General features: G+C 40.6%; 2 protein-coding genes across 6 annotated transcripts; both read right to left on the reverse strand.

The window, feature by feature from the left end:
* Positions 1–14,548: 14,548 nt before the first annotated feature.
* nup35 (nucleoporin 35) lies at positions 14,549–31,409 on the reverse strand. Of its 3 annotated transcripts, none has more exons than XM_080198859.1 (9): positions 31,150–31,409; positions 27,617–27,790; positions 26,648–26,775; positions 25,109–25,169; positions 23,732–23,873; positions 19,029–19,098; positions 16,611–16,739; positions 15,698–15,859; positions 14,549–15,610 (listed from the first exon to the last, which is right to left on the reverse strand). In XM_080198859.1, the coding sequence occupies exons 1-9, from the start codon at positions 31,160–31,162 to the stop codon at positions 15,533–15,535; spliced, it is 957 nt and encodes a 318-aa protein (XP_080054985.1). In that variant the 5' UTR covers positions 31,163–31,409; the 3' UTR covers positions 14,549–15,532. The 3 variants fall into 3 exon arrangements, with proteins under 3 accessions (XP_080054985.1, XP_080054984.1, XP_080054983.1); XM_080198858.1 differs by lacking the exon at positions 31,150–31,409 and adding an exon at positions 29,668–29,975; XM_080198857.1 differs by lacking the exon at positions 31,150–31,409 and adding an exon at positions 29,180–29,975.
* Positions 31,410–37,232: 5,823 nt separating this feature from the next.
* dusp19a (dual specificity phosphatase 19a) lies at positions 37,233–52,164 on the reverse strand. 3 transcript variants are annotated; one of them, XR_013888156.1, is made up of 5 exons: positions 51,674–52,164; positions 50,169–50,215; positions 44,634–44,786; positions 39,661–39,909; positions 37,233–37,554 (listed from the first exon to the last, which is right to left on the reverse strand). XR_013888156.1 is itself a non-coding variant. In XM_080198861.1 (4 exons), exons 1-4 carry the CDS (start codon positions 51,894–51,896, stop codon positions 39,721–39,723), a joined length of 612 nt encoding a protein of 203 aa, XP_080054987.1. In that variant the 5' UTR covers positions 51,897–52,164; the 3' UTR covers positions 37,233–39,720. The 3 variants fall into 3 exon arrangements, 1 of the variants encoding a protein (XP_080054987.1); XR_013888155.1 differs by having other exon boundaries at positions 37,233–38,281; XM_080198861.1 differs by having other exon boundaries at positions 37,233–39,909.
* Between the last annotated feature and the right edge of the window lie 19,925 nt (positions 52,165–72,089).

Below are 72,089 nucleotides of genomic sequence, written 5' to 3' on the forward strand. Positions count from 1 at the left end.
AGAGACATAAATCCTACTTCAGAACCAATTATCATCAAAACAGATATGCTCACATGGATCCTAGATTTCCAGCCTTTTAACCAATCTGGCCATAGAACATAGAACATTACAGTGCAGTATCGGCCCTTCGGCCCTCGATGTTGTGCCGACCTGTGAAAACCAATCTAAAGCCTATCTAACCTACACCATTCCAATATCATCCATATGTTTATCCATTGATCATTTAAATGCTCTTAATGTTGGCGAGTCCACTATTGTTGCAGGCAGGGCATTCTATGCCCTTACTACTTCCTGAGTAAAGAATCTACCTCTGACATCTGTCCTATATCTATCATCCCTCAATTTAAAGCTATGTCCCCACATGACACTTGAAAGCATGAAGTGATTGGTAGGAAGAATGAGGAAAGTTAATAAAACTAAATGACACAATTTGAAAGGTTACACAAGAATGGAGACAGAGGGGGAAGCATGTTGCCCACAAATATTTGAAGCTGACAGGAAAGGTTAACAAAACCCTGACTGGCCTAAACTCAGAGGTTTATAATGTCAGGATGCTATGCTAAACCTATATAAAACATAATACTTTATAGAATCCCTACATGCAAAAGACCACCATTTGGCCCACTGAGTCCTCACCGACCACAATCCCGTTCCATAACACCTCGTATTTACCCTGCTAGTCCTTCTGTCGCTAGGAGGCAATTTACCACAGTCAATCCATCTAACCCACAAACCTTTGGACAGATACAGAAAAACACTTGCCTTCTGAATCCCATAGAGCTGTTTTCAAAGAAGGATAAATCCTCAAACACAAAACTTCTGAGAAATTAAACCTAGTTTCTAATAGACTTCATAGGGGCTCAAAGCTATTTCTTCTTTGTGCAGTTCCCAAAAGGTAACTGGCTTGACTTCTCTGTGTAAGCCTAGTCCCGCCCTGTCATACGTCCATGTCTGTTAATCAACCTAATCAAGTCCCACTCTGAAAAACCCCAGAGAAAAACACTAAAATAACAACCCTGCTTTAGTCCAGATTAAAAGAAACATTTTAGCAATTAAGATTAAGTACGATGCTGGAGTAACAGGGATTCCATATACAGACAAAACGGCACCAATACCCAGAACTGCTAAAATGGATCCTGCACAAGAAATATGACACATATATAATTTTTAAAGTCACACTGGCTTTGTAGTAAAATACAAATTGAAAATTGTCATAACTTGTCAAGTGTCTCTTTTGGATTTGGTTAGCTCTGCACTTACCACCTGCCTTATCATAACACTTCCCAAACTATCCATCTGTTTACTTTTCCATGTTCCCTATATTTGCCTCTGGCCAAGCATTTGGTCATCTGTCCCATTATCCCCTTTTGTGGCTCAATGCCATTAAAACAAAATCTATAATACTTTTGTTCAGCATTTGGCTCCATTAAATGAGCTTATCGTTATTCTTCACTTCCACTATTAATACTGCATTTACATGGGCACTTTCATCTTCACCAACCTTGGCCAGAATGGTGAAGTCATTAAAACATTGCCATGTGTAGGTCACTGGCCACCCGAGCCACATTGTCAAACTGACTTAACCTCTCTTTTTTTGCCTTATCTTTGCCAACATCTCTACTGCAGCTTCCGAAAACATTGGGTCTTCATCCAGCAGCGGAGAATCAATTAATATTAAGATCTTCACTCTCAATCCTTTCCCTAACACAAATAGATTGATACTAACTAGTAGGATCATGTGGGCTAGTGGCAGAAATCCCATATGATGGGCTTCTGAAAATTCTTGGTCCAAAGAATTTTCAGCTCCAAAGAAAAGTAGTAGATGAAGTAAATGACATCAAAGCGCCACCTGGTGGCTAAAACCCTGCAATCACATGCAGACTTGATCAAGTATTTTTAATGGGAAGGGGAAAATTCATTGCAATCAATGAGAAAATCCTATTACAGCCGCACCTAGAGGCAATATGAAAAATTGGGAATAGAAAAGTCCATACCATATGTTCAAAGGGACATACTGATTTAAAATAAAAGCAAATAACTGCGGATGCTGGAATCTGAAACAAAAACAGAAAATGCTGGAAAATCTCAGCAGGTCTGACAGTCATCCAGACTCAAATCATTGGCTTTATTCTCTCTCTACAAGTGTTATCAGACCTGTTGACACTTTCCAGCATTTGCTGTTTTTGATACTGATCTAAAGTACTAGTTCATCTTCCATGCCATTGTACATGGGTACTTAAAATAAACATTATTCAGGTGAGGTTAACATGGATGGACTCTTTTTGGTGCCAAATGGTGGAGGGGAATGGGGAGGAAAAGGCCACACATACTCGGTGACTCCAACCACACACCATGATTAACTCAATTCCCTCAGAGTATTTGGAGATGAGCAATATATGTTGGCTTTCCAAAGCTACCCATGGGGACTTCTCCCCCCCAAAAAGGAATACATTCATAGAAAGGAAAACTATCCTTTCCACAAGAGAAGACACACAAATCCAGACAAGAAAAATAGCCAAAGGCACATTTTAAGTTTCATTTAATACCTGCATGCAGCTGGAAAGGTATTCTGCAAGCGCAGGATTATCACAGGCCATTAGAATGGGAACATCCTATTAAAGATTAACTGAGCATGCAATACAAGATGTAAGATCGTAATGCGGACAACTCCTGTTGAAATATTCATAAAGAATGTTGACATGACAGGACATACAAATATTAATACATCACTTCATCGCCAATGACATTGTGCACAAGCGGTCGCATTCAATTACAAAATTCAGGTTATGTAACATAGGAGGACTAGATGGTTAGCAAACAATAATGGGAAGAGGACAGGAGGGTGTACGGAAAGATGAGAAGGAACTCAATGCAGGCAGTGAATGGGGAAAGAACGGAAATCAATTATATTGCCTCATGCTCCAATCTAGGAAGATAAATGTTTGGCTGGAAATGGCTAAGGAGAGAAAGGTTTAGATTTTGGGAAATTCTTTGCAGGTGTGAATAAGTTTGCCAAAGCAAGACCAGGACCAAAATCCTCAGGGAAAACAACTTAAGCTGTGTGAAAAAGGTCAAGAATATAACAACAATAACAAAGCAGTACAGTGGTTAGCACTGCTACCTCTCAATGCCAGGCACCTGGGTTTGTTTCTGCCTTGGGTGACTGTGGAGTTTGCACAATCTCCCATATCTGCATAGGTTTCCTCCCAGTCCAAAGGTGTATGGGTTAGGTGGATTGGCCATGCTAAATTGCCCCTTAGTGTTCCAAGATGTGATGGTTAGGGGGATTAGCCACAGTCAACGTGCAGTTACAGGCTCTTTCAGAGAGTCGATGCAGACTCAATGAGCTGAACGGCCTCCTTCTACGCTGTATGGATTCAATGGCTCTAATGAAGGACTAATAAGAGATGGAAATAACAGAGATGTTACATGAATCCTTTGCCTCAGTTTTCACCAAGTGTAATGACAATGGGAGGTAGGTGGGGCGGCAGGGGAGGGAGCAGAGAGGAGGAAGGGGGAAAGGAGAGTGGTAAAGAAAAGGATGAGGTGGTTCAATCAGTACTTAAAGAAATTGGTGAAACTCAGCAGAAAGGGCACTAAATCATGATCACACAAGTCGTGTCTGACAAATTTACTGGAGTTCTATGAGGATGTGTCTAGGGCGGTGGATAGAGGAGAGCCGGTGGATGTGGTCTTTCTAGATTTTCAGAAGGCGTTTGACAAGGTACCTCACAAGAGGTTATTGCAGAAGGTCAGGGGACACGGAGTTGGGGGTAGGGTGTTAGCGTGGATAGAGGATTGGTTGTCAAATAGGAGGCAGAGAGTGGGGGTCAATGGGTGCTGTTCGGATTGGCGGATGGTGACTAGTGGGGTGCCCCAGGGGTCGGTGCTGGGGTCTCAGCTATTTACCATTTATATAGATGATCTGGAGGAGGGAACCGAGTGTAGGGTGTCGAAATTTGCTGATGACACCAAGATTGGGGGAAAGGCAAATTGTGCGGAGGGTGTGGAGAGTCTGCAGAAGGATCTAGATAGGCTGGGCAAATGGGCCAGGAAATGGCAAATGGAATTTAATGTTGGCAAGTGTGAGGTGGTCCACTTTGGTAGGAAGAATGGTAGGAAGGACTATTATTTACGTGGCGTAAAACTGCAGCAGGCGACGGTGCAGAGGGACCTCGGGGTCCTTGTGCATGAGTCGCAAAAACCCAGCTTGCAGGTGCAGTAGGTGGTCAGGAAGGCGAATGGGATGCTGGCCTTCATAGCGAGGGGGATTGAATATAAAAGTAGGGAGGTCTTGCTGCAGCTGTATAGGGCATTGGTGAGGCCGCAGCTGGAGTACTGTGTGCAGTTTTGGGCGCTGCACCTGCGCAAGGATATTTTGGCCTTGGAGGGAGTGCAGAGGAGGTTTACTAGGCTGATACCGGAGTTGAGGGGGTTGAGCTATGAGGAGAGGCTGAATAAACTAGGCTTGTACTCGTTGGAGTTTAGAAGAATGAGGGGAGATCTCATTGAGATGTATAAGATGATGAATGGGATGGATAGGATAGAGGTGGAGAGACTCTTCCCGCTCAAAAAAGACAGTAGGACTAGGGGGCACAGCCTCAAGGGGAGGCGGTTTAGAACGGAGTTGAGGAGGAACTTCTTCAAAGGGTGGTGAATCTCTGGAATTCTCTGCCCGTTGAAGTGGTGGAGGCTGCCTCGCTAAATATTTTTAAGAAGCAGGTTGATGGGTTCTTGATAAGAGAGGGGATTAAGGGTTATGGGGAGAGGGCGGGAAAGTGGAACTGAGCCACGACAGATCAGCCATGATCTTATTGAATGGTGGGGCAGGCTCGAAGGGCTAGATGGCCTACTCCTGCTCCTATTTCTTATGTTCTTATGTTCTTATGTATTACAATGCTGAGAGACATAAGGGAGAAACCAGTAATGGTTGCCTACAATCTTTTAAACATATTTATATATGGAAGTTAGGGAGAACAGGAGAGCTGCCAACTAATCTTTCCACACTACATTAGTGACTATACTTCTGAAAGCACATCATTGGCTGCAAGGCACTTGGAATCGCCTTAGGTCTTGAAGGGCACAATATAAATGCAAATCTTAATTTTCCTTTCTCTAGTCAGAAAGTGGGAAAGGATAAGTCAAACAACTAATAACTAGTTAAATTAACATTATTAGTGGATAAGCTTTTAAAGAGCATGGCACAGGGTAATCATCCAGTAAGGTGTGGGTTAATTAAGCACAGCCAGTGTGCATTTGTAAAACAAAACATTATAAAGTCTGCTGTCCTGTAGGGATCAGGATAAAGGCCCGCTGCATAAAGAATATGGTCAAAATGACAAAATAGAGAAGTTAGCTATGAACAGGAATGTTACAATTAAGGAGAGCGAGTGGGTTGAGCAAATAAATGTGTTGTTGTTGGGAAAGGAGGGGGAAGAGTCCTTACACTTTATCATAGAATCCCTATAGTGCGGAAGGGGGCCATTCAGCCCGTCAAGCCTGCACTGACAACAATCCCACCCAAGCCCTATCTCCTGCATATTTATCCTGCTAATCCCCCTGACACTGAGGGGCAATTTAGCATAGCCAGTCAACCTAACCTACACAGCTTTGGAGTGTGGGTGGAATTCAGAGCACCTGGTGAAAATCCACACAAACACAGGGAAAACAACTGTATAGAGTTCGCACAGTCACCCAAGGCTGGAATTGAACTTGGGTCCCTGGCACTGTAAGGCAGCAGTGCTAACCACTGTGCCGTGTTGTCCAATGGTAATATTTTTAAAAATTAGTGGAGGAGCAGAGCATGAGGTTCATATTTATAATAGCTGTATGAAGCAAATCAGATTCTAGGTCTTAGAGTGCAAAGAGAAAGGTAATACAAAACCTGTGTAAATCAATAGTTTGGATGCAATACAAGCATGGAATCTTATTTTAGGAAAGATGTTAAGGTTGCAGAAAGATGCAGAAGAGGCTTACTAAGATGATACTCTGGAAGAGAGACCAAGGAAAGCCAGATTCTATTCATTTTTGTACGAGATCAGGTATATCTTCAAAATTGAGAACTTCTAATAAAAATTTGAAAAATATTTTTTATTGGTTGGCGAGTTGAGAGCTGACATGATCAATGCTTCATTAAATGAACGGAATGTAAATTTAGGAGAATGTTTCTGTGCAGCTTACAAAAATATTGCGAAATTTGTCAAAGGAATGTGTAAAAATATTTGAAAAAGCAGAAAAGGAATGAGAAATAGTGGAAAGGGCTAACTGAAAGTATAGTGGTTAAATGGCCTCCTCTGCTTTATGCAGCGGGCCTTTATCCTGATCTCTCTGATTTTACATACATCTTGGTGGGTTGCTACTTTGGAAACAGTCTCAGAAGTCAGATTGTAGGTTTGGGAATGCACAATTTCAGTATTTTGTTTGCAAACATTCAAGAAATAAATTGGCTCTTAATGACTGCAAGATGCAGTTTATATTTTCTTTCTGCAGCTTGGCACAAATCTTTAAATTTGACACCATCTGTATGCAGGTCAGGTCGAGAAACTCACTTAACTCTGCTTTCTGCTTGCAGGTGCTGGTATAACATTTTCTCTAAGCATCAGCCTGTCACCTTATGGTTCTCCGATCACAGTGTCATATCAACACAATTAATTTTAAAGTGGCTTACACTTTAATGCAAGTATCAGAAGTTTTAAAATAAGTAGTAAAATTTAAAATCTTTGCCAATCACAATTTGGTATTGCTGCTGCATTGTTTTAATTGCTCACAGTGAATATAAAACACAATTCTTCAAATTCTAGGCTCTCAGTTGGATCACAAGTTGTAGCCTGTGGACTATGTTACAAATATTCATTCATTTTTGAGTATCTTAACCAGTTACAAATGAACTGTTTTAAGTTCCTAAAAAGTGAATTAAACACCAATTCTTGTGTGTAATAATTGTAATTCTGTCCCATTGGCTCCTTGGTGCAGAAGCATTATATGGAAGGAAATTACTTCAGCAGGGAGCAGGGAAATAGTCTGCTTCAATTAGTTTTACTATCAATCCACTGATATGCAGCACACCCCGCTGGTATGAAAATCTCAAACTCTCTAAATTACTTAACTAGGCCCTGCAGCATAACACAAGGATAAAGATTTGGCTGCAGTCAGGACTTCATATACAATATCTTGCTCATCTTTCCTTACAAAAATTTTCTCCTCTGCCACCTCATCCCCCCACCCCACCCCCAATAGTTATGGATAGTCCCAAGGGCCATAACTCTTGCATTGAACACGGCAAAATGTAAATCAAGACTTCAGTCACCTCTGAAAAACACTTCTTTTATAAATATTGATGATTCTTCAGTTTTATGGAATGCTTTTGGCATTCAATACACCAAGACTGGTCAATTATATCAAGGTCAATGACCTACCTACCTGTGTGGTTTATCCACATTTCAGAAAGCCCTTTTCAAACTAAGCTGTATGACCTCATATTGTGACTAGCGGCTTCTCATTTCAAACATATTACCCTGCCTTCCCTCTTCAACAGCTGGCAAGGAAACCATCAAATGAAACAGGTTAATGGGACAGGCAGAACACAAGCAGAATTGAGAAAATGCTTCATTGCATCCCTTGGAGGGCAGTAAGAGTATCAATGGAAGGGTTCATGTAGGGAACTACATGGATTGTCTTCTGAGTAATCCATGGTGTTACTGAAACATTAATTAGTATTTCTGGAATCTGCAATCACTGTTGCGTAACCAAAATTAGTCAGACGTTCAGCTGTGTGATTTCTTTCCATACGTTGTAAGTGAACTGCAAGTGCACTTTAATATACCAGTGGGACACACTCGAGTGACATAGATGAGGAAAGCCCTCAGTCCATTTGTTTATCCATTCAGTAAAATGGCAGCATTTTTTTTTGCCTCTCCCACTACCATTGTGGAATGTAATTACCTAATTTCATATTCCTGTCTACAGCTCTAACCAAAGGTTCAGAGCTTATTTGAACTGGCTCATACCCATCATAACTGTGTCTCTTACTAGTCTGAACCCATTGTTGTGTTATCCACCGAATCTAGGAATCAGCCTAAATAGCTGTGCAAGGTCTTCTTGAACCTCGTCATAAAATATCCCAAAAAGCTAAACATTAAAAACACTATACATTGCAAGTATAGTTTCATCCATCCAGATAAAAGTATCCAGTCCAAAGTTAATTTTACAGTTTTGCCTGAATACTTTTGGAGCTGGTTTTGAGAAGAACACTGGTATGGATTCAATGGTCCCCACTTCAAATTTAGAGGAAACAGCATCGCTGATGAGTTTCTCTAGCACTTGTCACTAATGCACAGTCCAGGTCTCACTGAAATACAGGAAGGAGTGTGATGACAACTGCTCTGTACACTTCAACTTTTGTTTACAAGAGACCTTCACAACGCAAACACTTGTTGCCATAGCTTCTGAAAGGCTGAGCCAACATAGCTGATCCAGTGTTGGATCTCCACATAAATGGTGGCCTTTTTGAGGAGTATAGGCAGTATTTAATATGAAGCCAGAGGGCAGTTGATCTTCATTGAAGTGAGTAGCCAGTCAGGTAGATTGTTAGAAACATGGGGGCTAGCACATAGCTTGAATTGTGAAGGCATCTGTTTTAAATATCCCACTCAAGACCCAAGGGCAACCTTACCAGAATTTGGCAAAGTGCCATAATTTGACTGAAAAATCACTGTTTGATATGAATTGGGAAGCTTGTTAGCTGATGTGATATGATAGCAGTTCTTTTTTCCCCCAGACGGTCCCTCAAGATTAGGAGTGTTCTAACATTCCAAGTTGAAAAATTTTAAGTATTTTCCCTTGGGGCGGTACAGTTGTTAGCACTATTGTCTCAGTGCCAGGGACTCAGATTCAATTCCAACCTTGGGTCACTGCCTATGTGGAGTTTTCACATTCTCCCCTTGTCTGTATGGGTTTCCTCCAGGTGCTCCAGTTTCCTACCACACTCCAAAGATGTGTGGGTTAGTTTTCTAAACTGTCCCTTAGTATCTGAAGATGAACAGGTTAAGGGGAATAGCAGGGTAAATACATGGAGTTAGGGGAATAGGAGCTGGGTAAAATGCTCTGTCAGAGGGTCATGCAGGCTTGATGGGGCAAGTGGCTTCATTCTGCACTATAGGGGTTCTATGATTTGACTACAAAATAGCATGGCTATGACTCCATAGCCTATATTTTTCAGTATCTTTTATAACCCCTTCCCTATTTGGGGTGAGCAGAGGGTATCCTGAAGGATTTCTAGCATTCACAGTAATTTGCTTCCCTATTTGGGGTGAGCAGAGGGTATCCTGAAAGATTTCCAGCATTCACAGTAATTTGCTTTTGCCCTACAACATTGAGTTTAATTAGTAACCTTTCCACAGAATTTTAGTTGTCATGTTATTGAGCTGTCGGTCATTTAGGGTGACATTTATACAAATGCATAGTCAGAAAGAGCTTCTCTTAGCTGTTTTTAGATCAGTTTACAGCTATATTTATTCCAGATAATTTGTGCCACTACTTTACATGGTGCTTAAATATGACTAATGCATCCATAGAGCTGGCTGTGCTCCTTTTGAAAATTGGCACATTCTTAAATTATTATAGTCCTTCTAGGCACATTCACCCAACACATGATTTGCCAGCCAAACACGATCAACGACTATGGTGAGCATTCTGTTAGTTTTTAATCACATACAAGATGTCTTTCGTGTGAGCAATAGAAAATCCTCAAACCTGTTAAAATGCACAAATCAAATTGAGAACTCAAAAGTAAAACTGATTTTGAGATCTGGATAGGCTGAGCAAGTGGGCGAGGACCTGGCAGATGGAGAATAATGTTAGCAAGTGCGAGGTTATCCACTTTGGCAGAAATAATAGTAGGAAGGATTATTATTTAAAATGTGAAAAGCTGCAGCATGCTACGGTGCAGAGGGACCTGGGGGTCCTTGTGCACAAAATCGCAAAAACCCAGTGTGCAGGTGCAGCAGGTGATCAAGCAGGCAAATGGAATGTTGGCCTTTATAGCGAGGGGGATAGAATATAAAAGCAGGGAGGTCTTGCTGCAACAGTACAGGATACTGGTGAGGCCGCAGCTGGAGTACTGTGTGCAGTTTTGGTCACCGCACTTGTGGAAGGATATATTGGCCTTGGAGGGAGTGCAGAGGAGGTTCACTAGGCTGATACTAGAGATGAGGGAGCTAGCCTATGAAGAGACTGAATAGACTGGGTCTGTACTTGTTAGAGTTTGGAGGCTTATGGGGGGGGGGGGGGGGGGGGGGGAATCTTATAGAGACATATAAGATAATGGAAGGGGATAACTAGCGTAGAGGTAGAGAGATTCTTCCCGTTTAGAAAGGATAGCAGGACTAGAGGGCTCAGTCCCACTTAGAAATGATAGCAGGACTAGAGAGCATAGCCTCAAGATTTGGTGGGTGGGGGGGGGCACGGGGGGGTGCCGTTTGGATCGGAGTTGAGGAGGAACTTCTTCACTCAAAGGGTGGTGAATCTCTGGAATTCTCTGCCTGTTGAAGTGGTGGAGCCTACCTCACTGAATATATTTAAGTCACGGGTAGATAGGTTTCTGATAGACGGGAATTAAGGGTTATGGGGAGAACGCGGGAAAGTGGAGCTGATCCACTTCAGATCAGACATGATCTTACTGAATGGTGGGGCAGGCTCAAAGGGCTAGATGGCATTCTCACGTTCTCATAAATGACAGAATGCAAAATATTAAAACATTTCTGTTGTGGCTGTCTGGCCAAAAGGTGAAAACAATTAATATGCTAATACTAATGAAGTTAGCTAAGGGTCAAATTAACTATGTTACGAGTAGACGTAGCCTCAGCTTCGTGCAGTAAGTCATTAACTGAAGCAGCTGCAACTCACTAATTTCTGCTTGCACACTGATTTAGTCCACTGCTTCTAAAGACAAAGCCAGTGGATCCTTATGACCTCTGAGCAAAACTGAGTTTCTATTAAGTCCTGAACAAATTCACACCAAGCATTGAGAACATAGAACATAACAGCGCAGAACAGGCCCTTCGGCCCACGATGTTGCGCCGACCAATTAAAAAAGCAATGACCCTCTAACCTAAACCAATCCCTTTCCATCCATAAACCTATCCACAGATCTCTTAAACGCCCCCAAACCAGGCGCATCTACAACTGCAGCAGGCAGGGCATTCCAATCCCTCACCACCCTCTGGGTAAAGAACCTACCTCTGACATCCGTCCTATATCTACCACCCCTTAATTTAAAGCTATGCCCCCTCATGCTAGCTTTCTCCATCCGAGGAAAAAGGCTATCACTGTCCACCCTATCTAAACCTCTAATCATCTTATATGTTTCAATAAGGTCCCCTCTTAGCTGCCTTCTTTCTAACGAAAACAACCCCAAATCCCTCAGTCTCTCCTCATAGGACCTTCCCTCCATACCAGGCAACATCCTGGTAAACCTCCTCTGCACCCTCTCCAATGCCTCCACATCCTTCCTATAATGTGGTGGCCAGAACTGCACACAACACTCCAAGTGCAGACGCACCAGAGTTTTGTACAGTTGCAACATGACGTTGCGGCTCCTAAATTCAATCCCCCTACCAACAGATGAAAAAGCTTACTGAGCCCAATTCACATGTGATAAGTTGTCTTTACAGTTGGGGATATTCTCACTATGAGATGTATTTCCATCCACTCCCAATAGCCAAGGACAGAATGCTAACAGAGCACCACCAGTTTTTACTAATTACTTACCAGGAAATGATATTGGCATATATTGAATATTACTGCCATTAGCTGCTTAAATACAACCATTTTTTAATTTCACTGCATGAAATAAGAATTTCCTCTAAAAAATCTAATTTGGATTTTGAAAATTGCATTCAATATTAAAGCCAGTCAGCATTTTAATAATAAATCATTTTTCAGAAATTATCAAAATCACATTAAAGTGCCACAATGCAGTTACTCAAATGCCAATACTGAGAATCAAGATCGGCACATTAACATTTCAAAATGTTTGTTGAATTATACTTTCACACAAGAACAAAGTTAAAAGTTCAAAATAGAAACAGGTCATCTAAATGATCAAATTGTGTTCAACCAAGGTTCAACTGCAATTTAAAGACCAACTACAGTCTTACACGTTATAAGGAAGTGGAAAAATATTTTAATTCCGTCCACAAATCATCACTTGCCAAACCAGTCTCAAGCTAGGCAGTTACCTTTTGGATATGCATGTACGAAAGTCAATGTATAAATAGCAGTTACCCTTCACTAAATAATTCTCCATTTATGAAAGAAATTTCCAAAAATAAACTGCTCCAAAGACAATTCTGTTCCTTCTGGGATAGTTCCATAGGTGTTGCCCGTCTTCCATAACTTTAATGTGGCCATTTTCTCAATTATATTCAGACTATAATATTTTTAAGTACTATATGGCTTTGAAGAGCATCAACTCCATCTTCTCACCTCTCTCCTGAGTTCACTACCCTCCAAAATTCCCAAATCTTTCCCATATAAACTCCACAATCTATATACATAGCCACCTCACCTGGTCTTGCTAAATGCATTGTATCAATTAGACAAGGCCATCTCTGCTCACTTTCTTCATCACTCATTATCCAGATTCCTCTCCATTTCCCCACATACACCACCCAGACCATTCCTGCAGGCCCCATACAATTTAGATCATTTATTTTCCTTCACCTTTGTTGTCACAGTACCCAATGATACCATTACTCTCTCCCCAGAGATTTTCTGATATTGTCCTCTCTCTGCTCTCTTAAGTCCGTGGGATGTAGACTTGAGGGGTGTGTTGGACAAGTGCTTCAACCATCCACTGCCAGACTTGGCTGGCCTATTATAAACAAGACGTGGAGATGCCAGCATTAGACTGTGGTAAACACAGTAAGAAATCTCACAACACCAGGTTAAAATCCAACAGGTTTATTTGGTAGCTCAAGCCACTAGCTTTCAGAGCGCTGCTCCTTCATCAGGAAGTGAGTACTGTTCACAAACAGGGCATATAACGACACAAACTCAATTTACAAAATAATGGTTGGAATGCAAGTCTTTACAGATAATCAAGTCTTAAAAAGGTACAGGCAATGTGAATGGGGAGAGGGTTAAGCACAGGTTGAAGAGATGTGTATTGTCTCCAGCCGGGAAAATTAGTGAGATTTTGCAAGTCCAGACACATCATGTGACATGAACCCACGATTCCAGTCACGATTCTGCTCAGCAACTCTGTGCAGAGTTGCTTTAATCTGTGCTTAACCCTCTCTCCACTCACACTATCTGTTTCTTTAAGACTTGATTACCTGTAAAGACTAGCATTCCAACCATTATTTTGTAAATTGAGTTTGTCTCTTTATACGCCCTGTTTGTGAACAGAACTCCCACTCATCTGATGAAAGAGCAGCGCTCCGAAAGTTAGTGACTTGTGCTACCAAATAAACCTGTTGGACTTTGACCTGGTGCTGAGAGACTTCTTACTATTTTAAACAATTCAGTTCTGCACTCGTATGTTAACACTGTTCACTATTTCAAGATCACTTGTGAATGCAAAGAAAACCCCAAAAGATCTTCTCTAAAACCTCTTCTGTCCCCATCAACAAGTGTGAGGAGCTCTTGGACTTCTGTGTCACTAAGATCATCTGATTAGCTGTCTGTCACTCTCCTCCCTTCCACTAACCCAGTTGGACAAATATGGCTAATTCAACACAATGTTGATATCACCCAAAACTCTGCTAATCCTACAGTAAGCCCCGTTCAAGTTCCTGCACTAATGGAACTTCATTGACATCCAGTTATACGATCTCTTGATTTTAAAATTCTCATCCTAGCTTTCAAATCCATTCCTAGACTCACCCCTTGATATTTATGTTCTCCTGTCACCTTCAATCCTCTTAAGATAGTGTAAGTTCTTCTCATCCTACAATCAGAGGCATCTACTCGCTGCCAATTTGAAACATCCCCGAACAGTAACAAGGTGGCAACATCTTCAGTTCCCTAAACTCTGGAATATCCTTGCTGCCTCTCTAACTCGTTTTCTTTCTCTAAGACACTCCTTAAAACCTAAATCTTTGACCAAGCATTTGGTCACCTGACCAAATAACTCCTTATGTCACTCACCATCATATTTTATATTATAATACTCCTATGAAGCACTTTGGGACATTTTACTATGCTAAATTTGCTTTACAAGTGGTTGCTGCTTCTTCGAGAGTTACAACAATATAGAAAGATATCCAAATGTATAACTTAAGCATTCAAATATATAAACAATGCACTGGAACATTTCAAAAACAACTTAGCAATGTTTTTCACAGTGCTCCCATTACTACACATAGTATAACTTGTGTAACTGACACTACTGGAAATTTGCATTCAAATTCTTCATCTCGTGCACTCAGAAGTAGTTAATTTTTTGCATTTCCGCACGGTCTGTCACTCACTCTCCACACTAGATTTGACATCATATAAATTTGCAGATCTTAGTATTGACATCTTGAAATAAAATTGCTGGCCAGAGTGAGTGGTGGAACATGACCACTTGACGCATTCAACTTTATTTTCAAATGTGGTAATGTTTCCATATCAGAATTTCATTTATGCACGAGTGTTATCTTAATTTGTGACTGCTATTGGACAATGTTTTCTAAAACAGGTTTTGGAATATAAAGAATGAACAATTCTTTCAATGCACACAATTCTGTAAAATCCAGCTAAGTTAGAAAAGTTTCATACACAAACTTCATTATCTGCAAATTCTGATACACAATATAATAATTGCTTTTAGAAAAATATCAATCTTTTAAAAACTTGTTTTACAAAACAATGAATACCAAAATTAATAACACTTAGGAATCTGCAATGATAGGGCTCAATATTTAAAATTTGGAACTTTTTGGCATTAAAAGAAAATCAGATAAACCATCAGTAATTTTAGCAGTTTGAAGTAATACCGTCATTTCACATAGAAAAACAAATTCTAGGAAAGCACAATATTTTTAACTACACAATGTCATAGACTTTCCTAAATGTACAAAGAAAATTTATTTTCCTCGATAATGCAGATTAAAATTACAGTTGAAGACATCAGGGACTTATTTCAGTTTGGAGAAATAAAGAACATGATCAGGAAAGTATATCCCCCACCCTAAGACATTTTCATGTTAGATAAATGCATGCACCAAATAATTAAAAAGGCAATAATGTGATATTTTAACACTTGTTACCAACTTTGTGGCAACCCACCCTTGTAATCACACTTCCTGTAAACTTGAGCATGAAGACAAATTTTAAAGTGCAAACTATTTACAGATTACCTGGTGTAAATAAATGCACACCCTTGTCCCAATAAAAGTGGTTATACAACTAACCAACCATATTAGTGGTAGAGTTTTTTGTTGTTAATTACTAGAGCAGTCTGCGCAATTGCACATCAAGTGTTTATCTGCAATTGTAAGTCTTCAAAACAAAAATCCGTACTCCTCCAACTTCTTCAGTAGGAGCACTACCAACCAAACATGTACTCCATTGCTTTGGAAACAAGGCTGTCATCTTTTCTAGGGGTCTGCCTGTCTGAAACCACCTAGACAAAGAAAAGGAAAGTAATGTTAAATTTAGCTCAAACTACACATCAAAAAAACGACTAACATCCAGTTTTTCCCACATGTACCTGATAATCACTGCTAGAAGCTTTGAATGCTGCAGCCAGGGGCCTCATCGTAGTTGTTCTTGGCGTACTTGGTGACTGTATAGGTGTACCCACTGTGTTGATGGGAGGAGTGAAGGCAGAAAAGAGTGTTCCATAACCTCTATCAGCTGTCTCCATAACACTCTGCATAACAAATAAAAACTTAATAATTGTCACCATCTTCTATCTTCGTTTCTGTCTGTATCTTCAGAATTCAACCACGAAAATGTAGGCAAATTACATTTTTCCACCCTACTGTCCGAATACCATGAGGTGGTTAGGAAATTTGACTAGCTTCTTGCTGGCAAGGAATGGGCTGGGAACGGATGCATTAAAATATTTGTCCTGTCAAAAATCTCAAACATTCAAGAGCTTCAAGGAGGTGGATTTTAATTTTTCCTTCTTTACCCCTTCTTCACCTGAAGAATTTAATTTAATGGTGAACAATACTGACAACAGGGAAACTAGGAAGCTCCCAAACTCAAGTAATACGAACCACTCTAAGCTCCTGATTACTTTAATTATATTGTGAGAACAACTTCAAAGCTAATCAGCACCTTTCCATAGATGAATGCATAGTCAAGAATATTTTTTGTGTAATTCCCAAATGTTTTCTGAGTTCCATTTTAGTTGGCAACAAGACATTTCATAATCCAACAACATCTGTATTTATATAGAGCCTGTAATATAAATCCTCCCAAAACACTTCATAGGAGAGCTATCAAGCAAAATTTGACATCAAAACTGGCCAAAGATATACACATTCAATGCACTAGCAACGTTTTCCCCCAAGTTTCTATATCTTGGGTTTCATCAATAAACTGTTTGACAACAAGCATGACTTCAGCTTAAATTTTCAGAATTGAAATCAGGACCACCAACATCACTAACCCACCTTGTCGATACATGGCTTCACTCCAACCATGATAGCTTCTCCAAAAATCTTGCCATCTTTACTCAAAGCTTTCCTGGCCTGTAGTTTAGACTGATATTGAATATGCATCCAATTTCCATTGTTTGACATCTGTACGATGTTCCAGCAAAGAGAAAAAAATCAAGATTAAATATAAAACTACTTTTAAAAAATGGAAAAAGAGCTATAAAGTTCTTTCAGTTTTTGTTTAAACAGCTTAACTGTAGATTACCTTAGATTGGCAAAAATCCAATAAGTCGGAAGCATACTTGGCAAATTTAAAAATTTTATGAACAAAAACATATGAAAGTAACACTGTCAAATTGTACACTGAACAGGATAACTGTTCCATTATATACACAGGACAAAGGGTTTATCATATTTTATATCTTAATAAAAATTGGGCTCCAGTTTCAAAAAGTCTTACATTTGCAATACTTGAAGCACCTGAGCTGCATACTGTGCTACAGATACAATATTTTTGTTTAAACTGAACATAATCAAATGCTTTGATTCTCTTGTTTCTATCATCGAATCGAAACATATAATCTTTCATTTCCGGATCGCAGCATTGTAACTGTTTAATATAATGGGGGAAGACTATTTTGGTGAATGGTGGGACTTGGAGAGGGAGGAAAGGGGAAGCACAGTATGAACAGAAAAGAATAACAGTAGTCTGTATAGTACACCTTAGCAAAGGAGCTAAAGCTCTGATCTAGAAAATATTCAACTGAATGCACTGCATGAATGTTTTATTTTTGAAGGGAGGAAAAGATGATAGTGAGGCACAGGAGGGTGAAGGGCACTTTGTAATAATGCGAAAAGACAACCACACTGGAGAGAAAGCACAAACAGTTGATTTATTTCCAGATATCCATAAAAATGCAGAATTTGACAGCCTCGCAAAGGAAATAAAAAGGCCTTTTCCCACAAGTATCAAACATAAAATTACTCAGCAACAGAAAGATTAAACGTTTTAGTATTTTACAACTAATTTATAATGACTACAATATAATTAAATTATATATATTTTGGCTTCAGTCAGAGACAGAATTAGCTTCAGCACTTAATTTAATTAACTCAAGGAAATTACTTTTTTTGCTGACATCAGCAGCTCTTTGGCTTTCTGCTGTCATCGTCACAGGAAAAAACACATTGTTTGCCAATATGGGGCACTGAGCAGTACATTTAGCTTTCACAGCAAAGCTCTTTAAAGTGACTCTGGAAAATGCACAAACATTTGCTGAATTTTCCAACGGTTAATATGTCAATAGCTTCAACCTGGGTCATGTGAATAAAACAGTGTAGCAATCCATTGCAATTAAGCTCACGTTATGTTCTTTTCATTTAACAAGGGCATCAATTTATTAACTGAATCCACAAGAAAAGTTTTCCAAATATGAATCCAGTTTCTATTTAGGAATATTGCCAAAAATACATCCACACGTTAAATTGCTCACGAATGTGCATCTGTGTGTAGGGGGTGGGAGAGGTGAGAGGCTGCTTGGAGTCTTGTCATCAGGGAGTTTAGCTGCTAATTACACCAGTTCATAAAATAACATTTCTACTGAGTGCTCTAAAACACAGATCAAATCCATAGAACATTACAGTGTAGAAGAAGCCAACTGCCCTAAATGAATATGCACCAACTCTCTGAAAGAGCACCTTACCCAGTTCCACTCCCAACAAACCCCTGCCCCATATCTGTAACCACACACATTTATCATCCACCTTACCTACATCTTTGGCCTGTGGGAGGAATCCTGAGCAGCCAGAAAAAAACCACACAGACACAAGGAGAACATGCAAACTCCACAAAGACAGTCACTGAAGGCCAGAACTGACCCTGGGTCCCTGGTGCTGAGACAGCAGTGCTAACCACTGTGCAGCCCTGTTTCCATACACTATAATGCTCATCTATAATACACAAACTTCAGTAATTATATACTGAATGCCACTGTACTTGATTATTGTGGTTTTGCTTTTACTGGCAGCAGGAATCGGGTAAACTTCAGGTGTTAAAATGGGGTGACATTGGAAAACAGTTTGGAAGCACTGGACTAGTGGACACCAATTAAACTAATATCTTTTAAGTAAATTATCATTTTTTATTATGTTGGTTAATGGGTATATATTTGATTACACAAATAAATTTGGCAGAAACTTGAACCATAACTTTACTTCAGAAAATCAGTACTATTGCATCCAGTTTGCTGATTGTATCCAAGGTGAAAACTCTATTTCACTATGTTTCAGAATCAAGAGCTCCTAGAGTTCATAGAAAAGCTCATTCATTTTACACTAAAGAAATTTGCCAATAACATTTAAGCAATAAATAGGGAAAATACAGCAATAAACGTACAGAAATTGGAAAGCTTAAATCGGTTCGCAGAACCTTACCACATGCTTTAAAATGTTTCCATATTGTGCAAACTGCAGGAGGATGTACGAAGCAGATGCTGGTGGAAACCTGCAATGAGATTTTACTTGGCTTAATTAATCTTATTCCCAATGTCAGTAGCCCAATCCATCACGCGAACCAGCCACTCTCCATTGACTACGTCTACACTTCCCACTGCCTCGAAAAAGCAGCATTATCAAGGACTCAATGCACTCCGGACACACTCTTCTACCTTCTGCCATTTGGAAAAAGATGCAAAGATCTGAGAACACATACCAATCAACTCAAGAATAGCTTCTTCTCTACTGTCAAACTTTTGAGCGGTCCTGCCATATATTAAGCTGATCTTTCTCTACACTCTATCTGCGATTTCAGTGCTTTATTCTGCACACTCTCCTTTCCTTCTTCTCTGTGTGCACTATGAACAGTATCTTTTGTCTGTACAGCGCAAGAACCAACAATCCTCACTGTATCCTAATATATGTGACAGTACTAAATCAAAATTATCAGACTGGAAGTCTAGAGCCACAAATTCAGGCACTAGCAATGATGAAGTACTTGTAGGAGCAGGAAACAACTTCCAGCCACTAGAATGTGTCTTTTCTAAAAAAAACAGATTTTCTTTAAGTCATATATACTACACCCGGACAGGTTTCCCACACCGCATCAAGCAAGCTGCTCAGTCTCCACCTGACATCCCTCAACAGCAATGCAAAGACTGGATAGTCGTTCGTGAAAGAAAGATTACGTAGCCTACTACTATCACAGCACGATCTTTGGTTGCACTGACTTAATGACATTTCTGAAAGGACCAAATATTTCTTTCTTACCAATCTGCTATTTAACAATGAATTTATTCATTGCAAAGCATATACCTACAGGCCAGATTAAATTTTCAAATTCCAAGTTAGAACATTGCTGAATTATAACTCTCAAGTTTAAATGGATAAATCCTTGGTGAAAAATAAGGGTCAGAATGATTCTCTCAAAACAATATAATCAAAAAGCTGCAACTTAACACACAGATAAAAACCTAATTTTGTTACAGTAACTTAGATATCAAAAAATCTTTCACTTCTTTCACAGAGTAAACCAGAGGACTGAAAATGCCTGATGTCAATGCAATTGGGTCTGATCAGAAACCTAGGCTTTCAACCTTAACTTCCCAATTCAAAATATTGCCACCATGGAAGCCATGAGACTATTGAGATTTAAGGAGTCAATGTAACCTGGCACATACTCGGTAACATTAACTGACAAAAGGAAAACTTCATGTGAAAAAGCAAGTCGCCACAAACTGAAGCCCATAGGAGAAAAAGGTTTAGCATGGATGCAAAAACAAGCTAAGGGATAGAGTTGTTTTGAATGGATGTTTTTAGACTGGACAGATATACAGTGTGACAATAATGTGTTATTAATATACGTTATGTTTAGGGGGACTTTATGATTACATTCAGTTCTTTTTCTGAAAGAGAGTTGGTTTGTCTGGAAGAAATGCAGCAAACGCTGAGAAAGCTGCATAATTAAATTTTAGCTAGGGACGTGTTACTGAGTTACTGCACTTAAGTTCTCCTGGGATTTCGGGTTAGGCAATGGGAGGAGCTAGGCTTGTAGAAGAAAAAGTACAGTAGCTGGAGACAGCTATCTGAAGGTAAAAGCCTGCAATGAGCTCGCTCTCTCTTCAAAATCTCTCTGGAAATGTCAAAACGGTCAAAGGTTAAAACAAGTATGTCTGGACTTGCTATTTTTAAAGTGAGGATTAAGTCAAGAAGAAAAATATTGCTTAATTAGAACCAAATAGTGACAAGTTAGAAGAAATTTATTTTTCATGTTTCAAGATTGTTCAACAGTTAAGAGATCATCTGTTTCATTTTGTTAGAAATGAATAAGGCCTGTTTTAATAAAAATTCCCAGTTTGTTAGTGGAATCACTCCTGAGGTGAAATATCCTTTCCTCACATTTATGCCAAAATAAAAATTTGTTGATGTCTAATCTGGCTTCATAATATATCTTGAGTGTTCTGATCTGGCACCCTAATAATAACGGTTACCCAAGGATCGATACCAGGATCGCTACTGTTTATGATTATACGTTAATGATTTCAAGATATAGGGCACAATTTCAAAAGTTGCAGATAAAATGGCATTCAGGAGAAACAAACTGCAAGACAACACTGACAAGCAGATGGAATGAGTAAACACATAGAACATTACAGCACAATACAGACCCTTTGACCCTCATGTTACACCAACCTGTGAAACTAATCTAAAGCCTATCTAACCTACACTATTCCAATGTCATCCATATGTTTATCCATTGACCATTTAAATGCTCTTAATGTTGGTGAGTCCACTACTGTTGCAGGGAGGGCACTCCACGCCCTTACTACTCTCTGAATACAGAACCTCTCTCTGATCTGTCCCATATCTATCTCCCCTCAACTTAAAGCTATGTCTCCACATGGCACACAAAAGCATGAAGTGATTGGTAGGAAGGATGAGGAAAGTTAATAAAACTAAAATGACACAATTTGAAAGGTTACACAAGGATGGAGACACTGAGGGGGAAGCATGTTGCCCACAAATATTTGAAACTGACAGAAAAGGTTAACAAAGCCTCCATGACCCTAAACTTGTCTAAACTCAGAGGTTTATAATGTCAGGATGCTATTGCTAAACCTATATAAGACAAAATACTTCATAGAATCCCTACATGCAAGAGGCCACCATTTGGCCCACTGAATCTGCACCAACCACAATCCCATTCCATAACACTTCGTATTTACCCTGCTAGTCCTTCTGACACTAAGAGGCAATTTACCACAGCCAATCCATCTAACCCACAAATCTTTGGAATGCTGGGAAGGAATTAGTGTTTGAGGTTGAACACCACACTTTAGGAAGGAAATGAGAAGATAATTTTGCAACTGTGGAGATGGTGGCAGCAGTGAGGTCTGGGTGCTTTGAGATAGAACTGGATGACCACATATATGTGAGTACAATTGCTGTACTTGTGAATGATGTGATCAATGAACAATATGTAAATGAGAAGTAAGAGGGAATCTCTTCTGTGCTGGAACAGGAAGAGAAGCCATTGCAAGCAATACTCTAGCTGAGGTTAGACAGATGAGAACAAAGCCACTGAGTCAGACGAGTTACGCTGTAAATGGCAAGGAGGGACAGTTTATTTTTTAATCATACTAAAGGACAGCGAGGAGGGATAGTTTATTTTAAATGACAAGTTATTTTTGACTAATCAGACGGATTCAAACTAGGAGCTCCATGAAGAGGAGCGCATTTTGAGAGGTCACAATGCATTCACAGATGTGAGTAAGTGAACTTGCTGATGGGCTGGTAGTTTTCAAAGACAGTGGGGTAAAGGGCTTTTTTTTAAAGAAAGAGAGGGATGGTGATGGAAGATTTAATGGAATGGGATACAAAATTTGAAGAGAAAGAACGATTATTTTGCTGGGCCAAATGACAACACTTCTAGCCTGTGGTATTCTTGAACAGAAATATGCTGCACAATTTTAAATGTCATTGAAAACAATGTAATCTTAGAAAACATAGCTGAAAAAGACATAGTACTACACAAATCGGCATTCCTTGCAAATCAGATTAATTGCTGTCAATGCTATGCAAACATTGCAATTCACTGAATATATGTTGTGAGACCAAAAAATAATTTTTAAATATACTGGCTAGAAACCCCTAATTGATTTTAAATCAAAAACGTGAAAGATGGTCAATCTCTATACAATTTACATTCCAAAACACCTGAAAGAGATAACCAAACCAATTCTTCCTGATGCATCTGTGCAGATTGAAGTTGTATATCTTTCCTGTCCCATTAGCAAAGCATCCAGACAATCACCTGGGTGTTCAACAGGGTAGATTCAAAGCATTAGACAAAATCACATGGACAATGGGATGCTGGCTGAAAGGGGAATTCCCAAGCGTGATCTAATCACGTTACAACTGGAATAATTGACCATGACCATATTTGGATTACTGAACAATTGGAGGGAGGGTCATATGACAAAGCAGCTATCCTGTTGAAGAAATTTTTTTCTGCAGACCGTAAACAACTGAAATGCTAAAGTAGATACCCTTTTCTCTTTATTCAACTTACAAGTTTTGAACCCTCTGCTAATTTTGACTACCCTGACTCCACATAGAATTTTACAAAGAAATCAACCCCACAGCTACCTTCAGAACAGATAAATCATTTGTCTACATCTTTAAATTACCTTGACACTGACCCAGAAGGACCATGAGTTCAGCCTGAAGCAAACTAAGCCACTGATGTTCAAGAACCATAACCTTTTAGCTTTACTGGATTTTAAACTACTTGACCAATCCTCCCAATCTGTGATCTATTGCGTGTGTGTGCTTGCCGCATGCAAGTCAGACGGTTTTTATATTTTTAAGGTTATGCGAAACAATTTTTTTTCTTTTCCAAAAAAGAAAGCCCATGTGCCTTTTATAGTAACATCATGCAAACAGTTAAACACTCATTGATTTGGAAAGCATAATGTTTATATCCTATATCATAAGAGGGCCCATTATGGTCAAATCAGAACTGGGAAAAGAGGGAATCCATCCGACAACTCCTCACTCAGTTGTAACATATACATTAAGCTTTTTATACATGTATAGAGAAACAGTCTACAATTCTAGGAGAGAATACAAATCTTACAAACCCAAAAACGGTAATCCAAGTGTCATCTAAACGATCATCTGATGTCAGAGATTCTCCTTGCGTGTAGAAAGGATCCGCTTGTGCAGGAGAAAGAGTGGCCTTTCTGTGTTGGCCAATAGTGGTGGGACTATACACACAAGGACCTACAGTAGAAAGGGAATGTTTACTATTAAACGCTACAGAAGTAATTTTATCACACTCCTGTTTGAAACGTGAATTGTAAATACCCAAATTTAAAATGAACGCATTTCTCTTTTATTCAGCAATTAAGGAAATTAAGCTTTATGGAATTAACTATCACACCTGTCATCTTAAAGCACAAGGACCACTGGAAAATTCTAAAGTAAAAGGATTTTGGACTCAAGCTGTGTGAAAGAAACCAGTTATCCTCAACAAATTTTCAAGTCTTAGATTCTTGCACATCGTGTTACTCCATTCAGAAATGACTTTAAGACAACTACCTCACCATTATGACGGGAGATGTTGCAAATTAATATTAGGTTCTAAAGTATAACTTGGTAAACATAATCATTAGATTTGTTATTTTAACATTTTACAACAACCAATCAACATACACGCAATCTAGAGGACATTTAATGAGGAGATACCATGTCACGAGTAGCAGTGATATGAAACATCAGGTTGCAAGTCACCTGAGAGATTTGCAATAATATAGCCAATATTAACATTGGATCTGTTATAACGTAACCAATAGTAACATGGTGTGAGGGTCAGCTGGCCAGGTATACAATGTAACAATAACAATTATGTGGTGGTCAGCTGACCAGTATAAATAAGCAGTGGTTGGGAATTGTAGGGATGCCTGTATAGCCTCAAATGTTGGAGTAATGAAGTTTATGTATTAAACCTTTTTCTTAGATTTACTTTCTGAATTTCTTTTTATTGCTTGCAACTGAAGTACTCCTTCTGCTGGATGAACATTTATAACCTCAAACATCTACTGGCATTAACAGAGATATCTATTTCCAAGACCACATTCACACAGCAGCCTTTTACAAGTCTCCTGGTCCCACAAGTATTACCCTCATCCAGGGGAGTTGCTTTGATTAACTTTTGAGTTTGTTAAAGAAATTGAGAGGTCTTAGATTTGCCAAAGCCTTTTCAACTGAGTGTTTTGGGAAGAGACTCATGGCTTAAGGGTAAGTTAGCAGAGGAGTCGTCTCAGACTGGATGTTCATTTTGCATCCAGCAGAAAAAGGCCATCCATTATTAAGGAATATGGCAGCAGAGCACTGAAGGGTTAAACTGTTGCAAGGATCTTCTTAGGAGCCAAAGATTTGCAGTCTTCATTAAATTTAAGTTATTCATTAAGAATGTAAATACCTCAGTGAAGAACTACACTTGACAGCAAACATACCTGATCCAGGTGTTAATAAGTTAGTTCCAGAAAGAGGAGTTTGAACTTTTGAAACATTTACCTGCAATTTTAAAAAAGTCCAAAAAGAAATTATCTGAAATAATCTTGTATTTAATTCACAGGCAATCATGATTCACATTTCTGGCAATTTTTAATGTAGAACTACACAGTGCAGTGGCAGGGAAAAAAAGACAAGAAATAAAGTGGAGTAGTTCCTTGCAACATCCAGGTACATCATAACATTTGGAAAATCACGCTGTCAGAGATTTAGAAGCAAGGTGCACATGCACCCAGCCACATTTAATATATGACAAAAAAGTAGTTTCTTCCTTTGCTGAAATTTTAAGAGTAGATTTGTAACCTTAAAGTCATTATAAAAGCACAGCAAAAGGGCATTCAAAAGTACTGATGAAAGCAGAATGACAGGCAGCACCGTGGCACAACAGTTACCACTGCTGCCTCACAGCACTGGGGACCCAAGTTAAATTCTAGCCTCAGGTCACTGTCTGTGTGGAGTTTGCACATTTTCCCCTTGTCGATGTGGATTTCCTTCAAGTGCTCCGGTTTCCTCCCACAGTCCAAAGATGTGTGGGTTAGATTGATTGGTCATGCTAAATTGATCCTAGTGTCAGGGGGCATTAGCTACGGTAAATGAGAGCTACAGGAATAGAGTCTGGGTGGGATTGTGTTCAGTACAGACTTGATGGACCAAATGGCCTCCTTCTGAACTGCAGCATTCTATGATGACTGAAAAGTACACACCTTTCAGACATTGCAACATTATCAATTGCAGAATTGTTCCAATATCTTTCTAACTGTAGCCAAAAAAATTATTTGCAATGCTTTCATTCTCAACCCCTCACCATTACCTGACAAACTGCACTTTCTGGCCAATGACTATATTCACTTCATCAGAAACCCTGCTGCTCGTACTCTGAATTGCACCCAATCCTATTCATCCATCACTTTTGTGCTCATTAACTTATACCGGTTCCCAGTTAAGCAATGCCATTTTAAAATTCTCATCCTGGTTTTCAAGTTCCTGCATATTTCTTCCAGCCCCATAATCCTCCAAGATATCATCATTCATCTAATACTGGTCAGCTTAAGCATCTTCAGTTCTAATCCTCCCCTAATAGTGATCATACCTTTAGCAGGTTGGGCCTGCCAGTTGTTCCACTTTGCTTTCTTCCTTTAAGAGGCTCCTTTAAACCCTACCTCTGACCAAGCTTTTCTGAAATGTTCCCTTAATAAACTAAATTGCAGTGCACAGCCAGTTTTTCCAGCGTGCAGACCCTATAAATTTTACGCAGCCACATCAAGAAGCAAGACCCGTGCAGCATCTTCCAGGCTGCTAGAGTTTAATGGGAACATTAGCCATCTGTCCTTAAGTGGCTCACTGTCAAATTTCACTTTACAGGGCTCCTGTGAAATACCCTGCTCTCTAAACACCCTGGAAGATACAGTCATATTCAACACAAGGAGTGCAGAAATACTTTGCCCAGAAAAACCACCCTTGCATTGTATCTAGCCTCTTACCAGCTGTCGTGAACTTAAGGGTGAAAGTCCAGCTCTTGAGCTTCCCAAATCATCATATAAGCTACGAACTGGTGGTGCGCCACACTTATCCTTTGGAGTGGGTACAACTGGTTGGGGAGGAGTGCCTCCTGAATGGAGAGAAAAAACGTGAGATGATGTTTTTCATTTACCAGAAATCTTTGTTATTGCATATTTAATAAATTTAATATAAATTTGAGCAACTTAAGAATAAAGCCAACTGGAAAATAAAACTTGAAATTATATTACCATATCCAACACCACTGCCCAAAACCTGTTGAAGCTACAGGTTTCAAAACCCCAAACGTTTAATGGAACATTTATATTATTTCAAAACATAGATCCAATCATTACTACTTAGCTGTTCTCATTGTTAATGCCAGATTGAAAATTTTGTGGATCATAGCTCAGTGCCTAAGCAAAATCTTATACAACCCTATGATAGCATGTAATTTGAAATACTGCTTTTGTTCAACAGAGCACCTTACAATAATAACTGAATACAATAAGTTTTTTTTTTAAATTTATTCGTGGGACATGGCTGGCCAGCATTTATTGCCCATCCCTAGTTGAGCGAGAGCAGTTGAGAGTCAACTACATTGCTGTCTCTGGAGTCACATGTAAACCAGACAAGGACAGCAAATTTCCTTCCCTAATGGATGTCAGTGAACCACATGGGCTTTCCAGGCAATCGACAATGGTTTCATGGTCATCAGTAGATTCGTACCTGAATTCGAACCTGGGTCCCCAGGACATAAGCTGAGTTTCTGAATTAATAGTTTAGCGATAATACCACTGGTAAATTATTTTTTATTATTTTGCACATTAGTCAACTAAATACCTGTTAAACATGAATCTACCCACATGGTATGTATTAAATAAAATCTAAAAGTAAACGTTCCAAATATGACTGAAAGGCTAAGACTCAAATGTCAACATCAATCCACTTACCTCCAAAGGGAGGTCGCACGTCTGCTATTCCTGCCAAAGTGCCACAAAAATTCCTTGGTTGAGGAGTTACAGGAGCTGGTAAATCTCCCATTAGGAAGCCAGGTAAAAATTGAGCACCAGCACCAGCACCTGGCTTAGGAGATGTTGGAGATCCCAATGCCATTGGTTCAGATCCTATAATTAAAAAAAAAATCACTCAAATGTGTGCGTTTGTGTACATATTTTATACATCTTAATTATGCATATCTTGAGACAGAAACTGATTCATAAGATACAATATAATGGAAAGATTTCAAGGAAAACGGAACGAAGAGAATGTCAATGTTGGATGGCTTGAAATTTGAAAGTAATTAATAGCAAATGTAAAGATTGGCACAGGTTAGAGAGGCATGGAAATATTACTATGTGCCACAGTCTTGCCTTCAGGCACAAAACACATGGTGAAATACTAGCATATACACACAACGTGACTAATTTTAAATGTTTGAATTTTGAGAGGGTTGGTTAAACAATTACATGAAACTGTCAGCCCTGTCCATGGCTATAGTGAAAACAGCAAATAAGGTACTTGGCAGTCTAAATGGACTGAAACCAAATCAGAAGTTGTAGATCAGTAAAAAGTATTATTGCCTATGATTCAAGTTATAAGAGGCAGCAATTTGATCGTTCACATGAATTCAAGTTGCAAGAAAATTGTGCTTGCTTTATTTCGAGATATCTACTGAAGTTAGAGCTGAAACAAATTGCAAAAACTGACATATTATTGGAGAGAGGGAAGGAGAGAGGGGAACAGCCAAAATGTTCAACTACTAAACAATATGTAAAAATAACCATAAGCAATGCCAAAGATAATCTTGAAAATTAGCAAAGAAATACAATTCTCCTGCAAGGCTAGCACAGAAGTGTTGAAAAAGTTGTTTATTCAGGTTGCTTCTATCAACATCTTCTCTTTCTCAGAATTTGTCACTTATTTGTCACTTAGAAGTTGTAAATGTGAAAACAAGAGTCTAATATGTGACTCCAAAGTGCAACTTAATTTTAAATAATTCAGCCCAAGAATCGAATTATAACTCCTTTCCTCCAGAATTCTGTGTAAGCATCAACTTAACATTGCATTCCCACATTTCCAGGAGCAGTGATTAGCTAATGACAGACATCAGCAGACGGCTGAATTCCACTTTTCATTTAGTCTAAAGCCAGTGCATCAGTGAATTAAACTGTTCAAACATAGTAAGCAACCCGTGGTGTCCATTGAAGTCCAAATACACCTATTAACCCCTACCAATAACTCAAAGGAAACTTCTATGTTGCAACCACATGTTCAACCCACTGACAATAATCAGGGCTATTTTTCGCCGACTGCATACTCCTTGCCCATTGCCCACTCTTGGTGTGCGGTGGGCCTAAAAGCATTCAATATTTGGTTTTATCTAAACTTGCGTAGGGTCTCAGACCTCAAAGCAGAGAGAAGGAGACGGGAAGAGAGAGCTTAGACCTCAATGCAGTGAGAGGGGAAAAGAGAGAAGGGGTGGCGCCGAGATGGGGGGGTGGTGGTGGTCAGACCTCAACGCAGGGAGGGCTCAGATCTTGGCATCGCCAGCCTGCTTTCGATTCAAATTCAGTGCGAGGAGCTGAACAGGAAGTGTTGGGTCCAGTTATCCACTCCGAGAAGTGCTTCCTCTTAATAGCTGTAGTCTTCCTTCAGGGGAAAAAAAAACTGACCTCTGCTTCAAGCTCAAATGTATCACACTGCAACATTTATTTTCCTGCACTTCACTCTGAGTTTAATTATTTCTGAGCTGGTTTTAGTCCCAGTCACTGTTGTTTGGCCTCTCTCTGTAAATGCCAGGCACACGGTGGGGGGGGGTTCACACAGGAACCAATCTTTACAAACAAGGACTCTTTCAGCTCCAGCCGCCTGCCGTCACACTGCCAGCTTATTAAATATTACAGAATTGCACCGTCCAGAGTCACAGCAGCTCCCAATTCACAGTAAACAACCCGCCACAATCTGCTCCCATGTTGATTCGGAAAAATTCCAACTCAGAGACCTGGAGCCGCGAGGCCCGAGCGCTAACGCTCACAGCGCGCGGCGCGTTTAAACCCGTTCCCCCCGGGGCTGACGGTTAGTGAAGGTGAATCCACTCTCCGGGCTGATGGTTAGTGAAGGTGAATCCACTCTCCGGGCTGACGGTTAGTGAAGGTGAATCCACTCTCCGGGCTGACGGTTAGTGAAGGTGAATCCACTCTCCGGGCTGACGGTTAGTGAAGGTGAATCCACTCTCCGGGCCCCGCGGCCTCCGCCCGACTGAGCCTGAGAAACAGTGAACCCGGCGGCCCGGGATGGCACCGCTCGGATCCCAGTGCGAGGCTGCGTGCTGGAGCCACCCCACCCCCACGCTCCTCCTCACCCTACCCCCACAACGCACGCACGCCCCTCCTCACCCTACCCCCCACCACACACACGCCCCGGTCCACCCCCAGACCACCACTCCCCCACATACACATCCCACCACTACCACCCCCCCCACCCCCACCCGGTCTTCATTCCCTCCACACAAAGCACCACATACAAGGCCCCCAACCCAAACGACCAATTCCACCCGCCACCAAACTACTACCCAACCCTCCCACCCCCAAAGCAAACACCAACACTCAACAACCCAAACACAGCACTCACAGCTCTAAACCATCCCAATCCCCAGATCCCAAACAACCCCTCACATCTGCTACACCCCCAACTCCATATCTCCAAACACCTTCAAACTCCTTCCAAACACCCCCAAAAGTTATTTGTGTGTCACAAGTAGGCTTACATTATCACAGCAATGAAGTTACTGTGGAAATCTCTTAGTCGTCACACTCTGGAGCCTGTTTGGGTACAGAGGGACAATTTAACATGGCCAATACACTTAACCAGCACGTCCTTCGGAGGGAACCAAAGCACCTGCAGCAAACCCACACAGACAAAGGGAGAACATGCGAACTCCACACAAACAGTAACCCAAGGCCAAGAATCAAACCCAAGTTCCTGGCACTGAGGCAGCAACGTTATCGTAGAATCCCTACAGTGTAGGGGGTCATTCAGTTCATTAAGTCTGCACCCACCAAACCCACCCAGGTCCTATCTCCATAACCCCACATATGTACCCTGCTAATCCCCCTAACACTAGGGTCAATTTAGCATAGCCAATCAACCTAACCCGCACATCTTTGGACTGCGGGTGTAAACCAGAGGAAACCCATGCAGACACAGGGAGAATGTGCAAACTCCCCACAGTGACAGTGCTAACCACTGTGCCACCCCTCCATACCCAACCCAACCAACCCCACACCTCCCAAACATTATCAAGCCCCCAAAACACAAACCTAACCAGCCCTCCCAAACACGTCCCCACATTCCAAACAGACCCCAACACCCTTTCCCAAAACCACATATCCCCCACTCACCCCACTCCCCCCCCCCAATACCCTACAAAAGCCACTCTCCAGAGAACCATCTCCGTTCCCGCCCGGCCAGAGTGGAACCTTACCTTGGAATTCCATGACAATGGGTTCAAGAACGTGGGCGACACATGGACCTGGAGCAGCTCCGTCCGTCCGCCCTACGCCGCCGGCTCCACAGCAGCAGACACCCTTTCCCAGTCCCGATTCCTGTAGCAGCGAGTCCTTCGTCACCCACCTCCAGGAACAGCAACTTCCCCACCCCTGGCACCGGCACCCGCACTCTGCACTTTCAAAAATGGCGGAAAATCTCCGATTGCGAGAGCGGAGCTGCAGGATGGGAACAGCGTCACTCACTTCACTCGGATGTATTTCCTTGCAGGGGTTGGGCTTGGGGAGACTGTCAGTGTCTGCTTCACTGACCTTGTAAGAAGACCGCCTTCTCAACTACCCGTTGCCTCCAGCCTTGGCTCACTGGAAAATATGCTTTTTTGCGTGGTTAATGTTTGAAGAGCAAAATCTGATGCCGTTAAATAGCAACTGTAAACATATCGGAAATATACGTGGCAGTATTTATAATCGAGTGGCAAAATTGAAAGGGGTTTAAATGCTGTTCAAATGATTTAGATTATGTGCTGAAGCGTGATGAGTATGGGACCATAACAAGTCATTAAATATTTAACAAAAATGAGCTATTTGACCAATAGAGTCAATCAACACTTTCAAAGAACAATCCAGTTTGTCCCACTCCCCACTTTGTCAACATCTTACATCTTTCTTCTTAAACTCTCTCCATTTTTAAAGGTTACTATTCAGTCATTCCAAATGTTAACCACTCATTGCAAAATAAATCTTTATGTCACCTCGGGTTCTTTTGCAAGTCACCATAAATCTCTGCTCTCTGCCTTGAGAATAGTTTAAATTCTGTGCCTACATCAAATCTCTCCTCAGCCTATAAGAATAACCCCTAATAATAATAGAATAATAGTGAGTCACTTGTATACTTTCTCCAAAGTGTGCTCACAGTTGGATGCAATGCTCCTGCTGAGCCTGAACTAGTTTTTAAACTATAGGTTCAGCATTAATTTCTGGCTCCATGCCTCTATTTATACAGGATGTGGAAATGCTGGCGTTGGACTGGGGTACACACAGTAAGGAGTCTCACAACACCAGGTTAAAGTCGAACAGGTTTATTTGGTAGCACAAGCCACAAGCTTTCAAAGCACTGCTTCTTCATCAGGTGAGTGGGATTTCAGTTTACAAACAGGACATATAAAGACACAAATTCAATTTACAAAATAATTGTTGGAATGTGAGTCTTTACAGGTAATCAAATCTTAAAGGTACAGACAATGTGAATGGAGAGAGGGCTAAGCACAGGTTAAAGAGACATGTATTGTCTCCAGCCAGGATAGTTAGTGAGATTTTGCAAGTCCAGGCAAGTCATGGGGGTTACAGATAGTGTGACATGAACCCAAGAGCCCAGTTGCGGCCGTCCTCATGTGTGCAGAACTTGGCTATCAGTCTCTGCTCAACAATTCTGCGCTGTCATGTGTCGTGAAGGCCACCTTGGAGTACGCTTACCTGAAGATCAGAGGCCGAATGCCCATGACCACTGAAATGCTTCCCCAACAGGAAGAGAATACTTGCCTGGTGATTGTTGAGTGGTGTTCATTCATCTGTTGTTGTAGCATCTGCATGGTCTCCCCAATGTACCATGCCTTGGGATATCCTTTCCTGCAGCGAATCAGGTAGACAACATTGGCCAAGTTGCAAGTGTATATATTGTGTACCTAGTGGATGGTGTTCTCACGTGAGATGATGGCATCCATGTCGATGATCCGGCATGTCTTGCCACAGCAACTCTGACACCACCCCCCCGGGGTCATTCCCCACTCTGAGTCCCAGTTGGTCACCCAGTCCAAATAACCCTTAGTCTGCTGTGTTGCACTTCAAGGAACAATCACCACAATTTTTATATTAAATTTCTTGTGCCTACTCATTTCTTCGGTCAATATTTGGTTTTTCAATGTATCGTCTGCATCTATTAAGTGTCTTCTGTTATGCTTTCATCTCCGTTGTGTTCCCCACCTGTTTCTACTGTTTGTTCCTTAGTGAATATTGTAAGAGGGAGTTTAGAATAACTTGGGACTAAAAGACTAACAGAGTGAATACAGTATATAGAAGTCAAAAAGTGCCTGGAATATATTTTACAAAGGTCCTGTTTGCATAGAAATGCGTATAACCACTGTTAGTGAATTTAAACATGTATTTTTGAAAACATTATATTGTATTAAAAGCATACACCTTGGCTAATGACACGCTAGTCTAATGCACGATAGGATGTAGTTAAGTAAAGAGAACCATATTCTTTCGAACAATACAGCTACTGAATGAAGGGAGAAAGCAATTCTTATCAGTACCTCTCGTTGGTCCTAAATGAAGAGAATATTTACTAAGCCAAGGAGAGGACTAGAAATCCCATACAGGCCAATTAATAGATCATACATTACACCAGACAAGAAAGTCTAGAGAATGTTAGGAGACGATGAGAAAGACTTTCAAAGTCCACAAACTCGCATTTTCCCATGCTGTCAGAGGGTAAGTGTTATTGGCCCAGGTAAATAATCCATACAATAATGATTGACTCATATCGGGCTGGGGTGAGCAGAAGGGTGGGCAAATGACTTTTGAAAATTGTATAATTATAATACTGAGAGTAATGTAATTTCAGAGTGATTTGGAACTGCTCAAAATTACTCTTTCATGTACGTTGAACCAGGCTTGGAAAATAAAGATATATTTTTAATCAAAATACTGTCTCCATGAGTCTTTGTGTTAGCTGAGTTGTAATTAAGAAGGGAAATTCCTCACATGAAAGCCAACATACTTAGCCTCTGAAAAACGCTCTAACAAGTATCATTCTGTCACAATTCCTTTGCCCCTACTTCTTTCTACTTCGTTGTTTGCAATCTCTTCCCTATCACCTCATGGATTGTAGGCAGGTGTCAAGAATCAAGGAGCCACGCTGTAGCAGAAGGGCAGGAGTTTAGGCTAAAGTGGCAAGCCCTGCCAGTGGGGTGCAATTTAAAACAGTAAACAACTAGTAAACCAGATAAGGAGTACCAGTAGTGAGACTGGCTACGGGCAAGCCACACTATTGATAATGGGATACTTTGAAGTGGCACATAAGGAAAATAAATTATTTGGCCTGGGTTAGTAAGAAGGAGAGGTAGCATTCACAATGAAAAAATAGCAGGCAAAATATCAGCAAGAATAAAAACTTGGGGAAAGTTGAACAGAAAAATATTACTTAATTGATCTGGGAGACAGTGTTGTCAACTACCAAGGTGAAGAGTGAAGCTGGAAAATATAACTTAAAAGTGCTTTTGTGAGGACTCATGAATATAAAACTAAGTGCCCATACCTTATATTTAAAATTAACACTTAGATATTACGCATAGGCTTGACAAAATTCTGGAATAGGAAGTAGGGTCTTGCAGGAGACAACCACTCCCACTCCACCCTGCAACCTATCATGAATTTAACTTCAGTGGGCCAATTTTGTTGGTAATTTTTTCAGTCCATCTCTACATAAAATAAAGCTCCTGTTATGAGGCAAAACTGCTTTGTGCTATCATTGTAGTTATAACGTAAATGCAACCTGATCAGTGTTATGGCTCAACATTCCACTAGTGTACAGTTTGCTGAGTGTGTCTGGAGGCAGTCGTCTCTTTCTGCTTCACTTCAGAGTTACTTTGAGCCTTACACCCTAGAAGTTAGTACAGTGCAAAGCCTATTACACAGCATAGCCATTCTCTACCAATATCATTTCTCCATTTGTTTAAACGAAATATATTCCTGAGAAAGTCATCATTAATAATGTTGTGTGAATAAACATAAGAGCACCTTTCAAGGTTGTACTGAAAAATCAATAATGTTTGAAACCTGATCAAGTTTTCCATTCGTGTTTTGATTCCATCCAACCCTATCATCAACCACATATAAGTAACTTATGGTTTATATCATAGGAACCTTTTTTCTTTTCACTTTTGCCAATAAATGTTGACCCTTCAGTCTTCAGTTATGATGAAGGGTATATAAGTGACACAATAATCATCGTTTTCTTTAAAAATGCTGACTGACCTGTTGTGTATTGCCAGCATCTCCTGCTGTTATCTGAATTTCTTGCTCAAATTATAGCTTTCTAATATGTACTATTCTGGCCTAGTGCTATTGTTCAGAATGGATGCATTTTGGACTTCAGATTTCAAATCAGGTAGGATTACAGCGAATCCCCAGGGTTGGTGATTGTTGCAGTGACCTAATCAGGTTGGAATGACAATGGGACATCTTTATGATGTAATCAGTGTGTGTAATTGAAATATATGGTTGCTAATAATTATTTTGAATTTTGTATCAGCGTCTTGTCTACCTGCAGTGAAACACCATAGATGCTGAAAATCTGAAACAAAAACTGCTAGAAATACGCAGTGGGTCAGGCAGTATCTGAGAGCTAACATTTCAGATGGATGAACTTTAATGAGATCCAATATTCCCCTGCCTCCTGGTTTTGAGTTGCAGAGAACCATTGATACAGGGCTGGAAGTTGTTTGCCTATTTATCTTCTGAGCTGCAGCTGTAACATGAGGGAAAGGAGCAAATAATTGGAGGCAAAATAAAATCAGGGTTAAACAACAAGAAGGTAACCATTGCAGTAAGTCCAAAAAGTAATCACTGCAGTGTGCATATATAATAAATTGTGTTGTAAAACATTTGGGGGTAAATTTTTAACCCAGTCAAAGCCCACTCACTGACACGAGTTAAAATCAAGTCCAAATTTTTACTCAATAAATAATATGTGCAGTGAACTGTTCTGTCAAAGTAATCATTTCTCTATGGCTTTGAACTGCATTTTTTTTGCATTGTGTGTTTCTTTTCTATAAACTTTACTTCCAGTTGTCAATTTCTTTAATCATAATTGATGCAGCAATTCCCTTTGTAAATTGCTATGCCCACAGTTTCTCTTTACTTTAGTAACATCAATTTTCATCAGCATGGCTTTCTGAAGAATTGATCAAATTACTCAATACTTATCAAATAACCCTGGCTACCCATCTTCTAGCTTGACACAAAAATAAAACACTCGCCAACTGCTGCAGATAAAATGAATAAAAAGTAGCATTTCCTTCACATGCACCAAATCGAATTTTCTGCTGTGATGTGCGGGTTAGGTTGATTGCCCCTTAGTGTCAGACAGATTAATAGGGTAAATATGTGGGATTATGGGGATAGGGCCAGCGTGGGATTGTTGTCAGTGCAGCTTGATGAGCCAAATGGCTCCTTTTGCACTGTAGGGTTTCTATGATTCTATTCTAATACAGCATCTGTGGAGTGAGAAGCAGAGTTAACAGCCGGAATTTTACCGTCCCGCCCGTAACGGGAATCAGAGCAGGCGAGAAACGGAGCATGGAAAGTTCCGTTGACTTCGGACAGGATTTTACTGTTGCAGGACACACGAGGCCATAAAATTCTGCCCAAAGTTTCAGGTTGATAAGTTTGGCTGAAAGATCATTGACCTGAAATGTTGACGAGAAAAGCTTGGGAAATACCCTCGATAAACGGTTGCAACTTTTCCTATAAAGATTTACTTAACGTCAGCTACATGGCAAATGAAAGTCTAAATGAAAGTTGTTGTTGTTGATACCAGTCCTCATGTAGGCTTTTAATTAGTTTTGAACCTGTGTTGTTTTATAATTTAATACACTATTCAAAGGTTAACATTTTCTATACCATTAATTATACAAATACTTCTGAGGTCCATAACAAATCAAAAAGCCCAGATCTCTCCAGATTGGCCAAGTAACTCACATCTCTGTGGGCTGCCTCCAAAACTTGAATGTTTCCCTTGTATCTCAGTGCTGCAACTGGATTCAGTAAACTGCTGTCTGATCAAAGCACTATATCGTTTAATCACATCTTCCAATAACTTATTCTGGAAATCCACCCCTCTGTTTTATATGGGTGGCGTGGATGAATCAGCATTATAAAGTTGTAAATACCTCATTATGTACAGTGAAATGTTATAATTTTGGCCTCATTTGCATGAACTCATCTTCTGCAATATTAGATGAAACACCAAATAGACAAAACTTAATGTACCCTAATAGTTTATATCCATTATGTTATGTATAACCAATTAGAAAATGCAGTTTTGTACTTTATAAATAACAAAATACAGTTTACAATTCATCCAATGTAAAAACAAAATTCTATTTTACTGCATGCATTGGGAGAAGTATATAGGCACCTGAACATTAGCTGCCATTGAAACAAGAATCAAAAATATTCAATAGGTCATATGTTGCAATGTCATAACATGGTTTTCCTTCTTCCTCCTTTAACAGCTCCAATTGGGAGAAGTACATTTCAAAAATTGTTTCCAGATTTTGAAGTTATTATGAAATGTTAAATTCTAGAGACTCTTGGTATTTCTGATGAATAAAAATTGAAATGAAAACAAAGAATTTGTATTACAACAAAACCTACTGCTCCAACAGTGGACTTAAAATCAACAGTATGGTTCAATATCCCCATTGTGTCTCCAGTTCAAAAGAAAAAATATTGTGGATGCCAGCAATCTGAAATAAAAGCAGAAAATTCTAGAAATACTCAGCAGGTTTAGCAGCATCTGTGGAGAAGGAATCAGATTTAATGTTTCAGATCGATGACCTTTCATCAGAACTCTGACCTGAAAGATTACAAGAGCAAAATACCACAGATGCTGGAAATCTGAAATAAGATGCTAATTATCTTTTTCTCTCAGCAGATATTGCATTATTTTTTCTTTTTATTGATGCTGTTTCAGATAAGTGTGGCATTTACTAGATTAAATAGTTGTACAGCAGTCTGTTTCCTAGCAATAAATATTGTTGTACTGTTTATTTACGTAGTTTTGTCACAAAATAATATTCCAAGTTGAAGAATTTTATGTTGCTTTAACTAGTGTCTGAGAGATTAGCAAGGCAAATACGTGGGGTTACGGGGATAGGGCCTGGATGGAATTGTTGTCAGTGCAAGCTCGATGGGTCAAATGGCCTCCTCCTATACTGTAGCGATTCTATGATTTCCAGTTTAAACTGATCCAAAATGTACAGAAGCATTGGTAAAAGATCCATGTAAAAACCTCCAAAAAATGTGCAATTTGATGATCAGGATATTCTGTTGATTAAAAAAAGCAAACTATTATTGCAGGAAAGGGCAAGTGAAACTAAGTAGCCATTTTATTGATTATGCAGACATCATTTCATTACATTTTAATACATTTTTAATCATAATGCTCCAAGCTACACTCATTAAGAAAATGAAATTCAAGTGCTTTTTGAGCATGTCTGTCTTTTCATATCCACTTAAAATGATATAATTACTTGTATATGTGAAGCTCCCTAAAAGCAAATCAAGAATTCAATTGGAAATATATTGTGTGAATAATTTATTTTAAAAAACATGCTGAAATAAATAAATGACATGGTTTAAGGTAGGATTCCATTGTACATACTGATTCTAATGGCAGCAGCAATCTGAACACATATTCCTGCATCCTAATTATTGCACAGAATTTAGGTTTTTTTAAACTATTTCTGCTGTACAACTAATTTTGTATAATTTAAGTATTGACAGTATTTGATAGATTGGCCTGGATTTTCACCTTCGAGGTTGCTTAGCAGGAGTCAGTAAAATTCCCTGCCAGGCCTTCCCACCTGAAGAGAAAGTACCCACAAGGTCGGGATTTTAATTGTGAGGAACGGGACTAGTGCAGATTGGAGTCGGGCCAGCAACCCAAGGAAAAGGTTGGTGGCAGCCACAGGGGTTGCTAAGTGCGTAAGTGGGTTTTTTAAAAAGGCTCACCTTGATGCTGTGGGACTTTGTGCCAGTTATAAGATAAAAATTTCATGCCTTCTATTAGCCCTCACCATCAGAATCATGACCCAGCCACGATTTTTAAACAGCACCTCAGTTATCCCGACTCTGAATTTCCAGGCCATTACATTTCTTTCTTCACAATAATTCAATGTTAGAATATGTAGGCCGGAATTCGCCAGCCATTCACACCCTGCCACCTCTGCCAGCAAGAACAGAGAATTTGGTGCTCAGCCAAATCTCCGTTCACTGCAGCAGGACCGGAGAATCCCAGCCGTGCGTGAGATCGAAGAATCTGGCCTGTAATGTCACAAAGTATTACACAACATGTAAACACTGTCTTACATCTAGAAAGTCCTTTTAAAGTTCCAATGATCCAAAATTACCTAACACAAATCACTACATGCACAAAAAAAACTTCCTGGAACATATTTGATCCATATCAATAAACATATGTACAGTCTCATGATGAGGATACAGTTTACAACAGAACACAACTTCCTTGTAGTCAATCAGATTTTCATTGGTTGCAAATGAACAGCATCCAAACTACAATTGGCATCCCATTAATGCAAATGTCACTACTAATAGTCACTTTTTATATATATGTTAGCATTGAAAATATTACCAGTAACGAATAAAAACTGAAAATTCAATAAGTTAAAAATGTATAATCTCACCATAGCTTTCCTTTTGAAAGTACAGAGCATCCATAAAGTTATAAATTCTCTGCATTTTATTCATTTCTTTGACTGATAGTTCCTTAGTTGCTCCATGAAGCCAGGATTCGGATTGATAGCCTGCCTTGCATTCTTCACTATTGAGAAAGCATCCTTAAAGCCAAGTCCATTTTCCCACATAAGATAACCTATGACTATAGATGCAGAACGTGACACTCCAGCGTTGCAGTGAACCAGCACAATGCCATTCTTGAAGAGGAGACATGAAAAACAAAACAAATCGTTTTTAGAGTTTACAAATCAAGAGTTTACAAATGACTGATTCATTCTTAATTCTACAAGGGCAGAAGCAAACATTTTAACAATAATGTATTTTTATGAGCATACTTTTCAAAAACAAAACAGCAAATGTTCAGTTTTTAAGGCAATGCCATTTTTATCTAGCATCTTTGAAATTCATTTTCCTAAACTGTGCACATGATTTTAAAGGATGCATTGGACATTTCATTCTACAGTGAAAAACTCAATGAAAAAAGCATAATTAAAGGTCTTTATTTTTGTGTGCATGACATATATTGAAGCTATAATATTCCTCTGTACATGCTTTCAATTAAATATTGATAGTGTCCATCAACTTGTATAATTTAATCATGGAATACTGTCATTCAATAACCTCACATCAACCCACTACAAAGAAAGCAGCGCCTAATAGCTTTGTGCTCAGATTTCAGGCCTTCGGATTTATTTTTCGATCTTCGTGAAGACCATGATTCCAAAGCATTCCAATGGGTCCTTCGAGTAGGCAGTATTCACAATATGCAGAAGCCAAGCAGCGTGCCTTAATGACTATCATCCAGTGGCTCTGACATCCATCATTGTGAAGTGCTTCAAAAGTTTAGTTATGGCATGAATCAATTCTGGCTGTCAGATTGCCTGGATACATGACAGTTTGCCTACCACAGCAGAAGCCATCTCCCTGCCCCTGCACTCAACCCTGGAACACCTAGATAACAAAGACACCTCTGTCAGTCTCCTATTTTTTGACTACAGCTCAGCCTTCAACACCATTATTCCTACAAAACTCATCTCCAAACTGTGTGGCCTAGGCCTCAGCTCCTCCCTCTGCAACTGGATCCTGAACTTCCTGACCCACAGACCGCAATCAGTAAGGATAGGCAACAGCACCTTCTCACGATCATCCTCAACAGCGGTGCCCCACAAGGCTGTGTCCTCAGCCTCCTACTATACTCCTTATACACCTATGACTGTGTGGCCAAATTCTTTCACACTCCATTTTCAAGTTTGCTGATGACACCACCATAGTTTTCAAGTTTCCAGATCACCAACAATCTGTCCTGGTCTCCCATGCCGGCATTATAGTTAAGAAAGCCCACCAACACCTCTACTTTTTCAGAACACTAAGGAAATTTGGTACGTCCACTACAGCTCTCACCAACCTTTACCATAGAAAGCATTCTTTCTGGTTGTATCACAGCTTGCTTTGGCTCCTGCTCTATCCAAGACCGCACAAAACTAAAAACGGTCATGAACAAATCCCAGTCCATCACTCAAACCAGCCTCTCACCCACTGACACAGTCTACACTTCCCGCTGCCTCAGAAAAGCAGCCAACATAATTAAAGATCCCACTCACCCAGGCCATGCTCTCTTTCACCTTCTTCCATCAGGAAAAAGATACAAAAGTCTGAGGACATGTACCAACAGAATCAAGAACAGCTTCTTCCCTGCTGCTGTCAGACTTTTGAATGGACCTATCTTGCATTAAGTTGATCTTTCTCTACATCCAAGCTATAACTGTAACACTACATTCTGCACTCTCTCCTTTCCTTCTGTAAGCACAGTATGCTTTGTTTGTATACAGCACAAGAAACAATACTTTTCATTGTATACTGACACATGTGACAATAATAAATCAAATTTTACGTTTTCGTTTTCCTCAATTTCTATTTGAACTGTGTCTACAAATACTGTTTGTTTTCTAGGTTACTATACAATATGTTGGTACCATGAGCACCACTGTACCAAATTTAGTTGAAAACTAAAAAGCAAAGTAAACAAAAGTAACTCTAACTTTGCCATTTCAAATGAGCAGTGGAGTAGCTTAAATGCTGAACAACGGGTTTCAACATTTAAAAATATAGAATACTGATAGTGCGGAAGGAGACCATTCAGCCCATCCAGCTCGCATGACAACAATCCCATCCAGGCCCTAACCCCGTAACCCCATGTGTTTACCCTGTTAATCTCCTTGACACTAAGAAGCATGGCCAATCCACCTAACCCGCACATCTTCGGAGAAATATTTTCTGGTCATATGGACTCGAGAAGACATGTCTCCATTACTTTGAGATGGCTGAGTTTGAAATGCATATCTTAACCTGTAGAGAGGAATCACCATAAACTTCAGCTGGAATTAACCTCTTGTCTTTATATGTTTAGCCTTTTGTAGGAACATGTGATATTTTATTATTTGGTTGTGTGTTCAGAACAAAGTTTAAATTCAATTATGTAAAATGGTCAATTTACATGATGACTACTGAAATATCAAATGTAGTTCTTCAGACTTGTTTAGTGTTTTGGTACCAATGTTGCATTAAATTCAATTTGTTTCCACCATTATTCCTGGAGTTCTGTCACCTGGATTTGAAACCAGCCAGAATGGGACTGGGATGTGTGGTGGGTGGCGGTATTCTCTGCTTTCAGACTGTTTCTAATACAAGATTAGTTTGGCCAGACACAATCAGGTTTACAGAGGGTGATGCTTCCCAGAACAAAAGTTTCTCCAGATTGTGGTCCACTACCTAAAATAGCTTCCTCTCTGGTCTTCATCAGCCTCCCCCTGCCTTCATAAAATAAAGTATATCTTTTAGTCATGAGTAAGACTTACATTAACACTGCAACGCTGCTTCCTACCACTCAACACCCCTTAGCACTGATCTCCCCAATCCTGTTTTTGTCCATTTTCTGCATGATTCCAACTGCTCACTATCCTCTTGACCCCTTACTGATGCCAGCAATCTTCCAGGCTTTCCCTGCCCAGCTTTCACCTCTCACTGGCTGAGGTCATTTTTCTGACATTTGGCAGCTTTTGGTGCCCACTGACAATACCCTCCAACACAATTGTGGTCAATTTTGAAACTTCTTGCCACATCTCTGCCTACATGCGAGATTCCCTGGCCTATTCTCCACTCTTTTGCGCCCTGGAGATTGTCACCTGCTGCACTGTCTCCTCCACCTCCTCTTCACTCATGATCCAACTCAGTCTAGGCTGTTTTGAAGACTATAATCTAACCAATGCTGCCAGTCCAGGGCCCAGCACTAGCAACAGGTTGGTTATTCTACCAATATATGTTTTGCATGTTTAGAAAACATTCAAATCAGGCCAGTAGGAGGTATAAGGAGAGCATTACGATGAAGGGAATATTTAGGATTTAGATGGAGTGGGGTGTTATAAGATGAATTTTGGAGGGAAGATATGTGGGTTAAGTGGGTTGGCTATGCTCCTTAGTGTCAGAGGGATTAGCACGTAAAAACATGGGGTTACAAGAGGGACCTATAGGGAAAGAAAATGTAGACACAACATTAAGACACCAAAAGGAAGTGTTCAAGGGCAAGGGAGCAGAAGGGAATGCAAGGGAGTGGCACAAAGGGAACTTCAGAAGGCATTTTTGGAGGCAATGGGAGTGTTCAGGGTATTTATGGGAATATGGTCAGTGAAATACCAATGTGGAAAGGAGGTGGATGGGAGTGCATTGGAAAAGAATTGGAGGAAGTGTGAGTGCAAAGAAAGTCAACACAGATGTGATAGGAGAGGGAGGATACTGGAGTCATGGAAGGAAGGAAAGAGATGTCATCGGAGAAAGAAAGGAATATGGTGCTGAACAAACAGATGTACAACAAGCTACTTACAGTTCCTCAGATTGTTTTTTAATAACATCCAGTGACCTGACCAGGTCCCTTTCCTTCTCTCTGACTCAGGGTTTGCCACAATCCTGTCTGGATCCTCTCCCAACTCCCCACCATCTCACCCCAGACCTCTACATTCCTCTCTTGAATGGCGCCCACTTGAACATGTGTCCTACAGCAATCCCCAATGTGCTTCCCTACCCAACCTATGCACCACTATTAATGTAAAATATCAGTGCTCACTTCCCAGTCACGCCATCCAACACCTCATACACAATAAAAGACAAGCAAAACATCAGACAGAACAGAAAAGGAACAAGGCAAATCCAGAGGGAAGCAGAATGGAAAGAGACAGGGAAGCAGTACAGTGGGTGGACACACACAGAATAACACAATAATGATAGACTCAGACATCTAAGTGAGCAACAAACGCCACAGGAGGTTCAAACAAAATGTTTCATTTAAAATAGCCTTGGTCAGTTTGTTACCTCAGATTTACTGCCAATGGGTACTTGTATCTTACCAAAGTAAGATCACGATCACTTGTATTATGGGTACATTCTGAGTAACCATAGTGATTTTTGCAATGGTTGTTTTGTTGTTTATTTCTAACTCCAGTACAGTCACTGGAGAGCTGCTGTCATATTGAACTCACAATGAAGGTTTTTAAACAGCTCCAGAAATGTTGAATCTAAATGATCAAAATCATTCCAAGCAGTTCCACACTGCCAGTGGTGATATCTAAAGGTGATAAGGACATTGTATAAAAGAGCAATTACTGGAATAGTCTTCGCATGGTCTTCAGTGATAAATAATAAAAACCAGTTGTTTGCTGGTATGTGTGTGTGGAGTCAATTTCTTCCTGTATACATTCCTTTGTCAAAAGAAAACAGTCTAGTGCAGTGGAAAAAGGAATAAATTATTCATTACACACATAAACAATTTAAAATATTTGTATATTTTATTAATAGGTCATCCAATTTATCTCATCGCAAACGTTCTTTAAAACATGTTATAATTACGAGGATTTAATATTGCACTTCTCACCTGTACCTTGGCTTGATCAATAAATTCAAAGCATTCGTGAAAGTACGAGATGATAGAAGTCTCAGGTAAGTCCAATATGGAAACGCTTTTATAACTGAATTCACCTGGAAAGGCATTTTCTACTCCGTAGCCTACATTCAAGATGTGAGAAATCTTGAGAGAGAAAAAACAGTCAGAATTAATTGGTCACATTTAAATCCCATTTATAACAATTTTCTTTAGAAAAAACAAACTATCTAGTTCAAGTGATACATCCATACTGCACTTTGGCTGATCATTAGCAGATAGAGGTGACTGACATGTAATGACTCAGCCTCTGGCTTTTGTTTCCTCAACAAGGAAAAGTGCCACGGAAACTTTTACAAACAATGTGTTCAGGCTCTTGCAGGGTAGGAAATCATGAACATGAACATGTCCTTAACACCATATCATAATACACGTAGAAAAGAATCCCAAAGTGTTTTAGGATAAAAAGGGAACAGGCATTGAGTCTTTGTGGCACGGTTGGGAAGATCGTCCAAAAGCTTGACTGAAGTTCTATGTTTTGAAAATGTTTTTAGAGGTGGTAGGACTAAGGCAACTGTAGTTTCATTTCTTCTTTCATAGGATGGGGGCATCACCAGCATTTGTTGCCCAACCCTAATTGCCCTAGAACTGAGTGGCTTGCTAGGTATTTCAGAGGGTAGTTAAGAAGAGTCAATCACATTACGTCCTGGCCAGATAAAGATGGCAGATTTCCTTCACAAAAGAGCATCAGAAGAACCAGATGGGTTTTTTAGTGACATTCGTTGATAGCTTCCTGGTTACCATCTCAGAGACTAGCTCTCAATTCAGATTTTTAAAAATTGAATTCTAAATTCCATCAGCTGCTATGGTGGGAATTAATTCGCACCATACTAGCATGAGCCTCTGGAATACTAGTCCAGTGACATTACCACTATGCCAGCATCTCCCCAAAGTGTCAGTCCCTGAAGATAGAACAGGAGGAGTAGGGAGAAAAAACAGCAAACAAGATTTGCGGAACTAAAGAACGCAAGAAATTCAGGATGCAAGGTTGGAGAAGGTTGCAAATGGATGGCATGGCAAGGACAGGGAGGGAAATGAAGGGAGTGACAAGATTGGTTGTAGTCAGATTCAGCTGGAGTGAGCAGCCAAGGTTGGCGTTGTTATTAAGATACAGTGCTTGCACAGGCTGAGAGCAATTGCTTTAGACTTCCCAAAATTCAATTTAGAGAAATTTGGCTTATGCACAACTTAGTGTAGGGGAAGCAATTTGACAACTCAGAGATGTTCATGGTGGTCCACGGAGGTGGTGGAAAGACAGATGCTCTTTTCAAGCTACATGGCCATATAGCAGCAACCTGGAAGTTTCCACACAATCTATGCAGAAATTGGTCCATTTAGGTTACCTTGCATGAAAAGCCAAGTAAAACATTTTCAAAAGTCCACACAATTAAATGAATTACCAATACAGTACCAAAAAAGAGGGTAGGTTGGGTGGGTGTCATCAATATACGTGTGGAAACTGACTCTGTGCTTCAGGATATTGTGTCCACAGAACAGCATAGAGACAAGGTGCAGAGAGACCACAGATGGATCCTTGAGGAAATTAAGCGTGACTGTTTGAAAGCAGGAGGAGATGCCACTGCAAGGGAGGCAGGGGAAGTAAGCACCTCAAGAGAAGACCCACTTAGGTGCATCATAGAGGAAATGATGTGGAGATGCCAGCGTTGGACTGGGGTAAACATAGTAAGAAATCTAACAACACCAGGTTTAAGTCCAACCGATTTATTTGATAGTAAACTCACAAGCTTTCAAGATTAACCTCTTCGTCAGGTGAATGGAGAGTTCTGGCTTCAGACAGAGCATATAAAGCACAGACAGGTTACAGACTACTGATTAGAATGCGAATTTTTACACCTAACCTGCTATTCAAGTCTTAAAGTGGCCGACAATGTGAGTGGAAGGAGCACTGACCACAGGTTAAAGAGATGTGTATTGTCTCCAGACAGTACAGTAAGTGAGGTTTTGCAAACCCAGGCAAGTCACGGGGGTTACAGATAGTGCGACATGAACCCAAGATCCCTGTTGAGACTGTCCTCATGTGTGCGGAACTTGACTATAGCCACTCACATTGTCGGCCACTTTAAGATTTGAATAGCAGGTTAGGTGTAAAGATTCGCATTCCAGTCAGTAATCTGTAAACTGTCTGTGCTTTATATGCTCTGTCTGAGGCCAGAACTCTCCATTCACCTGATGAAGAGGTTAACCTCGAAAGCTCGTGAGTTTACTATCAAATAAATTGGTTGGACTTAAACCTGGTGTTGTCATAGAGGAAAGGCAGGGAAGGATAAGGATGAAAACAGGTTCATGGTCACAGGCATAAAGGGTAGCCATTGGTCTCTTTAACCAGAGTGGCCTTAGTGATGTATGCAAGGAGAAATCTGAATTAATGAGCTTCCAACAGAGAGCTGTAGCAGAGGTCATATCAGCAAAACAATGGCCTGTTTAGAGCTTTAGACAGGATAATTGTTAGCAATTATACTGTAATTGGAGAAAATGGGCTGGTAAAGGATGGCTTTTCGTTGCAGGAGTTTTGATGACTCTGAGAGGGACAGTCTCTGAACAAAAAAAATGGAGGGGTCAGGAAGACATAGTTGAATGTTCCAGAGTCAACAGGAAAGGTATGTATCATAAGAAAAATATGGCTTATGAGAGGGAGGAGAAACGTAAATGAAAGTGATGACAGGGGTTAGGATGAAGTGAGAAGTTGGGAGGTGATTGTTAGAGGCTAGGTGGGGGTTGGAGATGGTGAGAAGGATGCAAAACAATTGATGTAATAGGTGGATTGGACCATTGAAAGAAAATGCAGGAGTATTCAACATGGTCCAAACACATTGTGTGCTAGATGACACAGCCAGTCATGCACATGATCTATGCTCAAATGTGTGACTCTCAAACTGAAGAAGTGAGAAGGTGGGAGCTGCAACAAGAAAGAAATGAGGGTGGAGATGGTGAGCGACTTCACGAGAATGAGGTGTCAAAGGCAGAGATTGGACAGCTTTTTAACAGACCAGGTTCCAAGGCATGGAGGGAGCTAAGTTATCTGGGTCAGTGTTTTTATCCCCGGGGGCCAAGGGTGGAGGTAGATTGGGAGGTTTCAACTGTAATGGAAATAAGGAGATGAAAGGCCATCAACCTGAAACATTAACCATGTTTCTCTCTCCAGAGATGCTGCCTGACCCTGTGTTTTTTCAGCATTTTGAGTTTTTATTTAAGAGAAATAAGGAAGTAGTCAGAGATGAGCATTATCTGGCTGGGGCTACTAACTTGCAGTCAGGAGTGGGAGCTCTGGATATTTAGAACATAACAACTAGTGCAGGAGTAGGCCATCTGGCTCCTTGAGCCTGCTCCGCCATTCAGTAAGATCATGGCTGATGTTTTTGTGGACTCAGCCCCACTTACTCACCCGCTCATCATAATCCTTGATTCCTTTACTGCTTAAAAATCTATTTTTCCTTGCCTTAAAAACATTAAATGAGGTAGCCTCAATTATTTCACTGGGCAGGGAATTCCACAGATTCACAATCCTTTGGGTGAAGAAGTTCCTCCTTTACTCAGTCCTAAATCTGCTCCCCTTATTTTGAGACTATGTCCCCTAGTTCCAGTCTCAACCGCCAGTGGAAACAACTTCCCTGCCAGTGGAAACATCCTCCCTTATCTATTCCCTTCATAACTTTATATGCTTCTGTAAGATCCCCCCTTATTCTAAATTCCAATGAGTATAGTCCCAGTCTACTCAGTCTTTCCTCATAAGCCAACCCTCTCAACTCTGAAATCAACCTAGTGAATCTACTCTGCACCCCCTCCAGTGCCAGTACATTCTTTCTCAAGTAAGGGGACCAAAACTCCAGGTGTGGCCTCACCGGCACCTTACACAGTTGCAACATAAACATGCTGTTTTTGAATTCCATCCCTCTAGCAATGAAGGACAACATTCCATTTACCTTCTTAATTACCTGTGCACGTGCAAACCAACTTTTTGTGATTCATGCACAAGGACGCCCAGTTCCCTCTGCAGAGTCCTCCAAATAAAATGGAGGACTTCACATTTACCTGCATTGTACTCCATCTACCAGACCCTTGTCCATTCACCTAAACTATCTATTTCCTTCTGCAGTCTTTCAGTGTCCCCTGCACATTTTGCTCTACTACTCTACTACTTAGTGTTATCTGCGAACTTTGACACATTACACTTGGTCCCCAACTCCAAACCCTCAATGGAAATTGTAAACAATTGCGGTCCGAACACTGATCCCTGAGACACACCATTAGTCACCGGTCACCAACCAAAAAAAGCACCCATTTATCCCCACTCTTTGCTTTCTGTTAGTTAGTTAACCAATTCTCTATCCATGCTAATACGTTACCCACAATGCCATGCACCTTTATCTTATGCAGCATCTTTTCTGTGGCACCTTGTCAAATGCCTTCTGGAAATCCAGATACACCACATTCCTCAGTTCCCCGTTGTCTTCCGCGCTCATAATGTCCTCAAAGAATTTTAGTAAATCAATTAAACATGACCCGCCTTTCATGAATCCAATGGGACAATTTCTAACCAGATGTCTCACTATTTCTTCCATGATGATAGATTCAAGCATTTTCCCCACTACAGAAGTAAGCTAACCAGCCTATCGTTATCTGCCTTTTGTCTACCTCCTTTTTTAAATAATGGCATCACATTTTCTCTCTCCCAATCTTCCGGAACTGCCCCAAGTCCAGCGAATTTTGGTAAATTACCATGCTATTTCCATCACCTTTTTTTAAGTACCCTGGGATGCATCCCATCAGGGCCAGGTGACTTGTCTACGTTTGGCCCGATTAGCTTCCCCAACACCACCTCTTTAGTGATAATGATCATTTCTCAGTCTTCACCCGGCGTAGCTTCCTTGTCATCAATTTTTGACATGTTATTTGTGTCTTCCACAATGAAGATTGACACAAAATATTTGTTTGATGCTTCTCACTTCTTTACTTCTTTAGTCAAGGAGTGTCAAGATCCATTCTAGTGCCTGAACTGCCATTTCAGCTAAAATCACCTCACTCAACTTTGAACAATTATTGAATAGAGGCCTATTGTCTGTGTGACAATACTACACTGGGCAGTGCCTTTACATACAGGGCTTTAGAAGAGCTAAGGTTAGATATTTAACATAGCATTTTCACTTTTTCGACCAAACACATTTAATTCCACCCCTCCCCAACGCCCAACTCATTCAGCAAATCTAGCCGAAATGGTAGGCAAACCACCTGCTCCCAGATCTCACAGGTGCTGCTTGGACTGCTCTAGGATACACCAGAGGAGCTCAATAATAATTTCACCAGATGTTTTACATCTGTAGCAGCTCCTGCTTACCCACCGTTGAGTATCTGAGGTAACGACATGCACAGACATACCATGAAGTGGAACCACTTCACAGCTGACATTTTTTACCGAAACACCACCTAAACATCTCAAGTAATTCACATTACCTTATAATCTTTCAATTTCCCATAGTCGTGAGCCACATCTTGGGATGCTAGAAGAAAATTAAATGCAAAATAAAAATAATACTCTTACTTCTGGGGACTCATGGAGAGGGGCAGAAGGTGCCAAGACCCATACAGGAACAACTTTTGGATAAAGTCATTCAGGCTAACATTTGAGCAAGCCTATGCAGCTTTCTGAAACATCTTGAAACTAAACAGTAACATGATGCCAAAGGGCTGTTTGGGAGAAAGGTTTTCCAACTTATAACTTTACGCTCTGCAAGTACTTGAAGTGCTGGATAGAATATCTATCCACAAACTAAGTCATTGTGCACCAGCTGAAAGTAGATCCAGCTGACTCTACCATGGGGTTATAAACACCAGTCACTACTTCCAAAGGCAGATTTTACTGTATTTTCATCTGCTCTAGGAAGTATTAATTTACATGACAGCAGCTCAACAAGAATCATTGAAATAGTATAAATAAAGTGATAACTGAAAAATAACTTCAAAAGATGTTACCACCAAAAAACCTTAAGGTATAGAATCTTTTGAAAGTTACTCTGTAAATTATTTTTTATATTGTAACATTGTAGCACCAGTTATTTCATTTAGTCAATTGTGTTAAACTAAAAATCAATTAACTAAATTCTGACAATAATTCTACCAATCAATTCGAGAACAGCTTCTTCCCTGCTGTCCTCAGACTTTTGAATGGACCAACCATATATTAAGGTGATCTTTCTCTTCACCCGAGCTAAACTGCAACACTATATTCTGCACCCTCTCCTTTCCTTCACTCCTATATACTCTATGAACTGCATGTTTTGTCTTAGCTCGTAAGAAACAATACTTTTCAATGTATCCCAATACATGTGACAATAATAAATCAAATGAAACATAATAATCCCAGATCAGTCTGGGGAATAAATTGCACTCTCCTCTTATGTGACAGCAGCTGAGGAAATATTTGACCTTTTCTGATCAGTCAAATATCCTTATTCTTGGATATAATTATAGGATCAAGAGAAACCAGAGTTAGAACTATAGAATCTACAGTGCAGAAGGAGGCCATTTGGCTCATTGAGTCTGACAGACAATAATCCCAACTAGGTCCTATCCCCATTACCCTACATATTTACCTTCCTAATCCCCCTGACACTAAGGGGGAATTTTTATCATGGCCAATCAACCTAACCCATAGATCTTTGGTCTGTGGGAGGAAACTGGAGTACCCAGAGGGAAAAAAAAACCCAGAGGGAAAATGTTCTAACTCCACACAGACAGTGACTCAAACTGGGGATCGAACCCCGGTCCCTGATAACCACTGTGCTACCCAATATGCTATTGTAAATGTATTTTAACTGAATAATAAATTATTTTAAAAAGGAAAACTTTAAAAAGTTCATTCCCCCCCGCGCCTCCCCTTAACGCTCAAAATTAAGTCTGCAAAAGAGGGTGCAGTGGTCAGAACACAGGAGCTTCAGAAAATGTTAGATTTCGCTCACCCAGCATAAGCCATGGTTTGACAACACCAATTTTCAGATCAAGGCTGGTGTCCTCGACATACCCACAGGCTCCATCCAGTTGTTGAGCATCTTCCACTATCTGCACCCGAGCGTCTCTAAGTGTTTCAATGAGTCTTTTCCCGGTTAGGGTTGTCACTCTGGTGCTCTGTTTCTTGAGCGAAGCCTTGGAGAAAGCTTTGATTTCATCGGCAAGCGAATGCATCACATATGAATGAGAGAAACGAGTTAAGGCAAAGCGGTGGGGAAAGAAATGCTGCCAAATGTTTTTTTTTAACGCATCGAGATGTAAATGTCAACTATCTGGAGTTTAATATGTTGAAATGAACATCATTGCACTCGGCTATTGGGCGATTATAAAATCAGCCCTAAATTAAGGCTACTTTTACAGCGATCCTCTTATTCAAATGCCTACTTTTCCGCTTTCCAAAACGCTAGTTGGATGATAATCGAACGTGCAACCACCAACAACATGTTTAAAACTGCAGAAGCATAAAGAAAGTGAAACCTTGCTACTCCAGAGCTATCGCCACCTACACCAGGAAGATCAGTTTGATGTTTTGTAATACATGCATTGCTACAAGTTTATTAGAGAGCTGCCTGTGATCCTCCAGCAAGATAATATAGATTCATGTGCCATTGTGATTAGATCAGTGATTTGGGAAATGCACCGTCATTAAATCCCCCTTCCCTCGACGCGACAAGGCACTTAATCGTTTTTAGAATTTAATTTATGTGGCCATCACTGACTGATGCCAGCGTTTTATTGCCCTTTCCTAACCGCTCTTTAACTAAGCACATTTAAGAGTCATATTGCTGTTGATCTGGGGTCACATGTCGACCATATCCAGTAAGAATGGCAGATTTCCTTCCCTAAAGGACATTAGTGAATCAGATGGGTTTTTACTGAATTCAAATTTCACATCTGCCATAGTGGGATTTGAACCCAGGTCCCTAGATCATTACTTTGGGTCGCTGGATTATTAGTTCTAGTGACAGTACCACTACACCACGTAAACTCTGATTTCAGGCTCTAAATAGGAGCATAAACAATTAACATAGCAAGCAGGAAATGAGTCCACAACATGATAAGCCAAACAGAGTGTAAAGGATATGGGTGAAGGGTGCACCAAGAGTACAAAGTGAGCCCTCAATCTTGAAAAGCTTCACCAATAACCTTCCAGTGGTATAATGATCTAGCACATATAGGTCTAGCTGGTATTATCGCTAGACTATTAATCCAGAATCTCAGCTAATGTCCTAGGGACCGGGATTTGAATTCTACCACAGTAGATGGTAGAAATTGAATTCAATTTTTTTTTAAATCTGGGATTAAAAGTCTATTGATTGTTGGAAAATCCCATCTGGTTCACTAATGTCCTTTAGATAAGGAAATTTGCCATCCTTACCTGGTTTGGCCTACATATGACTCCAGAGCTACAGCAATGTTGTTGACTCACAACAGGGACAGACTTCAGACAGAGCTAACAAACCATTCAGTTGTATCAATTGCTACAAAGCCTCAACAAAGAAACAAAACTGGTTGGGTAATGAATACTGGCCAGCCAGTGACACCCATGTCCCATGAATGAATGTAGGACCGAGTACAGTAGCACCCGCACAGCAATATAAGACTGTACCCGACCTGCATCCAGTGTCAGACAGATCTGACATAGGTAGGAAAAGGGAAGAGGTCCTGAAAGGAAAATATAGGGAGTTAGGAAGGGAGTTGAAAAAAAGAATGCAAAGGTAGTAATCTCGGGATTGCTGCCTGTGCCACAAGACCGTGAGAGTAGGAATGGAATGAGGTGGAGGATAAGTGCGTGGCTGAGGGATTGGAGCAGGGGGCAGGGATTCAGGATTCTGGATCATTGGGACCTGTTTTGGGGCAGGTATGACGGGTTGCACTTGAATTCCAGGGGAACCAATATCCTGGTGGGGAGAGTTTAAACTAGAAAGGTTGGGGGGTGGGAATCAAAGTGACTGGAAGAGAGGAAGTTAGCTCACAAATACAGAAAGCTTGTTGACAGTGTGAGAGGGAGGATAGGCAGATGATAGAGAAGGGGAGCGCTCAGACCGAAGGTTTGAGATGTGTCTATTTTAACCCAAGGAGTGTTGTGAACAAAGTGGATGAGCTTAGAGCATGGATCATCACTTGGAAATGTGATGTGGTGGCCATTACAGAGACTTGGATGACTCAGGGATAAGACTAGTTACTTCAAGTGCTGGGTTTCAGATGTTTCAGAAGGGACAGGGAGGGAGGCAAAAGCAGTGGTGGTGTGGCACTGTTGATCAGAGAAAGTGTCACGGCTGCAGAAAAGATGGACGCCATGGAGGGATTGTCTGCGGAGTCTCTGTGGGTGGAGGTTAGGAACAGGAAGGGGTCAATTGGAGGTTAGGAACAGGAAGGGGTCAATAACTTTACTGGGTAAAAGTTTACTTTTATAGGCCACCCAATAGTAACAGGGATGTTGAGGAGCAGATTGGGAAGCAGATCCTGGAAAGATGTAATAATAACAGTTGTCATGATGGGAGATTTTAATTTCCCAAATATTGATTGGAATCTCCCTAGGGTAAGAGGTTTAGATGGGGAGGAGTTTGTTTGATGTGTTCAGGAGGGTTTCTTGACACAGTATGTGGATAAGCCTACAACAGGAGAGGCTGTACTTGATTTGGCATTGAGAAATGAACCTGGTCAGGTATCAGATCTCTCAATAAGAGAACATTTTGCAGATAGTGATCATACTTATATCTTCTTTGCAATACCATTGGAGAGAGATAGGATCAGACAAGTTAGGGAAGTGTTTAATTGGTGTAAGGGGAATTATGAGGCTATCAGGCAGGAAACTGGAGGCTTATATTGGAAAGAGGTTATCTCAGAGAAATGTACGAAGAAATGTGGCAAATTTTCAGGGAATATTTGTCTGGAGTTCTGCATAGCAACGTTCCAATGAGACAGGAAAGTTATGGTAGGTTACAGGAACCGTACAAAGGCTGTAATAAATCTAGTCAAGAAGAAAAGAAAAGCTTACAAAAGGTTCAGAGAGCTAGGTAATGTTAGAAATCTAGAAGAGTATACGGCTAATAGGAAGGATCTCAAGAAGGAAATTAGGAGAGCCTTGGCAGGCAAGATTAAGGAAAACCCCAACACATTCTACAAGTATGTGAAGAGCAAAAGGATAAGACGTGAAAGAATAGGATCTATCAGGTGTGACGGTGGGAAAGTTTATATGAAACCGGAAGAAATAGCAGAGGTACTTAATGAATACTTTACTTCAGTATTCACCATGGTAAAGGATCTTGGTGTTGTAGTGCAGACTTGTAGCAGACTGAAAAGCTTGAGCATGTAGATATTAAGTAAGAGGATGTGTTGGAGCTTTTGAAAAGCATCAAGTTAAATAAGTCACCAGAACCAGATGGGATGTACCCCAGGCTACTGTGGGAGGCAAGGGAGGAGATTGCTGAGCCTCTGGCGATAATCCTTGCATCATCAATGGAGACGGGGAGAGGTTCCGGAGGATTGGAGGATTGCGGACGTTGTTCCTATATTCAAGAAAGGGAGTAGAGACAGCCCTGGAAATTATAGACCAGTGAGTCTAACCTCAGTGGTTAGTAAGTTGATGGAGAAGATCCTGAGAAGCAGGATTTATGAGCATTTGGAGAGATATAATACGAATAAGAATAGCCAGCATGGCTTTGTCAAAGGCAAATCATGCCTTACAAGCCTGATTGAATGTTTTGACGATGTGACTGAACACATTGATGAAGGAAGAACAGTAGATGTAGTATGTATGGACTTCAGCAAGACATTTGATAAGGTGCCCCATGCAAGGCTTATTGAGAAAGTGAAGTGGGAATGGGATCCAAGGGGACTTTGCTTTGTGGATCCAGAACTGGCTTGCCCACAGAAGGCAAAGAATGGTTATGGATGGGTCATATTCTGCATGGAGGTCGGTCACTAGTGGAGTGCCCCAGGGATCTGTTCTGGGACCCTTACTCTTTATGATTTTATAAATGACCTGGATGAGGAAGTGGAGAGATGGATTGGTAATTTTGCTAATGACACAAATGGAGGAGGTGTTGTGGATAGTGTGGAGGGATGTCAGAAGATGCAGCAAGAAATTGATAGGATGCAAGACTGGGCAGAGAAGTGGCAGATGGAGTTCAACACAGATAAGTGTGAAGTGGTTCATTTTGGCAGGTCAAATAGGATGGCAGAATATTATATTAATGGTAGGACTCTTGGCAGTGTGGGAGATCAGAAGGATCTTGGGGTCCGAGTTCATAGGATGCTCAAAGCAGCTGCACAGGTTGAAGCTGTGGTTAAGGCGGCATATGGTATACTGACCTTAATCAATCAAGGGAATGAGTTTAGCAGTTGAGAGATAATGTTGCAGCTATATGGGACCATGGGCAGACCCCGCTTGGAGTACTGTGTTCAGTTCTGGTCGCCTCATTACAGGAAGAATGTAGAAGCCACAGAAAGGGTGCAGAGGAGATTTACAAGGATGTTACCTGGATTGGGGAGCATGCGTTTTGAGGATAGGTTGAGGGAGCTCGGCCTTTTCTCCTTGGAGAGACGAAGGATGAGGGACATCCTGACAGAGGTGTGTAAGATGTTGAGAGGTATTGATCGAGTGGATAGTCAGAGGCTTTTTCCCAGGGCTGAAATGGTTGCCACAAGAGGACACAGGTTTAGGGTGCTGGGGCATAGGTACAGAGGAGATGTCAGGGTTAAGTTTTTCACTCAGAGAGTGGTGGGTGTGTGAAATAGGCTGCTGGCAATGGTGGTGGAGGCAGATTCGATAGGGTCTTTTAAGAGGCTTTTAGATAAGTACATGGAACTTAGTAAAATAGAGGGTTACAGGTAAGCCTAGTAATCTCTAAGGTAGGGACATGCTCGGCTCAATTTTGTCGGCTGGAGAGCCTGTATTGTGATGTAGTTTTTCTATGTTTCTATGTAGATCTGTGTACACCAGCAAATATGGAAACAGCTCCTAGCCTGAACCCTTTAAATGTATATTTGCAAATAATGCTATGAGTCAACAAAGACTTACAGTTAACCTACGTGTGACTAGTGGTGGCCAGAGGCAGCTAAAGTTTACTTGAACTGCAATAAGCTGAAACTGGTTTGAACTAGCTAAACTTACTTTGTTCTGTAAAAAATACGAAGGAAATGTTGTAAGGCTGGGGCCAATGAGGGAAAGATACGAAATAAGCGAATAAGATTAAACCAACAAAGAGGCAGTTTATCTCAGAAAAGATAAGCAACAGGATAAGAACAAATATTCCTGAACAAGCAGCAGTGAAACTCCAGAGATTAACAGCACAGAAGGAGAAGACACTGCATTGAGGACATGGATACCACAATGAGAGGGAGGATGAACACTTGGCCAGCGTTAGCTCTCCTGATTAGGTAGTAGCTCTCATATTCTGCAATTACTTGGGAATTGCCATGGAGTGCATTTAGACTGCTTGGTTTTAATACTGTATGCTTATATTCTAACCAGACGTATGATTTATATGTGCACTGCCGAACGATGATAATAAAGCAGATTACTAATTGTGAGAGACCTGCCTCTTCTCCTCTTCGTACTGAGCTGATAATGGATGCCAGTAAGTTAATATCACATTAGGAAGACTTCTTCAGACCTACTGAATTGTAATCAACACCCTATAACCTGGTGGCAGCTTGTGGTAAAAGCCAAAACCTCATAGAAAATGCAGCAAAAAATTAAAATGCTGGCAGTCTGAGAAAAGATTCAGCAAAGAAGTCCAATCTGAAAATAAGAAGCATGGGCACAGAAGGAAGATCAGGAAAAGCTCCAAACAAGGCTTGGAAATTGAAGGCAGAGATTAAAACTTCTTTACTGCAGCGGAAGACTCCATTGCGGCTCCTTTGGAAATCCAGCTTCAAATTCCAGAGTGCAGAGTCAGCAAGGTGAACTAAATCATTTAGAACTCCAGGCTGCAGCAAGTCCTGAGAAATATTCAAATAATTCAGAGTGCAGTTTGAAAAAACCTGCCACTGAAATCTGACCTCCTTATCGGTATGGTGTCCAAGCTTGCTCAGAAATGGAAAAAGATAATTATTAAATAATTGTGACCATTAAACTCAGCTGAGAGAAAGCAAAAGCTGAGGTTCAACAAGTTTGTGACTTGAGCAAGAAAACTCTGCAGACAGTCGATTCTTGCAGCCATTGGTGAAAATATTTTTAAGCTGAGTACGCTCACCATTGTAGCAGAGTCTGTGAAAATTGGCAAGAGCATGCAATCCATTTGTCTCCAAGTGAAATCTTGAAATTCAAAAAGCTCTTGAAGCAGATTCTACACTTGTAAATTTTTCACCATGGACCAGAGTTCCACTCATCCTGAAGAATTTGGACTTACCCAAGTGCCAAATTTAATGGGAAATTTGGTGTTCTTGAGAAGAGAATTTCTAAACTTTCTTGAGTACATCAGGTCCTGCAAAGTCCAGATTAGTGTCGTTTTATACCGATTTGCTGAACTTGGCAAAGGAGTAATCTTAATGCAAGGCATTGGTGAATCCTCAAGCAGTATTGACGAAATATTAAAAGCTTCTGATGGGTACTTTAATTTTCAACTTGCGGAGTGCAAAGAGCTTAAAAAAAGACATAGAAACACCCTGTAAAGTGATGAAAGGGAAAAAGATGATTCTCAAGTAAACCACATGAGGGTACCCGAGAGGAGGGAACTTTCCAGAACACCTAAAGGTAGGTTGTTTTGGAGACCTGCAACAGCAGGCAGCAATGCAGAGCAGGTAGCTAGCAGTGAATAACAAGGACAAAGCCCTGCTGCAGGCAGAGCAAGAAAGGCTGTTTGAAAAACTAATACATAGCCGGGGAAAAACATGATAAGTTAAAGAAGAAGTTGAATGAAAAGTGAAGGTGGAGGTTCCATTGCTGAAGCATGAACTTCTATATATATATCATCATGACCCACGCAATGACAAAAGAAGCAAATAAAATGACAAGGATACAAACACAATATTATTCCACCCCACAAGAAACAAATTAGGGTAGCAGCCACCAGTAAGCACAATAACCAACAATTGACCGAGTGTGGTTAAACAAGAAAGAATGGAAGCAAGAGATAAAAACATATCCACATACAAGAACAACCTCCAAACTTGCAGAAAGAAAAAGCTTTGAATGAGCCTACCAATCCTCCAACAGTAGTGTGAACAAGATATAGAAGGGTTATAAAGTCTCCAGACTGTCTGGAACTTTAAAATCAAAGACTTGAAGGGGAAGAGATGGAGCAGTGATATTGTAGTAATAATTAAGTAAATTTCTGATAATGATAACGTATTACGTAAGGTGTACTATGATCACTTACAATTCATTTAATAAAGATTGGGAGAGCTGTCATTATGAATCTGGCACACATAGGGTTAATATAGGACCGAGTACAGTGCCACTCACAATGAAATAAGAGAGCACAAGAGCCACACTTAGGGTCAGTTCAATGTTGGACAGAGCTGTGTGCACCAGCAAGTATGGAGACAGCTCCCAGCTTGTACCCTCTACTGTGTATTTGTAAATAGTTCAAAGAACCAATAAAGACTTCTAGTTAACTATATATGACTACAAAGACTTTTTCAGACCTACTGAACTGTACCAAACACCCTACAATACTTCTCTCCATCATAAGATTAGAGATAGGGATGTTCACTGATGATTGTCCAGTATTCAATTCTATTCTCAACTCCTCAGGTGATGAGATAGTGCCCGTATGCAGAAACATCTGAAAAACATTCAGACTTAGGCTGATAAGTGGCAAGTAACATTTATGTCAAACAAAAGCCAGGCAAGATCATCTTCAGTAAAAGAGAATGTCATTACCTATCATTGATATTCAATGGCATTACTATAACCAAATCCCTCACCATCAATACCCTGGGCAGGCAGTTAGTATTGACGAGAAATTTAACTGGGATGGCCACAAAAATACCATGGATACAAGAGCAAGCCAGAGGCTGGGTATTCTGCAGAATATTGCTCACCTACTGACTCCCTAAAGCCATCTCACCACCTAGAAGGCACAATTCAGGAGTGTGACTGAATGTTCTCAACTTGACTGGATAAATGCAGCCATAAAAACAATCAAAAAGCTCCACACCATGCACGACAAAACAGTTGGCTTGATCAGCACCCCATCTATCACCTTAAACATTAAAACAAAACAAAGTACTGGAAATTTGAAATAATAAAGGAAGAATGCTAAAATACTTAGCAGATTCAGCACCATGCCAAGTAGTGAGAGAACCAGAGTTAAGATTTCATATTGATCAGCCTTCATCAGAACTTAACCATTCACTCCTTCCATCACTGGTGTATCATGGCAGCAGTATGTACTATCTACAAGATGCACTGCAGCAACTTCCCAGGCTTCTTTGACAAAACATTATAAATCTCTACATATGGAAGGACAAAAGAAGTAGGTGCATTGGAAAACCACAACCTCCAAGTTTGCCTCTAAACCACACACCATCTTGACTTGTCATATATCACTGTCCTTTCATTGTCACTGGGTCAAAATCCTGGAATTACCCATTGAACAATATTGTATCCGTAATTTCTCAAACATAGGTTGCAACAATTCAAACAAGCAATTCACCACCACCTTCCAAAGCATAATTAGGGTTGAACAATACTGGTCTTGTGAGTGATGTTCGCAACCCGTCCAAAAACAAAGGGAAATAAAAGCCCTGATTTGTAAAAGGAGATAACAGGAAATCTTTTGTCAATTGATTTTACGATTTCACCAAGGGAGTCTTCCAATTTAACATGAAATTACGCTGAAGAAAGAAAGATTTTGCATTTATCTGGAACCTTAATGAGCTGAAGGCATTCAAGAGCACTTTACAGCCAATGAAGGACTTTTGGTTTTGTCATGTGGTAAAGTGGGAAATTCAGCAGTCAATTTGCACACAATAAGATTGTATAATAGCAATGAGATAGTAGACAGATACTGATATAATGATGCAGGGTGACAAATAAGTATATAAGGACACACACCATAGTAAACGCCCCTGCTTTTATTACAAAATAGTGCCATGTGTTCTGTTACATCCATCTGAGAAGTCAGATAGGACCTCAGTTTAATGTCTCCTCTGAAAGCTGGCCATTCCAACAGTGCAGCACCCACTCAGCCTAGATTTTGTACCCCAGTCTTTGGAGTGGGCCTTGAACCACAATCTTCAGCCTTAGTAGTGACAGTGCCAAACACTGACCCACAACAGACTAGAAAGGTGATTTTAAAGGCCTCAAGTTAATCCCTGAAACTGGCCGTGCTTTTCTATATGGCATGAAATTTCATGATTGATTCCAAGCATATAAAATTGCTGACATTTAAAGCACATGTAAATTGCAGGGAAGAAAATTCACCAACCGTGTTTCCTACAGATCAATTTCCCTGTTCCCTGAGCCTGCCCAAATCTGCTAGCACAATGTCAAAATGATACAGTTCCCAATCTGGCATACAAAGACGGACAGACTTTGTCAGTAGAAAACATTCGGCAGACAATGGGAAAGAAAGTGAACTGGTGCCAGAAACAAGAGTACATTGGTGTGGTGTGGTCATATCACATACCCGATCAGGTGAGGGAGAAACGTAAGGGAAATAGATGCTTGGATCTCATTTGACGAATGTTGGTAAGCTGCCAGACCTATCCTTGCTGTTCACTGACAGCTTCAGAATTGAGGAATTGAGAAATTGGGTGTCAGCGGCAGTATTTAAAAGCAGCAAGCACTTACTCAGGGGCTTTGGTTGCATTAAACTGAATTACAGTTGAATGTGGAAATGGCAGGCAAGCTGTTGGAGGAAAAGGCTCCCTATTTTTGCACAGTGCTCTGGAACCGTTAGTGTAGGAGGTAGGCAGAAGGAAGGAGGTGCTCTTTGCTTTCAACGGCAGAAAGATGCCCAGACAAGTTGTGCAGCATATTTGAACTGCAGTGGTAGAAACAGAGAGTACATGATCACTAGGATTTTGGTACTAAAAATAAAAGTGGAAACTTTAATCACATGCAGCTTCCTTTAACCTTGAACCCAGAACATGGCTGCAAAGTTTGAAAAGTCTACTATTCAGACCAGAAATGGTAACATGATTGCAGCCTGCACGCTCGAAACCTGCTACTAGCCCCACAGTGATTCTCCACTTATCCCTCACTTCCACACACAAGCAATACAGTTTTACCCCAACTTCTTCTCAACTTTTCACCAGGTTATACATTAAAATACTCCATTTCTTCTTGCAGAGAAAGTTACCACGCAACACTGGGAAGCAGGAATGGGCTGGAGAAAATCCACCAAGTTCATATCAAATTGCATTAGCAGAAACTGATTTGGAAATAGCAGGTGGTCAAGAGAAGACTCAAAAATTTCCAGATTTCAAAATAATCCAGATATTGCATTTAGGCATCAATAAAACAGAAGGATTAAAGACATGTGAATGAGAATGAAAGCATTTTTAGCAAATCTAGCTATTACAGCAGAAAATAAAATTGGAACAGCGCAAATGGATGAATGAATCCAAGGAATTCTCAAGAAATGGATTATAGATGTTTCATGTGTGATTCAATATATCATTCTGAAGTGAATACCCAAAGTGAAGAGGTAGGGTCTTTAAATAATACATGCCAAAGAGAATTCTGAGGAAGATGATGAAAATGATAAATTTCCTGGACAAGTTATAATGGCCACAGGAAGTTCTAATCCTTTAATACTTTAATCATGGACTCTTTGACACTGTGCAGAACTAGATACTGCTTGCACTTCAACAGTATGTAGGACAGATTGGCTGAAATATTATCCTGTTTTACTAAGTCATGAGGATCGATGCAAGGTTAAAGAATATAAAAGTGCTATTTGCTTTAAGTTTGTCAATGATAACACTCTTTTGTCACTAAAAAGAGTTTTAAACCCACATAAAATAGTAGGAGTAAGCCATTAAATAAATATGAATGCATTCCCAGTAAGATACCTATGCAGTTCAGAAAACCTCCTACGCAAAAGGCACAAATGAAACTTGCCACAGAGCACAATAAGGCAATTATTTTTGGAAAGTGGATTTTCAGTTTACCAATCAGGATGTTATTGTATCCCCTTTGCAAAACCTGATATTTTTCATCTGATTGTTGGACAAGGATTAATAGTATCAGGCAATAAGAATCAGAGAGCAAAAACAAATTGTCTTCCAGATTATTTAACAATTGCTTACTCTACTTGTCAAAGAGATAAACCTTGCTGAAAAATTCAGTGGTTGATGAAGCTAAAAGAAGAGCTTATTGAGAAGTGTGAAATCTGTAAGAAGTGCAAAAAGATACTCCTGCATCCTTTCGTAAGCCTTCCATTGGCAACTGACTTTATTGCTCTGGGACTAAAGTTTAGATAAAGACTGAAATACATTTTTTATACCTTGGCAACCTTATTTGGTATTTCTACAATAACACATAATAAAAACAGAGTAATTCATGGAGAAATGGATTGGGACTGTTCTTGTAACACTAACAAAGACTCTGATTGATAAATGAGGCGAATTTGATAATGGCAGTTTCAGAGACATGTGTGATACCCTAACCATCATGGTCATAAATACCACAGCTGAAAGTCCTTTCAGCAATGCCCTTGTGAAAGGAATCATGCAGCAATCAATAAAATGGTGCGTAAAATTTTCACTTATCAGTCAGGCTGCAAGTTGAGAACCAAACTGGCATAGGCAGCTCACATTAATAGTTTATGGTGGAAGAATGATACCAAAGCTCGTCATTTACCTTTGGCAAGTTTATGCTTCAAACAACACAATAAATGCTTTCCATGCCCATTGGGCACAGCAGGGGCTGGGGTGCATTATTGACCCTAATAATCACATTTTAATTTGACGTTTTTAAGTTTCCTTTGTACTTTGTTTTTGTTCGGGCTATTCCCCTTCCTTTTGGGGAGCTACCCTTTTTACTTTGTCCTAATTTAATTTGAGTTTGTTTATTTGGTTTGGCCTTAAAAGAGGACAACATAATAACAACCCATGCTCTTTATAATTCCCCACACTCAACTGTTGGGCTGTATCTATTTAAATCCTTGACCCAATGCTCATTGTATGTCATTTGGCTTAACAAGGAAATTGTCAAAGAATGTATCTGCTCAGACATTGACAGTTCATGCACAGAATTCTCTCCAAATAGTTGGATGGTATAGTACCTTTCAATTAGTAAATTTGCAAAATCCCAAATCCATTCTGTCTTGTGCAATAGTACTATTTCTCTAGAGGTACAGTATTTAGTTCTTTTTGCATATTTAAATGTTTTTCATACAAAAATACAGCTTTCTATCAGGGCTGAAGTCTCAGAGTAAGTTCAAGGAGCACTGAAGTATTATCCAACACTGTCTTTCTTAAAAGGGGCTGAAACAGTGGAAAGTAAGAAAACACAGCGCAAGTAGTGATATTGAATTTGGAAGCAACTCTAACATCAGAAAATGATCACATACCGGTGAAGGATCCTCTGATTGTGTAAAACTATCCTGCATTCATACAGCCAATATATGTACAAGTGGAAGCAAAGACATTAGCTGGAAATGATTAAACTGTTAATAAAATGCAAGCCAGTTGGTAAAGCGGAAACCAAAACACTGATATTCTCTTTTCAGATAATTTGTTTACTTTGCACAGCCTCATAGCTTCACTCTCTCACCCAGTTCAGATTTCTCCCAAAAAAATTCTAAGTGTCAAATTTGCAGGAAAACTGGAGTAATTCACACTGTCTTTTTTTCACTAGAATCTCCCACACTCTGTGCAATGCAAAGGCCATGAGCATGAATATAGTTAGAATTTGGGAGTGGGGCCTATTCCCACCCAGGAGGCTGAAACCACTGGGCCTCTACACATGCACAGTGGTCCAGAACTGTCAGCCTCCCATTTGCTGGTCAGTCCAGGACTCCCCCAGTGCTGCCCTCCAAATACCCCCATGGCTATTCCCAGGGCAGCCTCGACCACCCTCCATCCTAGACCACCCTGATTTCTAGCCATGTTTCCCCCAGTGATGACTTCCCCCCTCCCCTTCAGTGAAGCTTCCCAGGCACCCGGGTCTCTGCACATCTCCATGGCAAAGCTGTTTTGGAGTCATCAGCTCCATGCCAGAAATCAGACTGGAGTTGATTCAAATATTTAAATTCCTATTTGTATTTCATTAGCAGGCCTGGACTGAAGTCTCTTGGTCCACTAGTGCCACTCATGTGAGGAGTGGTTCATTCCAGCAGGGTTTATAACTGCTCCTCACTCATCCCGCTGGAGGGAACAGAGGCCATTGAGGCCCCCCCCGCCCCAGGATGTCAGGGGTAAGGATGGTGCCCCCTGGACAGTGCCAGCCTGGCCCCATGGCCAGGGGCTCCCTGGAACTATTCACTGGCCATCGGGCAATGGCAAGAGGGTGGGGGGGCAGAGGAGGAGTGTGACCTATTGGGGGTGGGGCTATATGGGGCTATACCAATTGGTAGGGGTGAGAGGTCTGCTGTCACTCTGCCAGAAGATCGCAGGGAGAGGAAGGGAATATGGTGATCAGGATTGGCCATTTGGGTGGAATGAGGGTTTGGGGATGTCAGAGTGGGGCTTCGGGTCTGCTGGGGAGGTGGGATCGGGAGATCAGTGCTGTCGGGGGGGGTGGGTGGTGGGACATCAGGGCTTGCCTGAAGAGGTCTGGGAGGCCAGCGATCGTTGGGTGGGGAGATCAGGGTGTAAACAATGTGGGGCCAATACACATGTGCCAATCTCGATGCTAACAGATTGGCATATAAGCAGTGGCCCGCTCAGCGGTATGGTGCTGGCCTCTCCAGTGGGAATAGGCCAAGCACCTTGATTTTCAGAGTGAATCCCACTGAGGCACTCTGAGATGCGTAGAGTGTCGGAGATTCATCCTGAAAATCACACGAAAAAAATCGGCGGGAGTTACACCAGTTTTCACGCGAACTCTGAACTGAGAACTTTTTGGGGAGAATCAACCCTTAAACACACTTGTTTAATTTCCACTGTTTCCTTTGTACATTGCCAGTTTCTTCAGTTGGTTTCAACTCTTTGAAATTTCTCACCGTGCAAAAATGCAGCTTTTGTATCAGTTGATTTACTTTCCCAGAAATGTGTTGCTAAAAGAGATAAGAAAATCTTTGCTCACTTTTCTCGCAGTAGGGAAGTCCAGCCTGATATTTTGTTTGTCAAGGGGCAAATTTCCCATTCTGCCTGCCACGGGAATTGTAATGGGCAGGATTTTCTGGTTTTGAGGTGAGCGCGGCCAGAAGACCCCACCTCAAGCCTCTGTCCAAAATCCCTGAGCCACTATTCTGGCTTTGCCTTATATGTGGCATCAGAAAGTATCTTTTCTGTGCATATACATCTGTGTGATTTGGCTGTTTGTCTCCAGTTTGGTATTTCAGCATATACATGAAATTCTTTCTAATTTTTTAACTCTTCACTTGGTTTCCTTGAACAACCTATCTATTATTAGTCACAAAAACTCTTGAATCATAAGGACTTCCACTTCTACCTGTAGGGCAGCACAATGAACATAAGAACATAAGAAATAGGAGCAGGAGTAGGCCAACTAGCCCTTCGAGCCTGCCCCGCCATTCAATAAGATCATGGCTGATCTGTCGTGGCTCAGTTCCACATTCCCGCCCTCTCCCCATAACCCTTAATCCCCTCTCTCATCAAAAACCCATCAACCCCCGTCTTAAAAATATTTAGCGAGGCAGCCTCCACCACTTCAACGGGCAGAGAATTCCAGAGATTCACCACCCTTTGAGTGAAGAAGTTCCTCCTCAACTCTGTTCTAAACCGCCCCCCCTTTATCTTGAGGCTATGCCCCCTAGTCCTACTATCCTTTCTGAGCGGGAAGAGTCTCTCCACCTCTATCCTATCCATCCCATTCATCATCTTATACGTCTCAATGAGATCTCCCCTCATTCTTCTAAACTCTAACGAGTACAAGCCTAATCTATTCAGCCTCTCCTCATAGCTCAACCCCCTCAACTCCGGAATCAGCCTAGTAAACCTCCTCTGCACTCCCTCCAAGGCTAAAATATCCTGCGTAAGTACGGCGCCCAAAACTGCACACAGTACTCCAGCTGCGGCCTCACCAATGCCCTATACAGCCGCAGCAAGACCTCCCTACTTTTATATTCAATCCCCCTCGCGATGAAAGTTCAGTAATTGGCTATTTGTCCTTTGGGATAAATAGCTTTATCCTGTGCTGTACGTGTCCATATTCAGTCAGCTATTTATCTGCCATAATCTGCTCCTCACAAATGTCCAACATATGTGTATGTGAAGTTCATGGTGCCTCTTCACTTTTGATTACCAGTTTCAAATCTGTAAATGCTAAATCAGGGTCAATTACCCTCGAGGAATGTACCCTAAATAGTTTGATTGCCATGTAGTCAATCGCAGCCAATAACCATACCCAATCCTTTTCACTCCTTCTGCCCTTCTCTTTTGTAAAATATCACATTCCCTGAATTAATGTTAATTTCTGATGGCCTTATGCGATGTGAAAAGTCTTGCTGAATTGTCTCCAAAACCTCAACATTGATAAATACCTTTCTCTCTGCATGCAGGGCATCCAAGTGCTCAGAGGACAATTAACTAATTGTAATGTCTTCCAAGGCCAGGGCAGGGGATTGGAGGCTGGGGGGCTGGGGAGGGGAGGGGAGCAGATGAAATGATTCTACATCACTGATGGTATTTTCTTCCATTAACTAGTTGGTAGTGACCGTAGTCCTCAATCAGTGGAGTGAATTATTTACATGGACTGCCCACCCCAGGACAGATGCCAGTTTTCAGCGTGGTTGGTCAGCTAAGATTTTGTGAAGCATCTCATCAACTATTGTTTGATTTCTTTCACAAACCCAATTACTAAAGGGTCTTCTCTCTGCTATGTTCACTCCAATGATATTAATATTGTCACATATACTTTTAAATTCACCTTTAGCAAATTCTCTCACATTGACAGTTAGAAATTTAGGCTGTGCTCCTAGTTCCTATCCATTTTCCATCATTTTGTCCACAATTACCTTTTTATCATTATTTTATGTTACTGGTTTTCTGGATTTAAGTTACCCCTCCAAATCAAGATCTCGTTGATGAGAAATTGGAATGGTCACTTTCACGACTACATACACACAAGAAAACATGGAATAGAATTAGGATTAGGCCATTAGGCTCTTCAAGCCTGCCCTGCCATTCAATGCAATCATGGCTGATCTACGCCGGCCCTCAACTCTTGTTTCGTGCTTTCTGTTTTCTATGTGACAACCAATTTTCAATCAATGCTAACAAACTTCCTCCAATTCCACGGGCTTTTACTTTATGCACCAGCTGGTTATGCGGCATCTTGTTAAATGCCTTTTGGAAATCTAAATACGTTACATCTACAGGTTCCCCTCTATCCACTCTCCCTTTTACAACCCCCAAAGAATACAAGCAAATTTGTCAAACATGATTTATCTTTCATAAAACTATGTTGACTAGGTTTGATTATGTTCAGCTTTCCTAAATGATTTGGTATTTCCTCTTTGATTATTGACTCCAGCATCTTGCCAATAATAGATTTTAAACTTACTGGCCTATAATTCCCTGCCTTCTTCCTTTCTCTCTTTTTGAACAAGAGAGTCACATTGGCTTTCCAATCCTCTAGTATTCTCTTGAAATCTAGCAAATTATAAAAAATTTTTAACTGATGGACCCATTGGCCAGAATTTTACTCCCCCCCCATCCCTCTTCCACCACAGGAAACAGATCAGGCAAGTGGCGGACAATGAGAAGGCCCATTGACATCAGGCTGAATTTTTCAGTTTTGGGATCAGCGAGGCCATAAAATCACTATCTCTGCAGCCACTTGCATTAAAACCTTAGCGTGCAGTTCATTGGGTCCTGGCCACTTTCCACCTTTAGCACCTTGAATTTCTTTAATATTCTATGCCTTGTGATTCAGATTTTTGTAAATTCGACCTTGAAATTAGTCCATCTGATATCTTACAGATATTTGCAATGTCTTCCATGGTGAAGACCGATACAACAAATTTATTTAGCATATCCTCCATTTCTTTTTTTGCTGTTATCAATTCACCAGTCTCATTCAATAGAACATAGAATATAGAACAATACAACACAGTACAGACCCTTCGGTCTTCGGTGTTGTGCTGAGCTATGTCCAAACTCAAGATCAAGCTATCCTACTCCCTATCATTCTGGTGTGCTCCATGTGCCTATCCAATAACCGCTTGAAAGTTCCTAAAGTGTCCGACTCCATTATCGCAGCAGGCAGTGTATTCCACATCCCAACCACTCTCTGACTAAAGAATCTACCTCAGACATCCCTTCTATATCTCCCACCATGAACCCTAGTAACAGCTACATCCACCCGAGGAAATAATCTCTGAACGTCCACTCTAGCTGTCCCCCTCATCAACTTGTAAACTTCTATTAAGTCACCTCTTATCCCCCTCCGCTCTAAAGAGAAAAGCCCCAGCTCCCTCAACCTTTCCTCATAAGACCTACCATCCAAACCAGGCAGCATCCTGGTAAATCTTCTCTGCACTCTCTCCAATGCTTCCACATCCTTCTTATAGTGAGGTGACCAGAACTGCACACAATATTTCAAATGTGGTCTCATCAAGGCCCTGTACAATCGCAGCATAACCCCATGGCTCTTAAACTCAAACCTCCTGTTAATAAACGCTAACACACTATAAGAAGTCCCACATTTACTTTAGTCAGCCACTTCCTATTTATATATCAATACAAATTCTTACAGTTTGTCTTTATATGCATGCAAGTTTTCTCTCAAAATTCATTTTCTTTCTTTTTATGAGCCATTTGGTCTTTTGCTGCTGGATCCTAAAGCTTTCTCAATCCTCTGATCCACTCTTACACCTTGCCACTTTGTATGTCCTGCCTTTTAATTTAACATTATCCCTATCCTCCTTTGTTAACCACGGATTTTGCCTCTTTCTCATGGAATCCCTCTTTTTGATTGGGATAAACTCTTGCTGAGCATTTTGGGCCAGCTTCTGAATATTTGCCACTGCTCATTTACTGACCTCTATCTGAGCTTGTTCACCCAATTCACCTCAGGCAACTCCTCCCTCAGACCCTATCATTCTGCCTTCATTGCCTTCATTTAAGTTGAAGACACTAGTAATGAACCTATGGCATTCATCCTCAAACTATATCTGGAATTATATCATATTGTGGTCACTACCCACTAGGGGATCCTTAATCAGAAGATCCATTATTAATCCTTCTTCATTACACAAAACCAACGGTAAGTTCAACAACGTACTGCTCTAAAAATCAATCCCTGATGTATTCCACAAATTCTTGGTAGCATATACCTGGCAGGTAGACTTATTCCATGATTAACAATGAGCTGCTGCTGCATTGTCATCTTTGCGGAGCAGATTGAGACTGGGTGGTGGCAGTGCAAGTTGCATGGAGGTTGACCAAGGAGGGAAGGAAAGGAGAATGGTGAAGAGTGAAGCAGCAGGCAGTCGAAGGTGGAAGGGAAAGCTCAGGCTGCCCTTTGAAATATGACGGTTGGACCTTTGACTCCACAAGGTAATGGTGTCTTCCGCCTGTCCCTGCCGCAAGAATTGGATACATATTTAATGAGCTGAACAGCGCAAGATTGCACACAGTCAATCATCCCATCCCCGTCCAGTGCGAATCAGTCCCAATTTTGTGCCCACATTCCAGCTTTATTTTGGGTCACAGCAGCTACTCAGGCCGTACTCCTGAGAACAATAGAACAGCACTTTGTATTAAAACTAGGAATTCACGTAGAGGAGGCAAATAATATTTAAGTTCCTCTGTAATTTTGCAAAACCATGGAAAAGTTGAAGTTTTGTGTGTAGAGGTTATTCTTGTATTATTTGGTGGTCATGCAAGACTAGATTACATAAATATCAATTGTAGCATTTGGGTAGTTACTTCACATATTAGAGTGAAAGGACGCAATGTTATCACAGGGCAGATTGTTCAACTGAAATTAATTTGAGTTACCTCTGCCAAACAGTTCTGGCTACATCCAAATATTAGACATCCCTAGATTCCTCACTTTCCTTTATGTCATTCACCTCCTCTAATGTTCCTCTGTTACAGAACAAAGTCAGGTAGCGTATCACAACCACAACTATATACGTTAGTCTTTCAAGATTGTGTTGCGGTACATTATCAGACCTGACATGGCAGATAAATTGTTCTTTGTAGACTGTAATAGATTGCTTGGTGAGTAGTCTAACCGACCCATAAATCTAACTGCAGCAGAGTTCCCAAGGGGAGCAATAATTTAGAGAATAGTCCTGTCTCAAAGCAGCCAGTCTTTGGCTTGCACTGCAGTCAGGTGTGGACATGGCTGCAAAAAGAAAACAACTGCCAGGAAAGCAGACTCAACCTGCATGATACAAACCATTACACATCAGTTGCACATTAATAGAATGGAGCGTGTTGATAGTGTGTTGCGTAAAGGTTGGTAACACGGGTCCTGTCAATGATACCTTGGATTTGGGGGAATCCTGTAATCTGTCCAAACCCCAGAACTCCATTGTGATGCTTTAAGATGCTGACAAGGAAAATTATCAAGGTGCTTGCTTGCAAACAAGACGTCAGTCATGTATTTAAGACCACAAGACCATATGACATAGGAGCAGAAGTAAGCCATTCAGCCCATTGAATCTGTTCTGTCATTCATTGAGATCATGATCTGAAATTCAGTAGAAAGATGAACTGCAGACTGAATTATATTGTTCATATGCCCTGTGGCAGGTTAGAATGAGTCACAATAAAAATATTTAGTCCTTCAGTAACCTTGACTTTAACAAGCGATGCTGTGCTATCTGCAGCAGTTGGCTGCAGATCTTTAGCACAGGATGTGACACAGCCCAGTGACAGCTTCCCTAAAGAATCAAAGTCTCCTTATGAACTGCCCCTCAGAGACCTACAACATATGTACTGGGCTGTGGGCCAATTATCTCTATTATGGCAGGAAATTGTACGCATTTATATAGTGCCTTTCACAGTTTCAGCATATCTTAAAGTGCTTTGAAGGTAAAGGTTGCTGTAAGCATGCTTCCTTCTATTTGTTCTCCCTCTCTCCAACAAGAAACAGCTTGAAAAATAGAGGGCCTGTCACAGTTCTAAACCCACAGGGTCAATGTTAAGCACACTCAAATCTTTTAAAGTCAGAAGTTCACAAGATACTTCAAGGAAACTGTCTCTAAATGTTTTTGCTACGTTTTGACCAGATATTATGAGCAAATACAAAAGCAGTGAGATGCCACACTTATGGGTTAAAATTAAACATGATGAAGGTTTATTAAGGAGATGTTGCTTGTT

This window comes from Carcharhinus amblyrhynchos, chromosome 11, assembly GCF_965287045.1.
Source record: "Carcharhinus amblyrhynchos chromosome 11, sCarAmb.v2.hapA, whole genome shotgun sequence".
In the NCBI taxonomy this organism is placed as follows: Eukaryota; Metazoa; Chordata; class Chondrichthyes; order Carcharhiniformes; family Carcharhinidae; genus Carcharhinus; species Carcharhinus amblyrhynchos.

What these genes read in the sequence shown, in the direction of transcription:
- nup35 (XM_080198859.1), bottom strand. An exon ending in CGTGCGACCTCCCTTTGGAG is followed by an intron (nt 26,776 to 27,616) that starts GTAAGTGGATTG and finishes CTCTCCATTCAG; the next exon opens with GAGGCACTCCTCCCCAACCA. An exon ending in CCTTAAGTTCACGACAGCTG is followed by an intron (nt 25,170 to 26,647) that starts GTAAGAGGCTAG and finishes TTAAAATTGCAG; the next exon opens with GTAAATGTTTCAAAAGTTCA.
- dusp19a (XM_080198861.1), bottom strand. Translation starts at nt 51,896, where the DNA reads ATGCATTCGCTTGCCGATGAAATCAAAGCTTTCTCCAAGGCTTCGCTC. An exon ending in CAAACCATGGCTTATGCTGG is followed by an intron (nt 50,216 to 51,673) that starts GTGAGCGAAATC and finishes ATTTTCTTCTAG; the next exon opens with CATCCCAAGATGTGGCTCAC. An exon ending in TTGATCAAGCCAAGGTACAG is followed by an intron (nt 39,910 to 44,633) that starts GTGAGAAGTGCA and finishes CTCCTCTTCAAG; the next exon opens with AATGGCATTGTGCTGGTTCA.